Here is a 72,089-nt window from a genome sequence, read left to right as displayed (position 1 = left end):
GACAGGCATTCATCATATGCATACTATATGAATTGTTTGAGATTGCCTATTTGACTACATATTACTTGCTAATTGTCTAAATGCCTTACTTGTTCCTAATTGTATATTTCTTGCTTGATATAACTGTGTTTGCTATATTATACTTCTGCTGGTAGTTTGGAGGTCTGAAGGAATTGGAAAGGGAAGTATTAGTTAGACTGAAGAATCTTTAGTCAGATGCCCTTTATGGTTTAGCCTGTTTATAAGCTTTGTTATTATCTGGAGGAAGTTCTAGGATTGCCTTTCGCTTTCCTCCATTATTATGTATTATATATGTGGAAGTTGTTACTATGCTGGGGACCTCTGGTTCTCACCCATGCGAATTTTGTGGTTTTCAGATGCAGGACGTAAGGTTTCCCGCTGAGGCATGCTGGAGACTTCTATAATTGTGAAGATCCTTTGTTCTCGGGGCTATGTTTTGGTTTATATGTTTTGCTTAGATACTTTTATCTCCATTAAATAATACAACTGTGATGACTCCTCTTATGGGAGATTTTGGAGATTAGGTTTTATGTATTTGTGTCCCTTTGGGTTTCCTTTGGGGTTTTCCTTATTTTTATCATATGTATATATCACTATGCTCGGACCGGTTATCTTCGCAGCTGGATCTTGAGTCTTGATATTCCTGTTTTTGACACTCCTTTGTATATATATAATCACACGTTGGTTATCCTTGTTCGTTACGTTATCGATCGGAGTGTTGCGCTTTTGAGTTGCGATTTTTGTTTACCCCTTTTTCTACAAAGGCTCCTAGTTATAATCAATCATTCATACTACTATACGTACTAAATTTTTATTTTAGAGGTCGTAATACCTTGCCATCTCTGAATTATGACTTAAGCATAAGACTCTGTATAGTAGGGTGTTACATTATGGTATCAGAGCAGTTCGTTCCTGTAGAGCCTGAGGGATGGACTGACTATGCTTCTATGCATTCTCTGTATGTGTGTTATGTGCTATTAGTATATCTGCTTGATATAATTGGCATAAACGTTCTTGAGCATGCATTTGGGACTTTGAAGCACTAGACTTCCGATATTGAGACTGATCAACTTAATATCGATTGTTTGGTGTGTATAGGAATCAGATGGCGCCTCGTGGACGCGGTAGAGGTAGTGTGAGAGGTCGTACTAACACTCGTGCACCGGAGAATAACTCTAATGACCCGATGAACTTTATGACTGCGTTGGAGAACATGGCTGCTGCTATGCAAGCCACTGTTGAGGCCCTTGGTCAACAGATGAACAACCATGGTAATGATGGAGGTGGAGTTCAAGGCCCGATGACGCTGGCAAACTTTTTGAAGGTTAATCCGCCTAAGTTCAAGGGAACTACTAGTCCGACTGAGGCTGATACATGGTTTCAGGCTATAGAGCGAGCACTGCAAGCACAAGTGGTACCTGAAGGGCAGCGTGTCGAGTTTGCTACCTATATGCTCACAGGTGAAGCGTCGCATTGGTGGCAAGGTATCCGACATCTTCTGTAGCAGGGTGATGACTATATCACCTGGAATGTTTTCCAAGAAGAGTTCTATAAGAAGTACTTCCCGACTTCTGCTAGGACGGCCATGGAGCTTGAATTGTTACAGTTGAAGCAGGGTACTATGTCCATATCAGAGTATACTGACAAGTTTGAGGAGCTGTTCAGGTTCTCTCGTATGTGCCAAGGGACTCCGGTGGAATATGAGGAATGGAAGTGTGTTAAATATGAAGGAGGACTCCGGAGCAATATTTTCAGTTCAGTGGGACCAATAGAGATTAGGACCTTCTCCGAGTTGGTAAACAAGTGTCGGGTTGCTGAAGAGTGTGTGAAAAGGGCAACCGCTGAGAAAGGGAGTCACAAAGGATCATTCCCACAGAACCGAGGGAAGAGCTTTGCGCCTAGAGGTCCGCCTTTCAAGAGAGGAAGCTCTTTCAGGAGGCCCAACAACAACAGCTCCCAAGGGAAGAAGTTTGGGAAGCAGCCTCAGAATGATCAAGCTTGTACTAGATGTGGGAGTCACCATCCGGGAGCGCCATGCAAGGCCGGATGGGGTTTGTGCTACAATTGTGGAAAGGCAGCGCATAAAGCCGCAAATTGTCCTGAGAAGCAGAAACAAGGTGCTGGGAAAGCACAACAGACTGGTCGGGTGTTCACCACTTCAGCTGTAGGAGCTGAAGGATCTGAGACACTTATTCGAGGTAACTGTGAAATGGCTGGTCAAACTTTAAATGCTTTATTTGATTCGGGAGCATCACATTCATTCATTGCATTTGAGAAAGCCCATGAGTTAGGACTGAAGATTGTAACTTTAGGTTATGATCTAAGAGTGTACAATGCTACCCATGAAGCCACGGTAACTAGGCTAGGATGCCCGGAAGTTTCCTTTAGGTTCAAGCAGCGTGATTTTATTCATAATTTAGTCTGCTTGCCGATGATCGGTCTTGATCTTATCTTGGGATTGGACTGGTTATCTAAGAACCATGTTCTGCTAGATTGTTCTACAAAGTCGGTGTACTTTATGCCGAAAGATACTGAAGGGCCGGTCGTGGTGAATAATTATTACTTGAATTCGATGATGGTGAACTGTTCCGGAACCGAATGTCAGGGTATCATGTTGTTAACCGCGGGCGTTTCGGGTGATGATCAAAGGTTGGAACAGATTCTGGTTGTGTGTGAGTTTCCGGAAGTGTTTCCCGATGATATTGATGAGTTTCCACCTAACCGAGAGGTTGAGTTTGCTATTGAGTTGGTACCCAGGGCGGGACCAATCTCAAGTGCTCCTTATAGGATGTCACCGTTAGAGATGAACGAGCTAAAGTCCCAGTTAGAGGATTTGTTGGGAAAGAATTTTATACGACCAAGTGTCTCTCCGTGGGGTGCTCCAATGTTACTGGTGAAGAAGAAGGATGGGAGTATGCGGCTCTGTGTGGATTACAGGCAGCTGAACAAGGTTACAATAAAGAATAAGTACCCATTGCCGAGAATTGATGATCTCATGGATCAGTTACAAGGAGCTGGAGTTTTCTCCAAGATCGATTTGCGATCCGGTTATCACCAGATAAGGGTGAACGGTGAGGATATCCCTAAGACCGCTTTTAGGACTCGTTATGGTCATTACGAGTACACTGTAATGTCCTTTGGGTTGACGAACGCTCCTGCGGTATTCATGGATTACATGAATAGAGTTTTCCGTCCGTTTCTGGATAAATTCGTTGTTGTCTTCATTGATGACATACTGATTTACTCCAAGACTAAAGAAGAGCATGCGGAACACTTGAAGACCGTGTTGTAGATTCTAAAGGAGAAGAAACTCTATGCAAAACTGTCTAAGTGTGAGTTTTGGAAGAGTGAGGTGAAGTTTTTGGGCCATGTGGTGAGTAAGAAGGGAATAGCCGTAGATCCAACTAAGGTGGAGGCTGTGATGGATTGGAAGAAACCAACCACCGTAACAAAGATAAGGAGTTTTCTGGGTTTAGCTGGCTATTACCGAAGGTTTATCAAGGGTTTTTCACAGATAGCTTTGTCAATGACAAAGTTAACCCGCAAAGACACTCCGTTTGTTTGGACTCCTGAGTGCAAGGAGAGCTTTCAGACATTGAAGAAAAAGTTGACCACTGCACCTGTGTTAGTGTTACCTAAGCCGAACGAGCCATTTGAGGTGTATTGTGATGCCTCATTGAAGGGTCTAAGGTGCGTGCTGATGCAGCATCATAATGTGGTGGCGTATGCCTCACGATAGTTGAGACCTCATGAAGTTAGTTACCCTACGCACGATTTGGAACTTACTGCAGTTGTGTTTACCTTGAAGGTGTGGAGGCATTATCTCTATGGGGTTAAATTCCAAGTCTTCTCCGATCACAAGAGTTTGAAATATCTATTTGATCAGAAAGAGCTTAATATGAGGCAGAGAAGGTGGATGGAATTGTTGAAGGACTACGACTTTGAGTTGCATTACCATCCGAGAAAGGCGAACATAGTGGCAGATGCGTTGAGTCGGAAGTCATTATATGCGGCATGGATGATGCTTCAAGAGGAGAAATTGCTCAAGGGATTTGAGAGTCTGAAAATTGGTGCTCGAGAAGTATCCGGAACTTTGTGTTTGAGCCGATTAGAGATCTCAAGTGATTTTAAGTCCGAACTCCTAAAGGCTCATCAAAATGATGAAGCGTTATGGAAGGTGTTACCGGCTATTGAGCAACGAAAACAATGGAGAGTGTCGGAAGAAAAAGATGGGTTATGAAGATTCAAGGGTAGGATCATTGTGCCGGATGTTGGCACTTTGAGGCAAGATATTTTAAAGGAGGCACACAAGAGCGGATTCTCCATTCACCCGGGAAGTATTAAGATGTACCATGATTTAAAGGCAATGTTCTGGTGGCCGGGTATGAAGAATGATGTGGCGGAATATGTTTCAAAGTGCTTAACTTGTCAAAAGGTAAAGATTGAACATCAAAGACCTTCCGGGATGTTGCAACCTTTAGAGATTCCACAATGGAAGTGGGAAAGTATTGCAATGGACTTTGTGTCGGGATTGCCAAGGACTAGGGCTGGTTTTGATGCTATTTGGGTGATTATGGACCGACTAACGAAGTCAGCTCACTTTTTGCCCATTCGGATGACTTACACCCTTGAGGAGCTAGCACGGTTATACATAAAGGAGATTGTGAGACTTCATGGTGTACCTACTACTATAATCTCTGATAGAGATCCTCGTTTCACTTCAAGGTTTTGGGGTGCATTTCAGAAAGCTTTCGGAACCCGATTAAGCTTGAGTACGGCTTACCATCCTCAAATAGATGGTCAATCCGAGAGGACAATCCAAACACTGGAGGATATGTTGAGAGCTTGTGTTTTGGACCAACCGGCGAGTTGGGATCGGTATATGCCATTGGTGGAGTTTGCATACAATAATAGTTATCATGCGAGCATCGGAATGGCACCGTATGAGGCCTTGTATGGGAGGAAATGTCAATCTCCGCTATGTTGGTATGAAGCTGGAGAGAAAAGCTTGTTGGGGCCGGAAATGATAGCTGAGACTACTGAACAAGTCAAGAAAATCCATGATAGGATGCTTACGGCGCAGAGTCGTCAAAAGAGTTACACCGATCAGAGGCGAAAGCCCTTAGAATTTGAGGAAGGAGATCACGTTTTCCTTAAGGTTACTCCGACCACGGGAGTAGGTAGGGCGATTAAGGCAAAGAAGTTGAATCCTCGATACATTGGTCCATTTCAGATCCTGGAGAGGATTGGGCCGGTGGCGTATCGGATGGCTCTACCACCTCATCTTTCGAATCTGCACAACGTGTTTCACGTGTCGCAGCTTCGGAAGTACACTCCTGATGCTAGCCATGTGTAAGAACCTGACTCGGTTCAGTTAAGGGAAGATTTGACGCTTCCAGTGGCTCCGGTCAGAATCGATGATACTAGTATCAAACGGTTGCGTGGAAAAAAGGTTTCATTAGTCAAAGTGGCATGGAGTCGAGGCGGTGTTGAGGAACACACTTGGGAACTCGAGTCGGAGATGCGAACGGATTATCCGCATTTATTCTCAGGTAATTGCATTTGAATTTTGTGGGCAAAATTCCCAATTAGGTGGGTAGAATGTAAAACCCGGTTAATTAATGACTAATTAACCTATAAATGAGAATTTATTCTAGAAAGCCCAAAATGTGATTTTTATGGCTAAATGTGATAGAGGAGACTGAGACAAGAATTTCGGTACCAATTTTATAGAAATCGGACCAAGATTGGACCGAAAGGGCCAAACCGGGCCAACCGGACCCAAAGTGGGCCCTTGGCCCAACGTAACTAGACCAAAACCCTAGTTTTCAGCATTCTCTCTCCTCACTAAACACACTCACATGCTGAAAATGGATGCCACGGAGGGAAGAACACTCTCTCAAGTTCTTTCTCTCACTTGATCTTCAAACCACCATAACTTTTGATCTAGAGCTCCGATTGCCGCTCCATTTGTGGCCACGCGTTCACCGCGGAGAGCTCTACAAAACCCATACAATTAATCTTGAGGTAAGCTACGTTTTACTCTTTGAAATTCCAGCCTTGTTTTCGAGTTTTATGAGCAAAAATGTTGAGATTTTGGGCTCTTTGATGTTATAGGACCCAACTCTCTTTGAAGGAGAAGGTTAATCTTGTCTCCTTGGACCTTGGGTGTGGTAAGATTCTCAACCCTAGTGTAAATTGTTGATTCTATGATGTTTGGGTATTGAGATGTTGTGTATGGGTATGATGATTGTGGCTTAGGTTGTGTATGTGTAAATATTGGAGCTTGATTGGTGATATTGAAAAGCTTAAAAAGGGATTTGGTGGTGAAAAATCTGTTCTTGGAGGTGTTGAGGCCTTGAGAGCTTGTGGATAAGTGATTTGGAAGTGCTCCGGTTGAGCTTGGGAAATCGGCTAAGGTATGGTTTCGGTTTCCCGTATCTAATATGTAATGTGGTAGAAAATACTTAGGCTAGAGGCCCTAAGATAGGCATTAAATGGTTGATGTTGTTGAATGATTGAGATATATGATGTGGTCATATATGTGATAATGATTAATGATGCCTTGATGGTATGATGTATGAGAAATATGCATGTTGTGATATATGCTTGATGATTGGTTATGGTTGAATTGTGGGTTGAACCATGTTGATGGTGAGTATGATATTAATTGTGTACCATGATGATTTATTGGGATTGGTGTTGTTGAGAATTGGCATGAGGAAGAGTATATGATATGTCAACGTGTTTGGGTTTGAGCCACTTGGGTGAAGTGGGTTAAAATGATGGGATAGTGATTTTGTATATTGTGGTAAAGTCTCAATGTGTGAGTTAAGGAGGCTTGATGTTGAATTTGATATATTTTGATTGATATCAAAGAAAAGGGACGAAATTGGCATGTTTGAGTGATTTTGAAAAGAGTTGAAAATGACTTGTTTTGAAAATGGCACTTTGTGGTTTTGTATGAAAAACATGGTTTTTGGGCATACTTTGACGGGACATAACTTGGACTGCGGATCTCTATTTTGCGCCAAATCTGTTTAAAAATGAAATTGGATCCGGGATGTCCATGCCGTTCGAAGAATGGATGAAAAATGATTTAAAATGAGGAAGTTATGTCCATTGGAAGATAGGGGTTTGAATCTGTGAATTCTGCAGCTTTTAACTTAGAAAATTTTTAGCAGAAATACCCCTCGCGCGTAGGCGCACATGGCGCGTACGCGCCGATCTTCCAGAAAGCGCCACCCACGCGTGCGCGTGATGTACGCAGGCGCGCCGATTGTGCTACACCCATTGCCCAGCCATTTTCCAGAGAGTTGTGCGAAAACTGTGCCAGCTTTGTGCCTGGGGCACGAGAGTACCCACGTGTACGCGTGGTTGACGCGTGCGCGTCGTTTGGCTATTTTTCAATCCACGCGTTAGCGTGCATGACGCTTACGCGTCGATGAGTTTTTGAGGCCATCCACGCGTGCGTGTACGCGTGGCCCTGTTTTCACCCCAAAGTTGATTTTTGAGTTTTAAAATCCAAATTTCATACTTCTAAGCCTCCGATCTCACCACTTATGTCTTAAATCATTATGATATGTCTAGCTATGAGAAGAAGGGCTAGTTAATGTGGTAACTTGCGAGTGAAGCAAGGGGAAAATGAATGATCAATAAGGATCAAGCATGATTATGTGAGATGCGGAGGATGGTGGTGGAAGTGCTTGTTATGCCATGGGCCGAAAGGCTGTAATTGTTAATGAAACGGCTGGTTATGGATTTAACCGTGAGCCGGATGGCTGGATTATTACCGTGTTACGGCGGAGCCATGATTATGGCTATGTATAAACACATATATATGCTGTTGAATGAATTGTGAAAGTTGCACTTCCATTATCAGAGATGAGAGTTTCCCTGGAAGAAAGCAGTGGCTAGCCACCACGTGCTCCAGGTCGAGACTTGAAGCTCTTTTGACCCTATGTCGTCAGGGTGGCCGGGCACTGTGAAATTCCCGGACGAGCTCACCCCCAAAAATATTCACCAGTGATGGTGATGGATAAATTTTCACCAGTGATGGTGATGGATAAATATGGATAAATATTCACCAGTGAGGGTGATGGATATGGATCATGATTATGATCAAGTTATAATGAGCATGACTCAAGTTGGGGAGACACGACAGAGGGACAGTCCAATGGTTAACTGCCAGGACTTGTCGGGTTGGCTCTATAACCGACAGATGATATCATCAGCCACTAGGGACAGGCATTCATCATATGCATACTATATGAATTGTTTGAGATTGCCTATTTGACTGCATATTACTTGCTAATTGTCTAAATGCCTTACTTGTTCCTAATTGTATATTTCTTGCTTGATATAACTGTGTTTGCTATATTATACTTCTGCTGGTGGTTTGAAGGTCTGAAAGAATTGGAAAGGGAAGTTTTAGTTAGACTGAAGAATCTTTAGTTAGATGCCCTTTATGGTTTAGCCTGTTTATAAGCTTTGATATTATCTGGAGGAAGTTCTAGGATTGCCTTTGGCTTTCCTCCATTATTATGTATTATATATGTGGAAGTTGTTACCATGCTGGGGACCTCTGGTTCTCACCCATGCGGATTTTGTGGTTTTCAGATGCAGGACGTAAGGTTTCCCGCTGAGGCATGCTGGAGACTTCTATAATTGCGAAGATCCTTTGTTCTCGGGGCTATGTTTTGGTTTATATGTTTTGCTTAGATACTTTTATCTCCATTAAATAATACAACTGTGATGACTCCTCTTATGGGAGATTTTGGAGATTAGGTTTTATGTATTTGTGTCCCTTTGGGTTTCCTTTGGGGTTTTCCTTATTTTTATCATATGTATATATTGCTATGCTCGGACCGGTTATCTTTGCAGCTGGATCTTGAGTCTTGATATTCCTGTTTTTGACACTCCTTTGTATATATATAATCACGTGTTGGTTATCCTTGTTCGTTACGTTATCGATTGGAGTGTTGCGCTTTTGAGTTGCGATTTTTGTTTACCCTTTTTCTACAAAGGCTCCTAGTTATAATCAATCATTCATACTACTATACGTACTAAATTTTTATTTTAGAGGTCGTAATACCTTGCCATCTCTGAATTATGACTTAAGCATAAGACTCTGTATGGTAGGGTGTTACATAACCATCAATCAAAGTTTAAATTAAGGAATTGTCACAATCAACACAAAATAACCAAGAGTATTTAAACTCCCGAATTGTTCTCCCTAAGAATCACTATGAAGTGTTCAATTATTGGTTATGAGGGATTGGGGATTGTGATAGCAATTGGCAAGAAATGTAAATGACAATAAAATAAAGATGCATGCAAGGAATTAAAAAGAAAGCAATTAAAACAATGAAAATAGAATTCAAGTGGCAAAAAGGACTCTTGGTAGGAATTGGGGAATTAAGGATTCCTATCCTAGTTATGGACCACAAACATGGTAATTGCGTAGAATTAATCCCAATTAGTCTATCCTAACATCGAGGATAAGTCAAAAGGGCATAATTGATCTCAATCCATAAGTCCTAGTCAACTCACTAATTAACTTAGTGAAAGACTAGTGTCAATAGAAACCAAACCAACTAACAATCCTAACATAATCTAGAATAGACATCCATAACTCAAATTCATCTAATTATCCAATTCCTAACCAAGAGTGTGAAAAACTATACAAAAACTATAAGAGACATTTTATCAAACACCGAATATGCATAAAATGAAAAATATCATAAATTGTAACAAAAATAAAATTTATTCTACCAATTGCATGACAATAATAATAGAAACTCAAACAAGCATTAAAGAAAGATAAAATATCAAAATTGCATTAATGGAATCAAAATTAACAAGTGTTTATAAACTAAAAGTGGCAAAATTGAGAAAATAACAAAAGAAACTAAGTGGATCAAGATAAGAAAGCATGAAAACATAAATAAAACTATACTAAAACAAGAATTAAAGATTGAAATTAAAGAGAAATTAAGCTAGAAACCCTAAATTCTAGAGAGAATGGGGAGCTTCTCTCTCTAGAAAAACTACCTAAAACATGTTAAAACCTAAACCTAAGTGCTCTTTTCTCACTTCTTCAACCCATACTGACCTTGGAAACCTGAAATCACTTAGCAAATACATCAAGGCATCAAATTAAATTAAAGTGAATAAAATTTAGTAATTAAAAGGCCTAAAAAGCATGTTTTTACTTTCAAGTCCAATTTAGAAAGAAATCATGAAACTATGCTATTTCAATAGATAAATGCAAGAAAAGATGATGAAATCCATCCAAATAGAGCAAATAAATATCATGAAATGTGGATTCATCACACCACTCCCATGTTGAGAACCTCTGGTTCTCATTCCATACATGTTGTTATCTTTCCGATGTAGGTTGAGAAGTACCACACTGTGTATTCTAGAGACTCTGAGGAAGTGAAAAACTCTTGGGACTTAAGGTTGTATTTTGTGTTTGTCCCTCTCAGAGGTTGATTCGGAGAAACAGGTTGTCAGTTTTCTATTTTGGGTTCATTTGGGGTGTATATATATGTATATGTATACTCTGGTCGGTATTTACTTCGTAGACCAAGCCTAGAGCTTGTTAATTTTATTTTTGGAACTCTGATCTTATATATATTATCTTTTCTGTTCAATCTTACCCACCTTTCTAATTTTACCCGATCGTGATTGTTGCGTTATTTTGCTTGTATTTCGTTCAATAACTTTTCTTCGAGGATCCTAGATAAACCTCTTTTTCAACTATATTATATATATGATTTTTACTTTTAGAGTCGTAATACCTTACCACCTCAGTTTTATGACACAAACATAATATTAAGTGTGGTAGGATGTTACATTGTGGTATCAGAGCAGTTCGTTCCTATAGAGCCTGAGGGATGGACTGACTATACTTTTAAGCATACTCTGGGTGTGTGTACATGCTATTTAGGATGTCTGCTTGACATATATAGCATAAATATTCATGAGCATTACTTTTGGAGATTCAAAGCACTAAACTTTAGATATTAAGATTGATCACCTTAATATCAATTGTTCAGTGTGGACAAGACCCAAATGGTATCTCATAAACATGAGTGAGGTAATACGGTTGATTCTATGGCTAATACTGTGCAAGCTTCTTCTAAAGGGATGGAGCGAACAAACTAGAAATAGTGATGGAGGTAATAATAGACCTGGTGGTAAAGACAACTAACGGAATTAGAACTCATGCAGCTGAAGTAAAGGTTGATGACGTCTAGTTAGTATGAGAAAGAGATTCAAACTGGTTTCCAGTTGAATGGATTAATGATTAATATCGTAATGATAAATGATCAGGGTAACGCAGCGAAAGCGGGTTAGACACCAATGTAGTGAGAAGTGTGCAGCCTTCAAATTCTAAAATTCGAATGTAGGTAATTGGATAAAGCTAGAAAAACTCTTGTAGTTGAACCTAAAGGCTGAGCCTGAGACCTCTAGTATAAACACTGGACCCTATTGAATGAGAACTCGAGGAGTTGCACATTGGAAAAGAGAAAGCATATATGGAGTTTAAAGAAACAAATTTTTTAGGGCAAAAATTTTTATTAGGGGGTAGGATGTAAACCCTGGATAATTAGTAAATAATTAATTAATAAATTAATTATTATTTAAATGAATTAGAAACTTAAATTTTATAGTTTAAAGAAGTAGAAACAATTAAAATGTGAATTTTAACACTAATTTTAAAGATTTTGGCCCGAAATTAGATCGACGGACCGAACTGATTAGACCGAGCCCGTAATGGGCCCAAAACCCAACATAAATATGTATGAGTTCATTCTTTCCTCTTGCTTCATTATGAAACACGTTGAGGATGAAGAGAGAGTGAGAAAAATGGTGGTGAAGAGCAAACCCTTGCTCCAATTTCATTCCTCCATAACTTTCAATCCAGAGCTCCGATTGACGAGCTGTCAACGGCCATACGTTTGTCTCAAAATTCTCTACGAAACTCACCTAACAATTTGGTAAGAAAATTGATATTTCATACCAGTTGTCTCTCCTCTTCAATTCGTAATTTTAGATTTTGATAATTGAGAGATTTTGTGATTTTGATTGTTTAGGGGTACTCTAGCGGTGGATAATCACTGGATTTTGTCTATTTGACTTATGGATAATCGTAAGAAAACCCTAACCCTTGTGAATTAGTGATTTAGTGAGCTCAATATTGATTATTGTGATATTGTATGAATTAGATTGTGTATCTTGTTAAATTGGTGTATATTAGAAGCTTGGAATTGAATCTTGGGAGCTGAAAATTTAATTGGTGAGGAGTTAGAGCTTTGGAGCTTGAGGAACGGTGGATAATTGGGGTGTTCCAAGCATCAAAGAGAAATCGGCCAAGGTATGGTTTTTGTTTCTCGTATATAATATATAATTTCTTGTGAAAACTTAGGCTAGATTACCATAGAATAAGTTGTATGATATGGAAGGTTGAGGTTTAGTGACTCATTGGAAATTGTTGAGTGGGTGGTTGAAATGCATGATGATTGATTATTAATGATTGTGAATAATGATAATGAGAATGATTGATGAATGATATTGAATTATAATGATGAGCATTGAAATGAATAATGAATGTGATAAATAATTTTGACAGTAAGTAATGATGAGGATAGGTTGTGGAGATTTGTTCATTATATATATGTAGGTATTTGTGGATGACTACGTGATTTGGATGGGACCCGAGAAGGGCGGCAAAGTCCGAGTTTTAAGGGAGATGTTGCCAAAATTTTATGAGAATTTTTGGGAAGTTTTGTATTTGGTTAATTTGGATGAAAGAATAGTTTATTTGATTTGATTTATTTAAGAAAAAATGAATTAAGTTTGAGTTTAAATTATTGAGAAAAGAATTATGTTTTGAATTTGATTAAGAAATCACATTTGGAGGAATTTTAGTGAGCTTTAAAAGTAATTGGCTTTAAGTAAAATTGTTTTGAAGGGTTTGAAGAATGTTACAAAGAGGTGGTTTTGGTTTTAAAGAAAAAAGATATTTGAGATTTGAATTACCTGGGCAATAGCAAGGATTGTGGTTCGTCCCACTTGCTCTGGGTCAATGTCTGAGATGTGCTAATGATGATAATTGATTAAGAATGAATGGATTTATGTTTGTGATACCTGGACAGTAGCAAGGATTGTGGTTCGTCCTGCTTGCTCCAGGTCAGTGTCTGTGACGCCTGGATAGTAGCAGTAGTAGTGGATTTTTTAAACACCCGCCTGGATAGTAGCCGTAGTAGTGGTTATTCCACTGGCTCTGGGTTAAGCGGATAGTAGCAAAGGGGTTATAGCTCGAACTCACTTGCTCCGGAATGGGTGTTTCAGTCCATGGTTAGCTACCAGGACGTGTCGGGTTTGCTATATAATCGATAGATGATATTATCAACCATAGGGCAGGCATACATCATATGCATATGTTTATTTTATTTGGTTGTGCATTAATTGGACTTTCTTATGTGATTATTATGCTTACCTGCTATATTTACTACCTGTCGTATTTGTATTCTACTTGTATTTACTTTATTTGCTTTATTTGTCTGTGTGGTTCTACTGGTGTTTTAGAGGATTATGGAGGAAGGTGAATAGTTGTGGGTTCAACTTAGAGTTTAGTTATGATTAAGAACATTAAAGAGCTACACCACTTATGGCCACTGTTTTAAATCTTTAAGTTTAAAAAACTGAGTGTCGGAGTTCTAGGGTTGATTTTTTCGGGACCTTATATATTATGTATGTGGACATCACTACTATGCTGAAAACATCTGGTTCTCATTCCATACATGTTGTTATTTTTCAGATGCAAGTTGAGAAGTACCACACTGTGTATTTTGGAGACTCTGAGGAAGCGAAGAACTCTTGGGACTCAGCGTTGTATTTTAAATATATATATATATATATATATATATATATATATATATATATATATTCTCCACCTTGTAGTTTATGTTTGTCCCTCTTAGAGGTTGACTCGGAGAAACAGGTTGTCGATTTTCTATTTTGAGTTACTTTGGGGTGTATATATATGTATATGCATACTCTGGTCGGTCTTTACTTTGCAGACCGAGCCTAGAGCTTGTTAATTGCATTTTTGGAACTCTGATATTATTTATACATTATTTTTTCCGTTCAATCTTACCCACCTTTCTAATTTTACCCGATCATGAGTGTTGCGTTGTTCTGCTTGTATTTCGTTCAATAACTTTTCTTTAAGGCTCCTAGATAAACCTCCTTTTCAACTATATTATATATATGGTTTTTACTTTTAGAGTTCGTAATACCTTACGACCTTAGTTTTATTACTTAAGCATAAGATTAACTATGGTAGGGTATTACAGAACATCCCTTCTCCCCCTCCCACACTTTGACTATTACATGTCTTTATGTAATACTCCTATTTTATGCCTAAGCACACATAACATTCTAAGTTACCTAGGGAGTTAGGCTCATGCAATACTATTACATGTTGATTTGATGTATAATTATAAAAAAATTATTGACAATTAACATAATTATGTATTAAATGCTAATTTGATGTATAATAATGGACAATTAACAAAATTATGTAGAAAATAAAACATAGCAACTAAAATTAAATTTGTTACTTAATTGAAGTGATAGATAATGTTTGGCAATTATTTTAGCATTTAATTATTGATATCTATTATTATTATTATTATTATTATTATTATTATTATTATTATTATTATTATTATTATAAATAGATCACCATTAACGTAACAACTTGTCACTAATAAAATTATTGCATAATGAATAAGAATAAGAATTGTATCAATATAATTAAAATAATTAAAAATATTCTCGATTGATATTAGTTTAATAATGCATTAAATATTAATTTTACATAATTATAATAAAGATATTTTTCTAAATTAGTATAATCATGAATTATTCATTAAATACTAATTGTAATATTGTAATATAATTATAATAAAGATGTTTTTCTAAAATAAATTTAGAAGAGAGAATAGTGCTTTCATTTTAGAGGGAAAATGAATTCATGAGGAGTTGACAACTCACTTTCATTAGTTGATAATGCATTGAATATTAATTTTATATAATTATAATAAAGATATTTTTCTAAATTAGTATAATCATGTATTATTCATTAAATGCTAATTGTAATATAATTATGATAAAGATATTTTTCTAAAATAAATTTAGAAGAAAGAATAGTGCTTTCATTTGGGAGAGAAAAAGAGTTCATGAAGAATTGACACCCCACTTTTATTAGTTGGGGAGAAAACCCAATTTTAGTATATTAAGTAGAAGTAGATATACTCATAAATATATCCTAAAAAACTAGAACAAGATTAAACAAGCTCCAAAAATAATCAAACTAACATGAAATAAAACAAGATTAAAAAGAGTTAAAGAGTGAGTTTACCATAGTAGGTTGTCTCCTACCTAGCACTTTTCTTTAACGTCCTTAAGTTAACTGGTTGTTGAGGCTCTTGGCATGGTGGCTTGTGCTTGAATTGCTCCTTGAATCCCTACCAATGTTTCAACTTTATATTCTCTCCAGGATTTCAAGTCATGTATGCCAAGCCTCAAAGAATTCTAACACAAGTAAAGGGTCCCCAAAATTGTTTACTAATTAAGTTCTTTCCAGGGTCCCAAACTTTATAAGAAAATCCACCTTCTTGTGGCTCATTATGCTTCCCTTTGAATGGACATGACCTTAAATGCTTCTTTAAATTCCATATTTTAGCCTTGACTTTTTTTAAATGAGCTTTGCACCTTCTTGGACTTCAAATCTTGACCTTCCATCCTTGTTAAATCTTGATTCGTATTCGCACTCAACATTCAATTTCTTCTTGTTTAGCACCCTAAGAAGAATTCTAAGTTTACCATCTATTTTCAATAGGGCATATCAATGTTGGCCAAGAAAGTTAAAGGATGAGATTTTTACCTACTAAATTGTGTGTTAGATGGTGACTTAGCAAGGGAGACTTCCAAAGTATTTGATAATATAATTTCCTCTCCCTTTAACTCTTCTATGATAACCTCCACCTTTTAATTGACGACTTCTTTCACATCATCTTCATTGTTCAAACTGTGTTTTGGAGTTTGTGCATATTTTTCCTCAACATCGCCTTCACATCCAACAGAGGAAGATTCAATAAACTCAATGAGATCATTGGCTAGTACAAAATCATCCTCAATGGTTGATACGTGGTCAGGAGGGCATTTTCGTCATCTTAGAACTAAGGGACGGAATGGTAATCTTGTCAAATTCAAGGATCTGAATACTAGAAGAATTATACCATGCCAGTTTTGGACATCAAGAAGACCAAGAGTCCATCTCAAAAATAGTAGTGCTGAAAGGGCGACAACTCATAAAGCCCATTGGGCTACGTCAGGACAGCAAGAAGTCCAATAATGCTTTTCAAATTCAGTGGGAGGCATAAATTATTAATATTTTTGAATTTTTTATAATTTATTTTAATTTTTTTTGCTGTTAGAGTTTGTTGGAAGATTTGATTTACTTCCGATTTGCTTAGTAGTATTTTTAGGAATCTTAAATTTAAATTAAATCTGATCTAATCAATTAAAGATCAAATCTGATTTAAATTAGTTATCATATCTTTAGAATTTTAAAATTTAAATCAAATATGATCTAACCCAATAAGATCAAATCTGATTTAAATTAGTTATCTTATCTTTTAGTTAGTTTGTTAGGAGCCTATTTAAACACCTCTGGTGAGACCATTTGAAATAACTTTTGATGAATAAAATTTCCTTAGTGCTTTATGCACGTTTTTATTGTGTGATTAAGTGAGGTGAGTGATTTTCTTCGCTTGTTGCATGGAGAAAATTGAGTGATTCAATTTTCATCCCTCTGATCTAGGTTGTCAAGGACAGGTTCTTTGAAGGTCTAGTAGGGAGCCCCTTCCGGTGACCTAGGTTGCTAAGAACAGGTTTCTTAGAGGTCTAGTAGGAAAACCCTTGTTTATCCTTTTTTTTTCTTATCATCTGGTATCAGTTACAGGTCATAGGTAAATTCTTATTTATCTACACGTTCCATGGGTCTTGTTTAGTCTCTTTTTTTTAATTTCTGTAAATTCACGTTAGAGTAAAAAAACGAAAAAAAATTCCTTTTTTAATTTTGTTTTTGCATTTATCTTTTCTTTTCGTCAGTGTCTGAAAAAAATATAAAAAAATAATTAAAAAATGATTGAGTATTACAATAGTGATGATGAAGGAAGCTCATATGCGAAAAAGAGTTCTCAGTTTCAAATTCCTGCATTCAAAGGGAGGAATGATCCTGAAGCGCATTTCAGATGGAAAAGGAAGGTAGAATCGATTTTTGCAAATTGCATCCTTTCAAAGGAAAAGAAGGTTCAACTGGTACAAGCCAATTTTTCCAATGCTGCCCGTATATGGTGGACTGGATTAGGAAGATCTAGAAGACGGTACGGAAAGCGCCCAATTAGCAGCTGGGAGAAGATGAAGAAAATCATGAGGAGGCAGTTTGTACCATCATCATACCACAATACATTTTTTGGAAAATTTTTTACGTTACAATAAGGCTCACAATCAGTAATGGAGTACCACAAGGAGTTTCTATATTTGATGGACATGGCTAATATTAAAAGGAGTCCTGAGGTTCTTAAAGACCGATTTTTGTTTGGATTACGTGAAGAACTTGCAGATGAAGTCCAACGTTACCGTTACACAACCATGGACAATTTGGTCAAATTGGCCATTAACTAGAGCAGGTGCAACAAATGATAGCTCGCCATAACAAGAGGAATTCTTCTACACCTATCTTTCATTCTTCTTCAAAGCTAGAGATGGAAGAATTTGTTGAGTATGCTGTAGAGGGTGATGTGTCCTTGGAAGATTCAATAGTGCAGAATTTCTCAACTGGGTCCTTGGGATGTGAGCAAAAAAAACGGGATAAATAAGGAGGTTTTCCTACTAGACCTCTAAGAAACCTGTTCTTAGCAACCTAGGTCACCGGAAGGGGCTCCCTACTAGACCTTCAAAGAACCTGTCCTTGACAACCTAGATCAAAAGGATGAAAATTGAATAACTCAATTTTCTCCATGTAACAAGCGAAGAAATCACTCACCTCACTTAATCACACAATAAAAACGTGCATAAAGCACTAAGGAAATTTTATTCATCAAAAGTTACTACAAATGGTCTCACCAAAGGTGTTTAAATAGGCTCCTAACAAACTAACTAAAAGATAAGATAACTAATTTAAATCAGATTTGATCTTATTGGATTAGATCATATTTGATTTAAATTTTAAAATTCTAAAGATATGATAACTAATTTAAATTAGATTTTATCTTTAATTGATTATATCAGATTTGATTTAAATTTAAGATTCCTAAAAATACTACTAAGTAAATCGGAAGTAAATCAAATCTTCCAACAAACTCTAACAGCAAGACAAATTAAAATAAATTATAAAAAAATTCGAAAATATTAATAATTTATGCCTCCCACAGAATTTGAAAAGCATTATTAGGTTTCTTGCTGTCCTGACTTAGCTCAATGGGCTTTATGAGTTGTCACCCTTTCAGCACCACTATTTTTGAGACGGACTCTTGGTCTTCTTGATATCCAAAACTGGCATGGTACAATTCTTCTGGTATTCAGATCCTTGAATATGACAAGATTACCATTCCGTCCCTTAGCTCTAAGATGACAAAAATGTCCTCCTGACCACGTATCAATGGTAAAGTTCATCCCTTGCTTAACTCCTCCTAAACTTTCAACCACTCTTTCAAATTCAATGTATTTAACATCCTTCGCTTATTGCAACTCACCCCTCAATTCCTCTTCTTTCATTTGAAATTTCAAGCTTTCATCCAATGGTAGTACAAAATAAGAAACAATAGGTATGCTTGCAGCAATCTGGTCCATCAATTTTTTGAGGTGGTTCTGTTGCTCATCTTGTTCTTTCATGATAGATTGAAGCTTTTTTTATTCTTAGATTAATGGTTAAAGAGCTTCTTCTGTCAAGGGTTGCGGTGAGGGTTGATTATCTCAGTCATAGTATATGGGAGGTAGTTTTTTAAGAAGATTATAGGAGTAAAGGTGTTGGAATAGTTGTGGTTCTAAAGGTAGTTGTTCATGAGGCTCATATGAATAGTGGTAAGTTGGATATGAATTTGGATCACATGGAAGTATTTAGTGGTGTTGGTGTGTGGATTAAAGTTATTGTTTTTGAGGGTATTATTGAGGATAGCAAGTTCATAGAGATATAGTGGTTGAGGTTCATAATCATAGCAAGTTCCATTATATCCATTAGATTGGTATACACCAAAGTATAAGTCACCGTCTTGGTAAAGTGGAAAGTGCCATAAAGAATGTTCTTGAATGTAAGCCTCCTCCATCATTTGATAATTCATCTCTTGGTGCAAAATCTTTATTGGAATAGCCATTTTCTACAATATTTTCACAGTCATACAACTTAGAACCATAAGGATAAATATTCAAAAAAATTAAAAAAAGAGAGAGAGATAAGATAAAATTAAATACAAAAGCTAATTAAAAATCACTATAAATGAATAAAATAACTAATAAAATAATGCACAAGAGTTGGTGGATGATGTGATGAAGAAACAAAAGGTAAAAGAGTTATAAAAATGTGAGAAAAATATATTAAAAAAGGAAAGTAAATTAAAAAAGTAGTTAAAACAATGGAATTTCGCAAAAATAGGATGGGTTCATGCCGTGAGTCTTGTTAAGAATGCTCAAAATTTTTAAAATACCAAATTTTAGAAAAATTTAGGTTGGTCAAAAAATAAGGCATCACCTATTTATGCATCAAAAACATCAAAATAGTAAAATTTATATGCATGCATGAATGGAGAGTAAAATGCAAGTATATTCATACCTATAGAATGTAACGTTAAAAGAAGCTACCAAACTAGAATATAATATTTTTGGATTTTGAAATTTTTTATTTTATTTCTTTTTTGTAATAAAATCAAACAAGAGCTATCTAAAAGTGAAAAAAATATTTATAATATATAGACTATGTAGAATATCAAGAAGCAAAAATAAAACTCATAATTATTAGCAAAGACAAGAAAACAAGTAAAAAAAGCTATTCATATAATTCACACATTCACAATAGCTAAAATAAGCATACATTGCTATTCTCCAACAACGATGCCAAAAACTTGATGAGTGCTAAAGAATCGATTCAGAAATTCACAAGTTAAAAAGCTCAAAATTCGTTGTAGATTATTCTAAACCATCAATTAATATTATAAAAGTTTAGTTTAAAATGTAACAATTTAAAACAATAACCAAAAGTTTAATCTCGGGTCGTTCTCCCTCGAAATCACAATCGAGTGCATTATCATTGGCTACGGGAAAATCGAAAGTTTGATTGCAATTAACAAAAATGTAAATAGCAATAAGGTAAAATCACAATTAAAACTTAAATGGGATGGAGATTAAATTAAAAAGTAATCAAGGTAATTAACTAGAGGAGAAGAAAGTAAATTCAAATTCTAAAAGATCTTGGCAAGTATTGAGGGTTAAGGATCATTCAGATGATAATTATAAAGAGCAAATCTAATTTGTTAACCTCTACATATTGAGAGAAATCAACTAGGCTTAATCAACTCCAATCCACAAGTCCTAACTAACTTACTAATTGAAATAGTAAAAAATTAGCGTTAGTAAAAACAAGATTAATTAACATCTGTAAATTATCAATCAACTTGGACATTAGTAATACAAGTTCATCCAAGTTTTCAACCCAAGCCAAGAATGAAAATATACTCTACAATTAAGTGAAATATTTTATCAAACACTTGAAAGGCACAAATATAAAACATCATAAATTGCAAGAATTAATAAAAACTACAACTATCCACTATCGAAATTCAATAATATCAACTCAATTAAGCAACAATAAAGCTTAAAACATCAAATTCATGAAAGCAAAAATTCAACAAGAATTCATAAACTAAATGACACCACAAGAAACTAACAAGAAAGTGATAATTAACTAAGATAGTAGATCAAAAAAATATAAATAAAATTAAACTAAAACAAGATTAGAAACTAAAACTAGAGAGAAAATTGACTAGAAATTAACTAAATCTATCCAAATTCTAGATAGAGAGAGGAGAATTACTTTCTCTAGAAACCTTAAAACATCACATTAAAACTAACTCTAGATTCTCTTCTTTCATAGTTTTTCTTTAAATATTCAAATAAATTGAAGTTTGGAGACCTTTTATAGGCCCAAAATGTAAGTCACGTGCTTTATTAATGGTGTCATGTGAGGCTTGATTCATGGGGCAAAAAGTGGTGGCATGTGTAACATCCTAATTACCCAAAACCTTACCTCTAGCCGTAAAGCAAAGGTTAATCAAAGGTTACGACAATTCTAAGGTTTATACATATTTATATAGATGGAAATAATATATTCTAGAAGCCCGATAAAGGATTAAGTTCAAAAATAGAATTAGAAAAGCGCGAAACGTTCACACGAAGCTAACGCACAAGACACAAGGTATAGATGCAAGAGAATAGAACATATATAGATATAAGGGTATAATAATCATAGGGAACTAGCTGCACCTAGAGGAGTTTAAGCCGACTAATTACAAGCAGAAAAATACAGAGTTTTGGAGTTAAAATAGCTTATACAACTTATCTCTCAAGTAAGCCTCTAAGGCCATAAAGGTAAATATACAAAGAGATGTGAGAGTAACTATAACAAAGTAAAATAGAAATAAACCAAGGAGGAACCATACTTCGCTCTGTCACCATATCTGCAATCTTACGAGGTGGATTAGGACCTGCATCTGAAAAACAATAACAAAGTATGGAATGAGAACCGGAGGTTCTTAGTATGGTAACAGTGCCCAATATGTAAGATGTAAGGCTCCGGGACGCCAAAGGCAATCCTAGAACTTCACATCAAATACGGATATTCAAGCTTAGAATAAAATAAATAAATAAAGAACTTAAACCATAAACATGGTTATTTAAACCTGGGGGAATTTTAACTAATACTAATCACACCGCTGTATCCTATAGCGTTCGCCAACCTAACCTCCGTGCGATCACATCGCCACCAGCTACCTAACATCTTCAGCACCAGACAATCACAAATAAAGCAAGCAAGTAATACACAAGTAGTGTTCATATATAACAAGTAATTCAAGAAGCAAGTAGGCATATTATACAATTAGGCAAACCCAAGTAATCAATGCAAACAAGCACATAAGAGATGCATATGATGAATGCCTGTCCTATTGGCTTATGATATCACTTGTCGGTCCATGAATGCCAACCCGACACATCCTCCCGGATGTAGCCTTTTCTGCCACGCCAGAGATATAGTGCCCTGCACACTCATGTAGCAGCGAATCTGCTACGTCAGGGATATAAGCCCCGCACACTTCATGCAGCCGAGAAGAAAACAACAACAACTATTCATGCAGCAGAGAATTCTGCCACGCCAAGGATATAGGCCCCGCATACTCTCGACAACAACTAGTCATGTAACAGAAAAATCTGTTACGCCGGGGATATAGGCCCCGCACACTCTCAACATTCATCAAGTTTATCATTCCTTTTTGAGTCCTTGACTCGTCACAACCATAATGAATTCATAATTTCCATTCTGAACTCATTAGTTCATCAGTTTCTCTATTCATTGTCAGTAATCACCAAGTTCACTACTCTTCTTTCTCTCTCAACCAAACTCATCCTCAATACACCAGAAACTTAATCCTCCGATCGTTAACTTTTCAAAGTAAAATGCAAATTAAAACTCCTAGGACCTTTCCCATGTTTTGATACCCAAAAAAATAAGCCAAAGAGTTTTAAATAGGTATCATAGAAGTTTACAAGCTTGTTGGGAAGGTGAAACAGTTAAAAATAAGATTTTAGTTGAAAAACAGGGTATGTGCGTACACACAAGGGTGTGCGTGCGCACGCCCAGGAGGATTTTTAAAATGTGAGCATACGCATAGAAGTGTGCGTATGCACAGGTAGTAAAATTTCAACTATGTTCGTTCGCACAAGGCGTGCGAACGCCCTCAACAGAATGCACCTTCCAACGTGTGCGTGCGCACAGCTTGCAAAGTTTTGGTGGTTGTGTGTGCGCACAGGGCGTGCTAGCGCTCTCAACAGCAAGCCTTTCCCTATGTGTGTGTGCGCACAGGTTCAAAAGCTCACAGGAGTGTGCGTGCGCACAAGGCTGTACGTTCGCACACAAACCAAAAATCACAAATTCTGCAGCATTACAAAATTTTAGATTTCTGACACCAACTTCCAACGATCATAAATTTTTCTACAAAATTTTGATTTCCACGAAATCTATCTTGTTTTAAAAGCTCTTTTAATTATCTTTAATTTGATACAAAAATCATTCAATTTCAAAAATCGTAGCTCAAGATATGATCTGTCAAAGTTCACCAAAAATCCATTTTTACCAAAATTTCACAAGGTTCTCTATTTTTCCAAAACTCAAAACTAAACCAAACATTTGCAACCATAATTTATTAACAAAACACTACCACACATTTACCATTATTTCCCAACCATATCCCAAACATTTCCACACCTAATCACTCATTCTCTTTCAACTTTTCCTATCACAAATCCAATACATATAACTTCCCAAGTACCCAAGTTACTTCCATTCCTCAATTCATTCACTAATCCCAATTACAATGACATTATTCCATATGCAAGCTATATACCCAATTATCCCCATTCATCATCAAAACATATCATCATTATTATTCAGATTCATTCCACACAATACTACCACTTCATCTATCAATTCTCATCAACAACACCAATCATCAATTTCCTCAACAACATCATAATTATACACCAATACATACAATTCATAAAATCTTCATCCCAATTCACATACCTCATACATAATTCAACCCACTAACAATACTCATTGACACCAATAATTCCCAACAATCATCATCAACCACAATAATCAAAAGCAACCAACAATTACCATCAATTCAATCCTATCCTAAGGCCTACTAGTCTAAGTTTCCAGAAATATTACATATTACATAAAGAAAACCAAAACCATACCTTGGCCGATTTCCAATATGCAAAAATCACCACTTTGAGTCCAAACAAGCTTCCAAAAAGCCAAGCCAACTCCAACAAACACCAAAGCTCAAACTAACATTACATATATCACCAAAATCAAAACCTAGAAACCACAACATACAATACTACAAGGGTTTATGAGGAACTTTACCTTGTCCAAAGAGGATTGGGGCAATTTCCAACAATTACCTGCTACTAAAGTTCACCTAAACAACCAAAACCACAAAATCTACTCAAAAACCAAACCTCCAAAAACACAGAAGTTAGGACAGGAAACTGGTGTGTGAATTTCAAGATCTTACCAGCAAAACCTAGATAGAAAAGAAAATCTCGTCAAGAGTTTCGCGTGGCCACAAACGGCTCGTCAATCGGAGCTCCGAATCAAAATTTATTGAGCTTTAAAGGAGGAGATGAATAGTGACATGGAGCTCTCTTCCCTCTTCCTCATTTCAGCGTGCCTTCACCTTCTTTGGTGAGTGAATGAGCTGAAATCCTCATTTAATGAGCATATATATGTTGGGTCTTGGGCCCGGTTTGGGTCTGGTCCAACCCGTTAGCGTTTTTGGTCCATTTAACCCACTTTGCGCCAAAACCTTTAAGATTAGGGTCCGATTTTCAATTCTAAATTATTTTTGTATTTTCAAAACAATAAATCAATTTTCAAAATCTCATTTTCCAAAATATGTGATACTAGACAGACTAGAGCCGACACCGCTAGCTTAAGCGCTAGTACGTTTTTTTACAAAAAATTTTCGTAAAAGATAATTTTTCCAACTCAGAAAAATTTATTGAAATCAAACTTCACCTTTAAATTTTCAAATTAAAACTTCTAAATTTTGACTCTACTCTGAGCACTTAAAAATTATTATTTTATTAAAACGGTATTACGTAAAAACTTCGGTTCTTACAGCATGCACAGCTCATATTCAATATACAATATAGACATATACATATCATGTTGAAACCCCGGATGCTAGCTTTCTAATGCCACTGGAACCACCTCATTTGAACCTCTATATCTCAAGTTATGATCAAATTAATACGAAGAAATCAGGATTGACAACATCTAGAGTATTCTTGCCACTAATCTTTGGTTGTGAATTACACCTAGAATCATTAATATATAGAGAAAGTATTCAATATAAAAGTTGTAAAACTTGAGTTCTTCTTTCTAACAACTCTAAATTTGCTTCAATCTGATCACTGTAGCTCTTTGTGATGCCTTTTTCTTAAACAATGCCATGTATTTCAACACAAAAACTCAAACAAAATTTGTCACGGACACCAGTTGGATATCAACCAATTATGTTCAAATCGAAGGCAAAATTCATTCAAATTATTAATTTTCAAAGTTGGAAGAGAGAATTCAAAATAATTGAAATTGTATGAAAAGTAAAATAATTGATTAAAACTCAAGTAAATATATATTTTGGTAAATTCTACTCAACTTTCTCTAAAATAAAGGATAAATTATCCCTTACAATTTTTTTAATGATTATTGAATAAAATTAGTTGGCTTATCATGATTAACTTTAACTTTTAATTTAATCTAAGTTTTGATTACTTAATCAATTAACTATGATATAATATTTTTTGTAAATTATAAAAATTATTAGAGAAAGGATTACATGTACATATATAATAATATAAAAAAATTAAAAGGGTTAAAAAAAGAAAAGGAGACAATGATGATCAACTTTCTTCTTGTATATATGGTAGGTGCTTTGTAAGAACAGGAATTAATTAATTATTTAATTAAAATAAAATAAAAAATAATTTAATTGTCCAAAATAGGTCAAAAATGATAAAAAAACATAAAAATAAAAAATTTAATGAAGAAAATAGAATTTAGCATAAAAATCTGATTTATCACATAAAAGTGCGTATCAGCGCTAATTGAGCCAGCACTGTGAGTGAGAAACAAATTAAATTATGAGTGATAAATTTAGAAAATTGAATTTTATAATTTGGAAAGATAAAAATAATTTAGAATAAAAAACTGAATACTAATTTTAAAGGTTTTGGCTCAAAGTTGGGCCAAACGAACCTAAAATGCTAATGGATTGAACCGGGCTCAAGTTGGACCCAAGGCCAACATATAAAAACCCCTTTAATGAGCCATTTTAGCTTCACCACCAAAAAAAGAAAGGGGGCGCTGAGAGTGAAGGGAGAAAAGAAGAAGGATGACAATATTCACTCCTTTCTTCATTTGCTCATAACTTGAGCTAGAGTGCTCTGATTTGTGTGCTATTTGCAGCCATGCAAAATTCTTGTTGAGCCCGTCATTTTTATGTACACAAAGTTGGTAAGAACTCGAAATCCATACTCCAGTTTTCTGCCCTATATATTTTTGCATTTTGGATTTAGTTTTTGAGTGAGTTTTGTGATTTTTATTATTTAGGTGGTGATTAACCTTGGGTTATTGTTGAGTTTTATCCCAATCCATAGTGGATAAGGTAAGAATGCTCCTAACCCTTGTGGTTTGTCATATTTGAGAACCCTAGACTTGATTTATGGTAATTAGTATGATAGCTAGCTTGAATTGATGTTGTGTGGAGTGGAATCAATGATTAGAAAGCTTGGAGATTGAGCTCAAGCATTGGTTGTGTTTAATTTCTTGTTGGAGGCTTGAGAGCTTGTGTAGAAAAGGCATTTTTTGTGTTTTGAGTTTTGCGCCAAGATATGGTTTCGGTTTCTTTTAGTCAATATGTAATGTTTTGTGAAACTTAGACTAGTCGACCTTAAAATAGGATTAAATTGTGTAAAATTGTATGAAATAGTTAATTTATAATGATGATAAATGATGAGGATTGTGAGCTTTGATAATGATAAATTGATTAACAATGATTGTGATGGTTTGGAATAGTGAAAATGTGGTGTTATTGATGTTTTGATTGAAAATTATTGAGAATGATGATTTATGAGGAGGATTGTGGAATATGATGATGAATGATTGATAATAATTCACAATTAGTGTGAGATTATATTGTTAAATTGAGAATTTCTGGATTTGTGGAATTATTTAGGAGTTGGAAGGATTGGAAGGTATTTGAGGATTAATTTTATGGTGTAGTAATGTTTTGATACTTATTTTGGTTGGGGTTGAATTGGTTTTGGTTTGAGAGTTTTAAAATCTAGAGAATTTTGAAAGTTTTCATAAAATCTTGTTTTTAACCAACTTTGACGGACCATAACTTGGCTTCCGGACCCTCAATTTTGATGAAACTTATTTTGAATGATACTTGGGTCCGAGAGGTTTATGCCGTTTGACCGTGCATGCGATGCGAAGATTGGCCGCTGCCAAGCACTCTCGCGTACGCGACTTATAACGCGCGACGCGATAACATTTTCCTGTTTTGGATGCTCACGTACACATGAGATGCATGCGTACACGACTTGGGAAATTTGACACCCATGCATACGCGAGATGGGGCATGTGTACGCTGATCTTGTTTTGTTGAAAACTTGTTTTTGTGATATTTTAATGGTTTCTCTAGCTTTCTAAACTCTTTTAATGTCTATTTAGGACTCTTAGCTAATAATTGGGCTTTGAGACTAGTGAGGACAGATTAGATGACTTAAATTAGATATTTTTCTATTATAAGTTTAGAAGACGATGCCTTAGACTTGGGATGTAATGTGGATGGATTACTCATGTGAATTGATTGAGTGTTATAATGGTTACGATGAGTTTGGAACTCGGAAAGGAATGATGGACTTGTTGGATGGAAAGCGATCTCTAAATGATAAATTATGATGATACATTGTTGTCGAGGTTGCGGTGAATCCCGGTGCCTCAGGCAAGGACGGTGGTGAATCCCGCTTATAGAGGTTGCGGCGCCGGCGTAAAGACGATGGTTAATCCTGCTTACTTTAGAAGTGAGGACTAAGATTGTATCCCACTCGCATAATCTTCTCTGCTGCAAGAGTGTGCAGGGCACTATATCCCTGGGATGCGCATGATAGTGTGCCAGACACTATATCCCTGGAACGATAGTGTGCCAGGCACTATATCCCTCGAACGAGAGTGTACCGGGCTTTATATCCCTGGAACGATAGTGTGTAAGACACTATATCCCTAGCGTGGCAGAAAGGCTATATCTGAAAGGATGTGTCGGGTTGGCACTGTGAACCGACAATGTGATATCACAACCAATAGGACAAGCATTCATCATATCCATCTTCTATATGCTTGTTTGTTTTGTATAACTTCTGTTATGCTTAAATGAATCAAATGTCTACTTTCTATTTGTTTTACTTGATGTATATGTATACTATTTGTGCTTTACTTGCTCGCATTACTTATGTTTTCTGCTGGAATTGAGGAGGCTTAGTAGGCGATGACAATGGGATCGCATGGAGGATAGGTTGGTGAAGGCTGTGAGACAGCGGTGACTAGTATTAGTTAGCTTCGCGGAACACTATATATATATTATCTATTGGACATTGTTACCATATTGAGAACCTCTAGTTCTCTTACTATATATTGTTGTTGTTTTTAAGATACATGTCGCAACCCACATTGGTGAGTTTCCAAACTTGGTGACAGAGTGGATGATGATTCAGCTTTGTTTTGTACTTTAATTTATTATTAGTTCTCTCATTTTGTATCATATTTTGTTACCTTAGAGGCTTTTGCATTAAATTTTGAGAAATAGGAAGTAAGCCTTTTATAAACATTATGTTGTATTTTTAACTAATCAGCCTAAACTCCGTGGGCTGAGGCTAGTTTCCCTTTTTGATAGTGTATACATATAACTTGTTTATCTATTAGCCACTACCTTGTATCTTGGAGCTTTATGCAAGGTTGTATATATTATATTCCGTTCTTGTCGTGCCTTTGCGTTTTAGTTATCGTGTGTGAACGCTTCACGATTTGTTTCTTCTGTTTAACTATCTTTGAACTCCTATTCCTTAGATCGTGCTTCTAGTATTATTACTTCTTTCTATATATATTATTGTATGAGTTTTAGAATTGTCGTGGCATTTTGTTATCTTTTACTTTACGGTTAGAGGTAAGGCTCAGGGTGATAAGATGTTAAATGCTTGGTAAAGAAGTGAGTATGAAGAGTGATAAATATGAACATATGAAAAAGTTAGTTAATAATATTGAACAATAAATCATTTGATACAGAGAGTGCAATAATATATTTTCTTAATTTTAAGATAGGATGATATAAACAGAATCTTTACTGGCTTTCAATCTTAAAGAGGCACCAAAATTTTTTTTATTTTTTAAAATTTTTTTATTGTGTGGTTAAAATTACAAAATGTAATTTCTAGTAATTTTTATAAATTACAAAAAAAGTTTATACCTTAGTTAATTAGCTAGTTATATTATCATAATTTAAATTAAATTAAGAGTTAATATTAACTGTGATAAATCATCCTATTTTATCAAGTAATTATTAGACATATCACAAAGAATAACTTATTTTTTATTTTAAAGAAAACTAAATAAAATTCGCCATATATTTTTTAGTCAAGAAATTGAATTCTATCACTATACAAAACAGTAAATATTAATTTACTTCTTAATATTAAAGTGTAAAGGGAAATTTCTCCTTGCCGAAATATGCACCTAATATCTAGCATGATTCAGTGGCATTATACCTCAAGTTGCATCGTGCTTTTCTAAGATGAAATCATAAAACGACACGTGTCTATACTCAAAGTCACAGTCGTTGATTGTCTCTATAGTGAGGAACCGCCAAGGCCAAATGAATATGGACGCAAAACCAACCAAATTCGTTATTTCTCTTTGTTCTTGTCATTCCCTCTTCTCTCCCTCTCTTTTCTACTGCTAAACCTTGCTTTTTCTTGTTTGTTGAAACTTGAAAGCGTGTTTGGCTCTTGTAACGCTCAACCCGGAAAAAAAAAAAAGTAGAACGAAGGCATCCAACCGTTTTAGTTGCTTTGATCTCTGTGCCGCCGCGTCTCATAAAAATATAAAAGAGAAATGGAAGAAAGAGGTGGTTGCAACAATAACAAGAGTTCTTCTTCTTCTTCTCCAAAGGGAAAGAGAGATGATATTTACCATGTGCTTCACAAGGTTCCTTTTGGGGATGGACCTTATGTTAGAGCCAAGCATGCTCAGGTAATAATAATACTACACAATGATTTTCACTTTTTTATTTTCTTGTTACTACTTAGTTTTGTTTTGTTGAGTTATTCAGCTGTACGTTGCACTATTTTTATGATGATGAGAGGTATTTTATTTATGATGCCACTTCATTACTGTTTGATTCAATAAGAATAAATTCTATAGAATTAGTGAAGCCTGTTCATGAACACTAAATTAACAGCTTCCATTGGCCATGAGTCACCAAAAATTGGATTAAAGACTGGCTTCACAATCTTACTGGTATAGTTTAAAAATATAGATTATTCTACCTATTAATTAATGAGAAAGTCTAGGTGGTAAATGAAACATTTTTACAAGCGATGTCATTGCGATTGAAATTTATGTACAACTGACCTTTTATTTTATCTTTTTCCTTTCTTAAAATTATTTTGAATAAGAAAGAAAAAGAAAATAAGATAATGATTCATAGCTTAATTAGACTGCTGCATATCTTAAGCTGGTGATGCATCTCAAGTATAATCCGAATGTGGTTTTTCTTCTCCTCTCTTTTTCGTTTTCTTATCTAATGCGTCGTCCATGGTTTTAATTCAGAATTTTTGCTTGAGTTTGCTATTGATTTGACCCAACAAGAGAAGCTACACTAGCGGTGACTGAAGTTTCGGATTAATAAAAGTTCCAATTTTCTTGTAATGAATAAGTAAATTACTAAAATATACTAATCTGAATTATATATTGTATATGCAGCTGGTAGATAAGGACCCTGAAGCTGCAATTGTATTCTTTTGGAAAGCAATAAATTCAGGGGATAAAGTGGACAGTGCCTTGAAAGATATGGCGGTGGTGATGAAACAGTTAGACAGATCCGAAGAAGCAATTGAAGCCATTTGCTCATTTAGAAGCCTCTGCCCCAAACAATCTCAAGAATCTCTTGATAATGTACTAATAGATCTGTACAAGGTACATCGGAGTTTCTCCGAACATCTATCCGAATTAACAAATGAATAATCAACAAGAGTTTAATTATCATGCACGTTTACATGATCAATTACATTTATTGTTTTCGATATCTATTTATGTGATCAATAGTTATTATAAAATAGTGTATCAAAATTAAATTCTAATGAATAAAATGAATGGCCGGATGAGAGATTAAAAAATTATTTAGTCAATAAATCGTTTAATATTTTGAATGCATAAAAACTTTAAAAACTTCAGAGTAATATTATGTTACTAACAAAATTTTTTTTATCAACACTTGACAATAAAGATGTTTTTATACTAAATTTTAAATGCTAAATCCCAGATCCTAAATTTTAATAGTATAAAAAATAAAGCATTAGTTCAAAATATTTATTAATATTTATAAAAAGTATTGACCTCTAATATTTCTGTTTCTGTAAATCTTTTGAACAGTTTGTTGAATGTCCTGTTAATTAGCATTCAGTTAATGGTCATTACTTATTACTGAGTCTTTAAATTGTCTCTATTAATTTAATTTTTGTTTTCCTGATGGTAGAAATGCGGAAAACTGGATGAGCAAATAGAATTGCTGAAGCGTAAGCTGAAGTTGATCTACCAAGGCGAGGCCTTCAATGGAAAACTCACAAAGACAGCACGTTCTCATGGCAAGAAGTTCCAAGTTTCAATTAAGCAGGAAACTTCAAGACTACTGGTAACTTAATCTTATTTAACTCAAGCATCCTTTTGAAAGAAAAGAATTATTTGCAAATTGCAACATTCATGGTTCATAGTTTGGTGCAACACAAAATTTTGCACTTAATCACAAATGACGTTGTAAACCTTAAGAAAACTTCATTATAAATATAGAAATTATATTTGTACTACTCTTTGGTATATCACTAAGTATACATCTTCGGATTTTTTTATTTAAATTATTTAAATATAATATTTACAGAAATATACAATCATTAGCGTATTTATGCATTTGCATAAATCTTACACATTCCGAATATAGAATCATCAAAATCATAAAAAAACACAACTTGGATACATACAATTTAAAAAAAATTCGTGCATAAACCGGATGTATTGTACTTGAGTTGAGAGAGCCATAACAAAATTTCTAGCACTGTATTTGGGATACATGCAGTTTATAATAGATATTTTTTCTTTCAACTAATATTTGTCTATCTTTTATTCTTATATTAATAAAATAAAATATAACATATATGATCTAAAAATAAAATTATTTAATTTTTATTATTTTTAATTATTAAAATTAAATTTTAAATATGAAAAATATTCAATTATTATAAAAATTATAATATATCAAATAAAGTGATCCAATTAAATTTTAAAAGGTTAAGAATAAATATAAGAATAAAAGATAAATAAATATTATTTTAAAAAAATATTTTTTATAAATTTAGTATAATGTTAGAAATTTTGTTATGGTTCTATCCCAGATACAGTATAGCTGTAATATATCTGGTTTATGCACGAGCTTTTAAATTGTTTATATTTTGGATAGGTTTATGCAAATGCATAAATACACTATAAATTACATATTTCTGTAAATATTATATTTAAATAATTTAAAATAAAAAACCCCATACTTCTTATTATGTAAGAAATATATTTTTAATTTTCTATAAATTAGTTGAATACAAAAAACAAAAAACATACAGCTTAAGATGGTGCTGAAAATATTTTTCTACAGTATATTTGCACTGCTACTACAGAGGTTTATGATTTACGCACGACTGCATGTGTGATTTGATTTAAATAAATTAAACTTTAAATTCAGTCCATTTCAAAGTACTATTGGGTTTGGTATGGGTGCAAAAGAATCTAAATTTAGGGTGTGTTTGGTGTAGGATGGGAGAGGAGAGAAGCGGATTTGAGTTTTTTAAAGGTTTTTTTTTTTAATATTTGGCAACTTTTTTTTTTTATATCTGAACATAGAAGTAATTTTACATCTAAATTTAGGCTGTGTTTGGTTTAGTATTGAAGAGGAGAAAGAAGTAATTTTACATCTGAATTTAGGGGGTATTTGGAGAGGAAAGAAGTGGGTTTGAGTTTTTTATAGGCTTTTTTTAATGTTTCGCAATTTTTTTTATATATCTGAATGTAGAAGTAATTTTACATCTAAACACACGGCATTTATATTTACGCTCGTTACCGTTAAAAAATTAGATGAAAAAAATTATTTATTTTTTATTAATTTTATCTTTTATTTTTTTCTATAAAAAGAATACAAGAAATTATCTATATTAGTTTGTAATTCTTATATATTATGTTTAATTTTTATTATTTAATTTTTGTATAATATAAATTATGATTTCATTAAAAAAGATAAAGTAAATAAAAAATTAATCATAACTAACAATAAAATTATAAATAATAAAAATTTTATAATTTAAAATAATACTAAATTAAAAAATATTGAAAATATTAAAAAAATTATAAAACTTTTTTTTGTTTGATATTATAAAATATATAATATTTTTTTATATTTTTATTTTATATTGTATTATTTTATTTATATAATAAATATTTTTTATAATATTTTTTTTAGTGTTATGATTTCTCAAAGAATGTTATTGTTTTTTAGAGTTCTTATTATTTTTTAGTTATGATTTTTTTATCATTTATTATAGTATTTTTTAGGTCTATTTTTTAAGAAGTTTTTTTTATTTGGCTTTATTTATTTGATTTTTTTACTTATTTTTATTTGACTATGTATAAGATATTTTTTTATGTATTTTATTGATATTTTATCTTTTAATATAATATTTACTTATATTAATATATTAAATTATTAATTTATTTATATATTTTTTTACTTTAATGTATTATATTTTATTAATTTTTATGTTATTTTTAATTTAATAAATAAATATTAATTTTATTATAAAATTAAATAATAAAATTTATTTAAATATTTAAATTAAAATAATATAAAAATTATTTAAATTAATATTTTTTAAATATTTTTTATTTAAAAAATATAATTTAAATAATATTTATTTTATTATAATCTATTTTAATATAAAAATGGAGAAACGTAACCTCCATTTAGAATGTGTAGTCTAAACACAAATTTTAGTCTTCGACTTCCCACTTTTCACTTCTCACTTCCCAATACAACTTTTTCTCAGGAAGAGTTTAATTTATATGCATCGTTTAATCATATTTTTTTAAATAATTATTTTTGTTTATATAATATTAAGTAATCAAAAATATGTATAAAATTATTTTATATAAAAAATAATTATTTTATTAATATAATATTAGATAATTAGATATATATATACAAAATTATTTTTTATTTATAAAAAGTGATTTTTTAGGCAAAATAATCACTTCTAAATGCACCGTCTTATTCTTGTATAGGGAAACCTAGGATGGGCCTACATGCAAAAGATGAATTACATAATGGCAGAGGTAGTTTATCGGAAGGCCCAACTAATTGATCCAGATTGTAACAAGGCTTGTAACTTGGGCCTGTGCCTCATCAAACAAGCTCGTTATGAAGAAGCCCAATTAATACTTAATGATGTTTTAGAAGGCAAATTGCCAGGCTCAGATGATGGCAAGTCAAAAAAACGGGCCCAAGATCTCTTAACAGAGTTAAGATCCCTTCTTCCTGCACCGCATTTATCGGATATTTTGACCCTTGATGATGAGTTCATCAAAGGCCTTGAACAGATGATGAATCAATTGGGGCCGGTTAGATCAAAGAGACTTCCAATTTTTGAGGAGATTTCTTCATTTAGAGATCAGTTAGCATGTTAAGTTTCCAGTATGTACAGATTTGGTCATACTTATTCCTTTTGTTTATCGCCTGTTTCTTTTCTTTAATTTTCAAAGTGTTGATTTTTTGGGTGGGGGAAGAGGAAATAGAAATAGAGTATACAGGGTGAAGACTAAATTAAAGTTGAGTGAAGATTTTGATGTAAATTATGAAAGTAACAAGCCTGATGTAAACTTTTTAATAAGAAAAACTTGCTTTCTTAAAATTGTACTTATTTTATAGTTAGAAATAGAACAAAATAAATAAAAGGATTATTGTTACAGACTTGACTCCTGGGTTACACACCAGAATGGCCTCTGACCCGATTAACCGGGGATGACCTTATCTAAAGGCCCGAACTGGCTTTATAATTTCTAACATACATTTGAATTTACATACCTCTCTTATTTTAGCTAGATAAGATAAGATGGAATAACAGAGTCTCTTTCAAGTATGTTACTCATTCCACATATTTTATACATCTCAGATTTATTCTGACTTGAGCGTTGGAGTGTCTTTGCAGCTATCACCTCCCATTGCTCCAAAAAGACGATCTGACATCCGATCCATCTCACAACCATAACAGAGACTTCTAGTACATTGGCACCGTCTGTCGGGATTGTCGACTCGTGACGGTATGACAAAGAATCCCAAGGAGCAATCCTCAACTCATCACCACACGCCAAACCCTGAAGTCCAACACCTGACCTTCGTGATACCCTTCCCCTCGTCCCTGGGAGGATAACCAAGCACTGTGCATCTCCTGCCAACTCCGGACCGGCAGAAACCGAAAGAGGATGCTCATCAACCCGACAAGGCTTGGGCACCTGATGGCTTAGGAGAAAAAGCCATCCAGAAAATCCAAGAATTCTGTCTAAGAGTGCAAAACTTTGAAGGCCGAGTCACAACCAAGGAGCGACATCACCCAGCACACACAAGTCATGCAACTTTCAGAATCCAATCGCGTCGTAAAACTAGGAAAAACAAGTCACCCGAACGACTATACAACAAGTGGTATGAGAGTAGCGTGTTTAGAGACTCGGAACGCTGTCGTGATTAGGACGACCGAAGACACCAACGGGAGGCCAAGTGACCACATGATCTTGGGAGCCACCCCATTCACGGAGAAAATCCTGAGAGCCAAACTCTCAAAGGGTTTCGCCAAGCCCACTGATATGAAATACAACGGGACCAAAGATCCCCAGGAACACCTAACAGCCTTCAAGGCCAGGATAAACCTGGAAGGGGCCACCGATGAGGTCTGATGTAGGGTTTCCCGATTATCCTAGTCGGCTCCGCGATCAAATGGTTTAACGCCCCCCTAACAGGTCCATAGCCAGTTTTGACGACGTCTCCAGGAAGTACATGGGTCAGTTTACCACAAGAATCACCAAAGCATAACATCCCATCAGCCTACTCGGAATCACCTAAAGACAAGACAAATCCACGAGAAAATATCTTGACAGGTTCAACGATGAGTGCCTAATGCTCAACAGACTTACGGACTCGGTCGCCAGCCTTTTTCTGACCAATGGCCTCATGAATGAAGACTTCCTGAAACATCTCCCTACTAACCAGCCTAGACCATGCATGAAATTCAAAACGTCACAACGGAATACATAAACGACGAAGAGGTTAGCCAAGTCGTAGCCACCATTAAACGACAGCATGACAACACGGCACCTCGTAGTAACCCACCACCGAAAGACATCCCGAAAAACACACCAGACCCGTGCCCCCCCCAACCGACCACCTAGGGTAGAAAAGTTCTCGAACTACACTCCCTACTCGCTTCTTTCACAGAAATCTACCATCAAATCTGATTCAGAGGCTAAAAAAGAACTGCAAATGCTGTTGGATTTTGACCTCCCTGCACTCAAAATGGATTTTCTGGAACTACAGAAGCCCAATTGGCATGCTCTCAATTGCGTTAGAAAGTAGACATCTTGGGCTTTCCAGCAATGTATAATAGTCCACACTTTACCCGAGATTTGATGGCCCAAACTGGCGTCAAAACGCCGGTCAGAGACCTTTTTCTGGCGTTAAACGCCAGAACTGGCATAAAAGCTGGAGTTAAACGCCCAAACTGGCACCAGAGCTGGTGTTTAACTCCAAGAAAAGCCTATGCACGTGAAAGCTTCACTGCTCAGCCTAAGCACACACCAAGTGGGCTCCGGAAGTGGATTTCTGCACTATCTACCTTAGTTACTCAATTTCTGTAAACCCTAGCTACTAGTTTTAGTATAAATATTACTTTTTCTCATTGTATTAGACATCTTGCTTATTCTGGTTCCCCCTATGGGGCCGAAACCAATGAACACCATTATCACTTATGTATTTTTAACGGTGTAGTTTCCACACCTCATAGATTAAGGTGTGGAGCTCTGCTATTCCTCATGAATTAATGCAATTACTACTGTTTTCTATTCAATTCAAGCTTATTCTTGTTCTAAGATATTCATTCGCACTTCAACATGATGAATGTGATGATCAAGTGACACTCATCACCATTCTCACTTATGAACGCGTGCCTGACAACCACTTCCGCACTACCTGAAAACAAGCTTGAATGTATATCTCTTGGCCTCCTGGTCCACGACGCATGGTTGCCTCTCCTGACAACAGAGCCTTCCATTTTGTGAGATCAGAGTCTTCGTGGTATAAGCTAGAATCAATTGGCAGCATCTTTAAGATCCGGAAAGTCTAAACCTTGTCTGTGGTATTCTGAGTAGGATCTGGGATGGGGTGACTGTGACGAGTTTCAAACTCGCGAGTGTTGGGCGCAGTGATAGTGCGCAAAAGGATCATTGGATCTTATTCTGACACGATCGAGAACCAACAGATGATTAGCCCTACGTAATCTGTAGCCGGACCATTTTCATTGAGAGGACGAACGGTAGCGATTGACAACAGTGATCCCCCAACATACAGCTTGCCATGGAAAGGAGTACGCATGACTGGATGAAAGCAGTAGGAAAGTAGGGATTCAAGAGGAACAAAGCATCTCCATATGCTTATCTGAAATTCCTACTAATGAATTACATAAGTATCTATATCCTATTTTATATTTTATCTGTCTTTTAATTATCAAAATCCCATAACCATTTGAATCTATCTGACTGAGATTTACAAGATGACCATAGCTTGCTTCAAGCCGACAATCTCCGTGGGATCGACCCTTACTCACGTAAGGTATTACTTGGACGACCTAGTGCACTTGCTGGTCAGCTACGCGGAGTTGTGAAGAAAGTGTGTGAGATCACGATTTCGCGTACCAAGTTTTTGGCGCCATTGTTGGGGATTGTTCGAGTTTGGACAACTGACGGTTCATCTTGTTGCTTAGATTAGGTATTTTTCTTCTTTATCTTTTTCTTCAGAATTTTTAAGAATGAATTCTAGAGTTTCAGATGATGCTTTTATCATCACAGGAGCAAGTTGATTCCCATCAATTTGGCTGTTGTATGTAATGTCCTACTGAAACTTGGTTAACCATGTCTAATCTTTTTAGACTGAAGCTTTAGACTAACATTGCATGATTCCTGGAATTCTTATTAAAAATTTTGAGTTTCTTGTTTTCTTTTTCAAAATAATTTTCAAAAAAAAATACAAAAAAAATTTAATAAAATCATAAAAACAAAAATTTTTGTATTTTTTGTTTGGGTCTATTGTCAAATTTCAAGTTTGGTGTCAATTGCATGTTTCTATTTTTCTTGCATTTTTCGAAAATATATGCATTGTGTTCTTCATTGATCTTCAAGTTGTTCTTGATGATTTTTCTTGTCTGATCTTTAAATTCTCTTGTTTTGTGTCTTTTGTTGTTTCTCATGTGCATTATCCAATTGTTAGTGTCTCTAGTATGAAAACTTCTAAGTTTGGTGTCTTGCATGTCTTTCTTTTCTTAAAAATTTTCAAAAATATGTTCTTGATGTTCATCATGACCTTCATAGTGTTCTTGATGTTCATCTTGACATTCAAAGTGTTCTTGCATGTATCCCTTGTTTGATCTTAGTTTTTCATGATTAGTTTCATTTTGTTGTTTTTCTCTCTCGTCATTAAAAATAAAAAAAAATAAAAAATATATCTTTTCAAGTCAATAATATAGAGAATTGAAGATTCAGAACATACAGCAGAGGAATCATAGAGAAAAAGCTGGGCATTCAAAATGCCCCAGTAAGACGGATTTCTGGCGTTTAAACGCCAGCCAGGCTACCTGGCTGGGCGTTTAACGCCCAAGGAGGTAGCCAAGTGGGCGTTAAACACCAAAATGGATACCATTCTGGGCGTTTAACGCCAGGATAACACCAGGGAGGTAATTTTGTTTTCAATTCAAATATTTTTCAATTTTTCAAGTTTTAAAACTAATTTTTCAAAATCTTATCTTTTTCATACCCTCTCTTATCAATCATATCTTTTTCAAAATAAAATCTTTTTCATTTTTCTTTCAGTATTTTCAAAAATCCTCGCTAACAATTAATGTTGTGATTCAAAAATTTCAAGTTTGTTACTTTCTTGTTAAGAAAGGTTCAATATTTGAATTTTAGAATCGTATCTTTTAATTTCTTGTTAGTCAAGTCATCAATTTTAAAAATCAAATCTTTTTTTTTAAATTGTTTTTCAATCATATCTTTTTAATCATATCTTTTTAAATCATATCTTCTTCAAATCACATCTTTTTAAATTTTAACTTCAAAATCTTCTTCTAACTTCTTATCTTTTCAAAACTTACTATTTCTTATCTTTTTCAAAACCACTTAACTACTTTTCTCTCTCCAATTTTCAAAAACCACTAACAACTTTTTCAAAATTCTTTTTAATTAACTAATTTTTTTAAACTTTGATTTTATTTTATTTCAAAAAAATTTCGAAAATTCTCTCTCTCTCTCCCATCTCTTTCTATTTAATCACTAACACTTATCCTCCTTTAATAATTCAGACCCCCTCCATCTCTATAAGTTTGAATTCTTCTCTACCTCATCCTTCTATTCTTCTTTTCCTCTAACACATCAAGGAATCTCTATACTGTGACATAGAGGATTTCATACTTTCTTTGTTTTCTTCTCTTTCATATGAGTAAGAACAAAGATAAAGGCATTCTTGTTGAAGTTGATCCTGAACCTTAAAGGACTCTGAAGAGAAAGTTAAGAGAAGCTAAAGCACAACTCTTCAGAAAGGACCTGACAAAAATTTTCGAAAAAGAAGAAGACATGGCCAAACCCAACAACAACAATACAAGGAAGGTGCTTGGTGACTTTACTGCACCTACTCCCGACTTCTATGGGAGAAGCATCTCTATCCCTGCCATTGGAGCAAACAACTTTGAGCTTAAGCCTCAATTAATTTCTCTGATGCAACAAAATTGCAAGTTTCATGGACTTCCATTGGAAGATCCTCATCAGTTCTTGGCTAAATTTTTGAAATCTGTGACACTGTTAAGACCAATGGAGTTGATCCCGAGGTCTACAGACTTATGCTTTTCCCTTTTGATGTCAGAGACAGAGCTAGTATATGGTTGAACTCACAGCCTAGAGACAGCCTGAACTCTTGGGAAAAGCTGGTCAATGCCTTCTTAGCTAAATTCTTTCCACCTCAAAAGATGAGTAAGCTTAGAATGGAAGTTCAAACCTTCAAATAGAATGAAGGATAATCCATCTATGAAGCTTGGGAAAGATGCAAGAAATTGATCAGAAGGTGTCCTTTTGACATGCTTTCAGAATGGAGCATCATAGGTATCTTTTATGATGGTCTGTCTGACTTATCCAAGATGTCATTGGACCATTCTGCAGGCAGATCTATTCATCTGAAGAAAATGCCTGCAGAAGCCTAGGAACTCACTGAAATGGTTGCAAATAACCAGTTCATGTACATTTCTGAAAGAAATCCTGTGAACAATGGGACAACTCAGAAGAAAGGAGTTCTTGAGATTGATACTCTGAATGCCATATTGGCTCAGAACAAATTATTGACTCAGCAAGTCAATATGATTTCTCAGAATCTGACTGGATTGCAAGTTGCATTCAGCATTAATAAAGAAGCATCTTCTGAAGAAGAAGCTTATGATCCTGAGAACCCTGCAATGGAAGAGGTGAATTACATGGGAGAACCCTATGAAAACACCTATAATCCTTCATGGAGAAATCATCCAAATCTCTCATGGAAGGACCAACAGAAGCCTCAACATGGCTTCAACAATAATAATGGTGGAAGAAATAGGTTTAGCAATATCAAGCCTTTTCCATCATCTTCTCAATAACACACAAAGAATTCTGAGCAGAGTCTTTCTAGCTTAGCAACCATAGTCTTTGAGCTATCCAAGACCACTCTCAGTTTCATGAATGAGGCACGGTCCTCTATCAGAAACCTGGAGGCACAAATGGGTCAGCTGAGTAAAAGAGTTACTGAAACTCCTTCTAGTACTCTCCCAAGCAATACAGAAGAGAACCCAAAAAGAGAGTGCAAGGCTGATGAGCGGATAATTAATACACTTTTTGGCATTATTTTTATATAGTTTTTAGTAGGATCCAGCTACTTTTTAGTATATTTTTATTAGTTTTTAAGCAAAATTTACATTTATGGACTTTACTATGAGTTTGTGTGTTTTTCTGTGATTTCAGGTATTTTCTGGCTAAAATTGAGGGACATGAGCAAAAATCTGATTCAGAGGCTGAAGAAGGACTGCTGATGCTGTTGGATTCTGACCTCCCTGCACTCGAAATGGCATTTTTGGAGCTACAAAAACCCAAATAGCGCGCTCTCAATTTCGTTGGAAAGTAGACATCCAGGGCTTTCCAGCAATATATAATAGTCCATACTTTTCCCGAGTTTAGACGATGCAAACTAGTGTTTAACGCTAGCTTTCTGCCCTATTCTGGCGTTAAACGCCAGAAACAAGTTGCAAGCTAGAGTCAAACGCCAGAAACAAGTTACAAATTGGCATTTAACTTCAAGAGAAGTCTCTACACATGAAAGCTTCAAAGCTCAGTCCAAGCACACACCAAGTGGGTCCGGAAGTGGATTTCTGCATCATTTACTTGTTTCTGTAACCTTAGTAACTAGTTTAGTATAAATAGAACTTTTTCTCATCATATTAGATGTCTTGGTTATGTTGGTTCCCCCTCTGGGGACGAAGCCAATGAACACCATTATCACTTATGTATTTTTAACGGAGGAGTTTCTACACACCATAGATTAAGGTGTGGAGCTTTGTTGTTCCTCGATTATTAATGCAAAGTACTATTGTTCTTCTATTCAATTCATGCTTATTCTTATTCTAATATATTCATTCGCACACAAGAACATGATGAATGTGATGATTATGTGACACTCATCACCATTCTCACTTATGAACTCGTGATTGACAACCACTTCCGTTTTACATGGAAACAAGCTTGAATGTATATCTCTTGGGTTCAACGATTCACATCGACTCCCCTTTGACAATGGGGCATCTGAATCTGAGATTAGAGTCTTCGTGATATAAGCTAGAATTAATTGGCAGCATTCCTGAGATCTGGAAAATCTAAATCTTGTCTGTGATATTCCGAGCAGGATCTGGGATGGGATGACTGTGACGAGCTTCAAACTCACGACTGTAGGGCATAGTGACAGTCGCAAAAGGATAGTAAATCCTATTCCTACACGATCGAGAACCAACAGCTGATTAGCCATACGATATCTGTGCATGGTATTTTACATCCGAGACGAGAAATCCGATAGTTGATTAGCCGTACAGAAACCATAGTGGACCATTTTCACTGACAAGACGGGAAGTATCCATTGACAACGGTGACACCCAACATACAGCTTGCCATAGAAAGGAGTATGAAGGATTTTATGAAGGCAATAGGAAAGCAGAGATTCAGAAGGAACAACGCATCTCCATACGCTTATCTGAAACTCCCTCTAATGAATTACATAAGTATCTCTTTTTTTATTTTAAGTTTATTTATCTTTTAAATTATTAAAACTTCATAACCATTTGAATCCGCCTGACTGAGATTTACAAGATGACCATAGCTTGCTTCAAACCAACAATCTCCGTGGGATCGACCTTTACTCACGTAAGGTTTATTACTTGGACGACCCAGTGCACTTGCTGGTTAGTTGTGCGAAGTTGTGAAAAAGAGTTGAGATTACAATTGTGTGTACCAAGTTGTTGGCGCCACTGACATCACAATTTCATGTACCAAGTTTTTGGCGCCGTTGCTGGGGATTGTTCGAGTTTGGACAATTGACGGTTCATCTTGTTGCTTAGATTAGGTAATTTTCTTTTTGTTTCAACCTTTATTTTACTTTCAAAAAGTTTTCAAAAATATTTCAAAATTTTTTTTCTCTTCTTTTTCGTTCTTTTCAAAATAATTTTCGAAAAAATTCAAAAAATTTTTTTGGTAAAATCATAAAATCAAAAATATTTTTGTGTTTCTTATTTGAGCCTAGTGTCAATTTTTAAGTTTGGTGTCAATTGCATACTTTTATTTTTCTCAAAAAATTTTCGAAAAACTCATGCATGATGTTCTTCATGATCTTCAAGTTGTTCTTGGTAAATCTTCTTGTTTGATCTTCATATTTTCTTGTTTTGTGTCTTTTGTTGTTTTTCATATGCATTTTTGAATTATTAGTGTCTAAATATCAAAAATTTCTAAGTTTGGTGTTTTGCATATTTTTTTTCTTGAAAATTTTTCAAAAATAAGTTCTTGATGTTCATCTTGATCTTCAAAGTGTTCTTGGTGTTCATCTTGACACTCATAGTGTTCTTGCATGCATCATTTGTTTTAATCCAAAATTTTTATGTGTTCAATCATTTTGTGGTTTTTCTCTTTCCTCATTAAATTAAAAAAATTAAAAAATAAATATTTTCCTTATTTTACTCATAATTTTCAAAATCTTTGGGTTGACTTAGTCAAAAAATTTTAAATAAGTTATTTCTTGTTAGTCAAGTCAAGATTTCAATTCAAAAATTTATCTTTTCAAATTTTTTTTCAAAATCAAATATTTTTCATTTTTATTTCATGTTTTTTGAAAAATTTTTAAAATTGATTTTCAAAATCTTTTTCTTATCTTTATTTCATAATTTTCGAAATTAATACTAACAATTAATGTTTTGATTCAAAAATTTCAAGTTTGTTACTTTCTTGTTAAGAAAGATTCAAACTTTAAATTTTAAAATCATATCTTTTGATTTCTTGTGAGTCAAGTCATTAATTCTGATTTTAAAAATTAAATCTTTTTTAAAATAAATTTCAATAATATCTTTTCAATCATATCTTTTCAAACATATCTTTTTCAAATCATATCTTTTTCAAAATCAATTTCAAAATCTTTACTAACTTCTTATCTTTTCAAAATTGATTTTCAAATCTTTTTTAACTAACTCATCAACTTTTTGTTTGTTTTACTATTTCTTATCCTTTTCAAAACCACCTAACCACTTTTCTCTCTCTAATTTTCGAAAATTATTAACTTATTTTTCAAAATTCTTTTTAATTAACTAATTATTTTAAATTTTAATTTTATTCTATTTCTTCTCTTAATTTTCGAATTCTAACTATATTTAAAAAAAACAAAAATATTTTCCTTTTCTTCTTAATTATTTTCAAAAACTCCTCTCTCTCATCTCCTTCTATTTATTTATTTATCTTCTAACACTTCTTTTCTACTCATAATTCGAACCCTCTTCTCTTCTCTCTCTGTGTTAGAATTTTTCCTCATCTATTCTTCTTCTCTTCTACTCGAATAAAGGAATCTCTATACTATGACTTAGAGGATTCCTCTTCTTTTCTGTTCTCTTCTTTTTCATATGAGTAGGAGCAAGGACAAGGACATTCTTGTTGAAGCAGATCCTGAACCTGAAAGGACTCTGAAGAAGAAGTTAAGAGAAGCTAAAGCACAACAATCCAGAGAATCTCGAAAAAGAATGAGACATGGCCGAACCCAACACCAATGCAAGGAAGATGCTTGGTGACTTTATTGCACCAAATTCCAACTTCCATGGAAGAAGCATCTCAATCCCTGCCATTGGAGAAAACAATTTTGAGCTAAAGCCTCAATTAGTTTCTCTGATGCAACAAAATAGCAAGTTTCATGGACTTTCATCAGAAGATCCTTTTCAGTTCTTAACTGAATTCTTGCAGATCTGTGATACTATTAAGACCAATGGAGTTGATCCCGAGGTCTACAAGCTTATACTTTTCCCTTTTGTTGTAAGAGACAGAGCTAGAATATGGTTGAACTCTCAACCTAGAGATAGCCTGAACTCTTGGGATAAGCTGGTCACGGCTTTCTTAGCCAAGTTTGTTCCTTCTCAAAAGCTGAGCAAGCTTAGAGTGGGTGTTCAAACCTTCAGACAGAAAGAAGGTGAATCCCTCTATGAAGCTTGGGAAAGATACAAGCAATTGACCAAAAAGTGTCCTTCTGACATGCTCTCAAAATGGACCATCCTGGATATATTCTATGATGGTTTGTCTGAATTGTCTAAGATGTCATTGGATCATTCTGCAGGTGGATCTATTCACCTGAAGAAAACGCATGCAGAAATTCAGGAACTCATTGACATGGTTGCAAATAACCAGTTCATGTACACTTCTGAAAGGAATCCTGTGAGTAATGGAATGCCTCAGAGGAAGGAAGTTCTTGAAATTGATGCTTTGAATGTCATATTGGCTCAGAACAAAATGTTAACTCAGCAAGTTAACATGATTTCTCAGAGTCTGAATGGTTTACAAAATGCATCCAACAGTATTAAAGAAGCATCTTCTGAAGAAGAAGCCTATGATCCTGAAAACCCTACAATGGCAGAGGTGAATTACATGGGTGAAGCCTATGGAAACACCTATAATCCCTCATGGAGAAATCATCCAAATTTCTCATGGAAGGATCAACAAAAGCCTCAACAAGGATTTAATAATGGTGGAAGAAACAGGTTTAGCAATAGCAAGCCTTTTCCATCATCCTCTCAGCAATAGACAGAGAATTCTGAGTAGAGCCCCTCTAGCTTAGCAAACATATTCTCTGATCTATCTAAGGCCACTCTAATTTTCATAAATGAAACAAGGTCCTCCATTAGAAATTTGGAGGTACAAGTGGGCCAGTTGAGTAAAAGAGTCACTGAAACTCCTCCTAGTACTCTCCCAAGCAATACAGAAGAGAATTTAAAAAGAGAGTGCAAGGCCATAACCTTACTTGATTTGGCCGAACCTAAAGAGGAGGAGGAGGACATGAATCCCAGTGAGGAAGACCTCATGGGACGTCCTCTGGACAAAAAGGAGTTCCCATTTGAGGAACCTAAGGAATCAGAGGCTCATCTAGAGACCATAGAGATTCTATTGAACCTACTTCTGCCATTCATGAGCTCTGATGAATATTCTTCCTATGAGGAGGATGAAGATATACCTAAAGAGCAAGTGGCTAAATACCTTGGAGCAATCATGAAGCTGAATGCTAAGTTATTTGGTAATGAGACTTGGGTGGATGAACTCTCCTTGCTCACCAATGAACTGAATGAATTGGCTAGGCAGAAATTACCTCAAAAGAAATAGGATCCTGGTAAATTCTTAATTTCCTGTACCATAGGCACCATGACCTTTGAGAAGGCTCTGTGTGAATCTTTGAGGTATAGGCTGCCAAATTCTCATTAGAAATGGCAGACAAATCCATGAAAAAGGCTTATGGACAGGTAGAGGACGTGCTAGTAAAGGTCAAAGGCCTTTACATCCTTGCTGATTTCATAATCCTAGACACTGGGAAGGATGAGGATGAATCCATCATCCTTGGAAGACCCTTCCTAGCCACAGCAAAAGCTGTGATTGATGTGGACAGAGAAGAGTTGATCCTTTAATTGAATGAGGACTACCTTGTGTTTAAAACTCAAGGATCTCCCTCTACAACCATGGAGAGGAAGCATGAAAAGCTTCTCTAAATATAGAGTCAAACAAAGCCCCCACAGTCAAACTCTAAGTTTGGTGTTGAACCCCCACATTCAAACTCTAAGTTTAGTGTTGGGAGGTCCCAACAATGCTCTGAATATCTGTGAAGTCCATGAGAGCTCACTGTCAAGCTATTGACATTAAAGAAGTGCTTATTGGGAGGCAACCCAATTTTATTTATCTATGTTATTTTCTTTTTTTTTAGGTTGATGATCATGTGGAGTTACAAAAATAACTGCAAAAATTAAAAAAAATAAAAATAGCATTAAAAATAACACACCCTCGAGGAGACACTTACTGGCGTTTAAACGCCAGTAAGGGTAGCAGAATGGGCGTTTAACACCTAGTCTGGCACCATTCTGGGCATTAAACACCAGAAAGAAGCACCAGACTGGTGTTAAATGCCAGAAAGAAGCAACAATCTGGCGTTAAACGCCAGAAACAGGTTGCAACATGGCATTTAACACCAGAAATGGAATCAAAGCTGGCGTTTAACGCTAGAAACAAGCAGCAATCTGGCGTTAAACGCCAGGATTGCACTGTAAGGGTGTTTACACGCCTAATAGGAGCATGGATGATACATTCTTGACCCCTCAGGATCTGGGGACCCCACAGGATCCCCACCTACCCCACCTCTTTCTCTCCCCCTCACACATCTCTATAACACTCTACCCAAAACACCACTCACCTATCAAATCCTATTCTCTTCACCAACCACCTCCATCCTTCTTCCCCAAAAACCCCACCTACCTCACCTTTCAAATTCAAATCACTTTTCCCTCCCAACCCAACCCTAATGACCGAAACCTAACCCTCCTCTCACCCCTATATAAACCCCCCACTACTCCTTCATATTCACACAACACAAACACCTTTCCCCCCTCTTGGCCAAACCACCTATAACCCTCTATTTCCTCTATTTTCTTCTTCTTCCCCTTCTTTCTTTCTTCTTTTGCTGGAGGAAGAGCAAACTTTTTAAGTTTGGTGTGGTAAAAGCATTGCTTTTTATTTTTCCATAACCATTTATGGCACCTAAGGTCGGAGAAACCTCTAGAAAGAGGAAAGGGAAGACAAAACCTTCCACCTCCGAGTCATGGGAGATGGAGAGATTCATCTCAAAGGTCCATCAAGACCACTTCTATGAAGTTGTGGCCAAGAAGAAGGTGATCCCTGAGGTCCCTTTCATGCTCAAGAAAAATGAGTATCCGGAGATCCGACATGAAATTCGAAGAAGAAGTTTGGAAGTTCTTACCAACCCCATTCAACAAGTCGGAATCTTAATGGTTCAAGAGTTCTATGCCAATGCATGTATCACTAGGAACCATGATCAAAGTATGAACCCAAATCCAAAGAATTGGCTTACAATGGTTCGAGAGAAATACTTAGATTTCAGTTCGGAAAATGTAAAGTTGGCATTCCACTTGCCAATGATGCCTAGTGTTTCTTGTTTGAGTCTAGTGTCAATTTTTAAGTTTGGTGTCAATTGCATACTTTTATTTTTCTCAAAAATTTTTCGAAAAACTCATGCATGGTGTTCTTCATGATCTTCAAGTTGTTCTTGGTAACTCTTCTTGTTTGATCTTCATATTTTCTTGTTTTGTGTCTTTTGTTGTTTTTCATATGCATTTTTGAATTATTAGTGTCTAAATATAAAAAATTTCTAAGTTTGGTGTCCTGCATGTTTTTCTTTTCTTGAAAATTTTTCAAAAGTAAGTTCTTGATGTTCATCTTGATCTTCAAAGTGTTCTTGGTATTCATCTTGACACTCATAGTGTTCTTGCATGCATCATTTATTTTAATCCAAAATTTTTATGTGTTGAGTCATTTTGTGGTTTTTATCTTTCCTCATTAAATTCAAAAAAATCAAAAAAATATCTTTTTCTTATTTTACTCATAATTTTCGAAATCTTTGGGTTGGCTTAGTCAAAAATTTTTAAAATAAGTTGTTTCTTGTTAGTCAAGTCAAGATTTCAATTTCAAAAATTTATCTTTTCAAAATCAAATCTTTTTCATTTTTATTTCATGTTTTTCGAAAAATTTTTAAAATTGATTTTCAAAATCTTTTTCTTATCTTTGTTTCATAATTTTCGAAATTTATACTAACAATTAATGTTTTGATTCAAAAATTTCAAGTTTGTTACTTTCTTGTTAAGAAAGATTAAAACTTTAAATTTTTAAATTATATCTTTTGAATTTCATATGTTTTGGCCGAACCTTTCTTCACCCTCCATCTCCTCCATTTCTTCTTCTTCTTCTCCGTCCCTTCTTTCTTCTTTTACTCGAGGACGAGAAAACCTTTTAAGTTTGGTGTGGTAAAAGCGTTGCTTTTTGTTTTTCCATAACCATTTATAGCACCTAAAGCCGGAGAAACCTCTAGAAAGAGGAAAGGGAATGCTAAAGCTTTCACCTCTGAGTCATGGGAGATGGAGAGATTCATCTCAAAGGTCCACCAAGACCACTTCTATGAAGTTGTGGCCAAGAAGAAGGTGATTCCTGAGGCCCTTTTCATGCTCAAAAGGAATGAGTATCCGGAGATCCGACATGAGATTCGAAAAAGAAGTTGGGAAGTTCTCACCAACCCCATTCAACAAGTCGGAATCTTAATGGTTCAAGAGTTCTATGCTAATACATGGATCACCAAGAACCATGATCAAAGTGTGAACCCGAACCCAAAGAATTGGCTTACAATAGTTCGGGGGAAAAACTTATATTTTAGTCCGAAAAATGTAAGGTTGGCATTCAACTTGCCAATGATGCAAGGAGATGCACTCCCCTACACTAGAAGGGTCAACTTTGATCAAAGGTTGGACCAAGTCCTCATGGACATATATGTGGAAAGAGCTCAGTGAAAAAGAGACTCCAAAGGCAAGCCAGTTCAATTGAGAAGGCATGACCTTAAACCCGTGGCTAGAGGATGGTTGGAATTCATCCAACGCTCCATCATTCCTACTAGCAACTGATCCGAAGTGATTGTAGATCAGGCTATCATGATCCATAGCATCGTGAGTGGAGAGGAAGTAGAAGTTCATGAGGTCATATCTCTAGAACTCTACAAAGTGGATGACAAAACCTCCACCTTAGCAAGGTTAGCCTTCCCTCATCTCATCTGTCACATATGCAGTTTAGCTGGAATTGTCATAGAGGAAGACATCCTCATTGAAGAGGACAAGCCCATCACTAAAAAGAAGATGGAGAAAACAAGAGAGCCCACTCATGGACCTCAAAAAACGCATGAGGAAGTCCCTCATCAAGAAATCCCTGAGATACCTCAAGGGATGCATTTCCTCCACACAACTATTGGGAACAATTCAACACTTCTTTAGGAGATTTGAGTTCCAATATGGAGCAACTAAGGATGGAGCACCAAGAGCACTCCATTATTTTCCATGAAATTAGAGAGGATCAAATAGCCATGAGGGAAGAGCAACAAAGGCAAGGAAGAGACATAGAGGAGCTCAAGCGTTCCATTGGATCTTCAAGAGGAAGAACTAGCTGTCATCACTAAGGTGAACCCGTTCTTTGATTTCCTTGTTCTTATCTTTCTGTCTTTCAATTTTTATGCTTTTTGTGTTATCTATGTTTGTGTCTTAATTACATGATCATTAGTGTCTAGTGTCTATGTCTTAAAGCTATGAATAATTCCATGAATCCTTCACCTTTCTTAAATGAAAAATGTTCCTAATTACAAAAGAACAAGAAGTACATGAATTTCAAATTTTATCTCGAAATTAGTTTAATTATTTTGATGTGGTGGCAATACTTTTTGTTTTTCTGAATGAATGCTTGAACAGTGCATATTTTTTATAGTGAAGTTTATGAATGTTAAAATTGTTGGTGCTTGAAAGAATGATGAATAAAGAGAAATGTTATTGATAATATGAAAAATCATGAAATTGATTCTTGAAGTAAGAAAAAGTAGTGAAAAAAGAAAAAGTGGCAAAAAAAGAGAGAAGAAAGAAAAAGCAAGCAGAAAAAGCCAATAACCCTTTAAACCAAAAGGCAAGGGTAAAAAAGATCCAAGGCTTTGAGCATTAATGGATAGGAGGGCCCAAGGAAATAAAATCCTGGCCTAAGCGGCTAAATCAAGCTGTCCCTAACCATGTGCTTGTGTCATGAAAGTCCAAGTGAAAAGCTTGAGACTGAGTGGTTATAGTCATGATCTAAAGCAGAAAGAGTATGCTTAAGAACTCTGGACACCTCTAACTGGGGACTTTAGCAAAGCTGAGTCACAATCTGAAAAGGTTCACCCAGTTATGTATCTGTGGCATTTATGTATCCGGTGGTAATACTGGAAAACAAAGTGCTTAGGGTCACGACCAAGTCTCATAAAGTATCTGTGTTCAAGAATCAACATACTAAACTAGGAGACTCAGTGACACTATCTAAATTCTGAGTTCCTATAGATGCCAATCATTTTGAATTTCAAAGGATAAAGTTAGATGCCAAAACTGTTCAGAAGCAAAAAGCTACTAGCCCCGCTCATCTAATTGGGACTAAGTTTTATTGATATTGTGAGATTCATTGTATATTCTCTTCTTTTTATTCTATTTTGTTTTCAGTTGCTTGGGGACAAGCAACTTTTTAAGTTTGCTGTTGTGATGAGCGGATAATTTATACACTTTTTGGCATTGTTTTTAGGTAGTTTTAGTATGATTTAGTTAGATTTTAGTATATAATTATTAGTTTTTATGCAAAAATCACATTTCTGGACTTTACTACGAGTTTGTGTGTTTTTCTGTGATTTCAGGTATATTCTGGCTGAAAATGAGGGACTTGACCAAAAATCTTATTCAGAGGCTGAAAAAGGACTGTAGATGTTGTTGGATTCTGACTTCCCTGAACTCGAAATAAATTTTCTGGAGCTACAAAAACCAAAATGGTGCGCTTTTAATTGCGTTGGAAAGTAGACATCTTGGGATTGCCAGCAATATATAATAGTCTATACTTTTCCCGAGATTTGATGGCCCAAATTGGCGTCAAATCGCCGGTCAGAGACCCTTTTCTAGCGTTAAACGCCAAAACTGACATAAAAGCTGGAGTTAAACGCCTAAACTGGCACCAGAGCTAGAGTTTAACTCCAAGAAAAGCCTATGCACGTGAAAGCTTCAATGCTCAGCGCAAGCACACACCAAGTGGGCTCCGGAAGTGGATTTCTGCACTATCTACCTTAGTTACTCAATTTCTGTAAACCCTAACTACTAGTTTTAGTATAAATATTACTTTTTCTCATTGTATTAAACATCTTGGTTATTCTGGTTCCCCCTCTGGGGCCAAAACCAATAAACACCATTTTCACTTATGTATTTTCAACGGTGGAGTTTTCACACCTCATATATTAAGGTGTGGAGCTCTGCTGTTCCTCATAAATTAATGCAATTACTTCTGTTTTCTATTCAATTCAAGCTTATTCTTGTTCTAAGATATCCATTCGCACTTCAACATGATGAATGTGATGATCAAGTGACACTCATCACCATTCTCACTTATGAACGCGTGCTTGACAACCACTTCCGTTCTACTTGAAAACAAGCTTGAATGTATATCTCTTGGCCTCCTGGTCCATGACGCATGGTTGCCTCTCCTGACAACAGAGCTTTCCATTCTGTGAGATCAGAGTCTTTGTGGTATAAGCTAAAATTAATTGGCAGCATCCTTGAGATCTGAAAAGTCTAAACCTTGTCTGTGGTATTCCAAGTAGGATCTGGGATGGGATGACTGTGACGAGCTTCAAACTCGCGAGTGCTGGGCGCAGTGACAGTGCACAAAAGGATCATTGGATCTTATTCCAACACGATCGAGAACCGACAGATGATTAGCCCTACGTAACCCGTAGCGGGACCATTTTCACTGAGAGGACGGACGGTAGCCATTGACAACAATGATCCCCCAACATACAACTTGCCATGAAAAGGAGTACGCATGACTGGATGAAAGCAGTAGAAAAGCAGGGATTCAAGAGGAACAAAGCATCTCCATATGCTTATCTGAAATTCCTACCAATGTATTACATAAGTATCTCTATCCTATTTTATGTTTTATCTTTCTTTTAATTATCAAAATCCCATAACCATTTGAATCTGCCTGACTGAGATTTACAAGATGACCATAGCTTGCTTCAAGCTGACAATCTCCGTGGGATCGACCCCTTACTCGCGTAAGGTATTACTTAGACGACCCAGTGCACTTGCTGGTCAGCTAAGCGAAGTTGTGAAGAAAGTGTGTGAGATCACGATTTCGCGTACCAGCAATCATTCCAGAATAAAGATGAAGCTGTTTTGAGCGTGAAGGACTATAGCATCCGTCGAGGTATTGAGTACAGAGTCTTAGAGTCGGATCATTTGAAGTATCATGGGAAATGCAAGGGCAAGGGTTGTAGTTGGTTGATTCGCATATCGCTTCGTGCACGAAAGGACACTTGGAAGGTTAGGAGGTACAACGGTCCGCACACTTGCTTGGCCACCTCCATTTCCAGTGATCACCGGCAGCTTGATTACCACGTTATCTGTGCAAGGATTTATCCGTTGGTTAGGGCAGATGCTGCGGTAACGGTAAAGGTCTTGCAATAAGCAACGGAAACCGATTACGGGTTCAGGCCTAGTTACAGGATGGTTTGGATGGCAAAACAGAAGGCAGTAGCACAAATATACGGAGATTGGGAAGAGTCATATGCCGAGTTGCCACGTTGGATGCTAGGGGTCCAGTCGACCATGGCCGGGACAGTTACAGTGTTGAAGACCTCTCCTGTTAGAGTTGGGGATCAGGTCGATGAGTCTATAGTGTACTTTCATCGTCTTTTTTGGACATTTTCACCCTGCATTGAGGCCTTCCGGCATTGCAAGCCCCTGGTGAGTATTGACAGTACCCACTTGTATGGCAAGTATAGAGGCACGTTGCTGTTTGCGATAGCGCAGTATGGGAACTCAAACATCCTCCCGATAGCCTTCGCCCTTGTGGAGGGAGAAAATGCAGAGTCATGGTCCTTTTTCTTGTCCAACCTACAATCGCATGTGACGCCGCAGAAGGGTATTCTTGTTATCTCCGACAGGCATAATGGCTTTAAGGCTGCCCTTGAGGCCCCCAAAAATGGTTGGCTGCCTCCACGGGATTTTTGAGCGTATGTTGGTGAATGCTGCCTATGCAAAGACTGAAGTAGAGTTTTATTACTGGTTTGACATCATGCGGTCTGAGAATCCAGCCATGTGTGATTGGGCCAATCGGATGGAGTATGACAAGTGGACCCAGCATTAGAATAGCAGGAGATGGTTTGGGCACATGACAACCAACATTAGTGAATGTGTGAATTCTGTGTTAAAGGGAACTCGCAACCTCTCGGTCACTGCATTGGTTAAGTAAACTTACGGGAGGCTTGCTGAGCTATTTGTTGTCCGCGGACAGATGGCGGAGGCACAGCTAGGGACTGGGCATGAATTTTGTCAGGCATTGGTGAAGGCAATAAAGCAAAATATTAGAGACTCTAGGTGCTTCACCAATCGGAGTATACGGTGGCTGAGACGACACCGAGGGGAAACTTCTCATTAGGTAGCTATCGAGTTTCTCTTAAGGACCATACATGCGACTGTGACTACTTTCAGGCACTGCATTACCCATGTTGTCACGCCATTGCATGTTGCGCTCACTCGCATCTGAATTGGGCGTCATATGTTCATGAGGTGTGTCGTATGAGTGAGGTGTTCAACGTGTACAAGCAAGGGTTTGTTCTGCCTATCCCAGAAGGCCTCTAGCCCCCAAATGCTAGTCTGACTGTCATTCCCAATCCTAACATGAGGCGTGCAAGAGATGGATGTCCGAAGGCAACCAGGTTCCACGGTAGCATGGATTAGTCTGTTGAAAACCACCCGAAGCGTTGTGGACTCTGCCGTCAGCCTGGTCATACACGGAGGAACTGTGACCAGTGACGACATACTGCTGCTAGGGATGGTTAGATGTTATTAGGTTTTTGTTGTTGTTGATGTTGTGTGGCTTGTATTAGGAATGCTTAAGTTGTGTAATGTTAGGCGTTGAGTCAATCAATGTCGTTGGTGAGTTCATTGTATTAAGTATGTATGTCTAACTTGTTTTATTTTAGATGTTTAATTGTAACACATTGGTCGACTTATGCAAGAGCTAAATAGTAGTTACAAATGGGTTCATAACCATATATCATAAAACATATGTAACACACGTACATGTCTAATACTATATAACAATAGTCTCATACATAAGAACCTAAACATGCTGCGCAGAACATAATGAAACATAATTCCTACCATATGTAAAATCAACACAATCCTAATCAGAATCCTCGTTGGTGTCACTGTCATCACCATCGAAACCACCAAGCAGGTGAGATCTGGTGCCACATCTAGGAGGACGCCTCAACCTTGTCGGTCGCTGAACATGATCTACTGCGAATGTATATGGCGGAACAGCACTGAATGCTGATAGGGGAGTCCCTCCCAAAGCGAACCATGGGTCATATGGAGATGCTGCAGGCTCATTCAGATCCACCGGCATCTGAGGCTGAACATCCTGACTCGGTGGCTGGTACTCAGCAAACTGGGACTGAACATCCGACATCTGTGCCCTATAATGGGTCGCATCGTCGTCCCTCAGCATGTCTGCTATATCCCTAAAGAACTCTGACTGGCTAACATGATCCACGATGTCCATGCTGACGGGCATGCTAGCAAAATCAGGGAAGCTCTGTGGCCCGACACTCCCGAACATCTGAGAGCTAACCCCAACTTCGTAGGTGGGGTGATCCATCCCTATGTCCAAACCTCCAAGACCCTCACCAACAACGTGCTGAAAACCATCATCCCCATCGGGAGGTCCTCTACCTCGAGCCCGTCCACGACCATCCCTCCCACTATGCCGTCTGGCTCTCTGTCAAGGAACACGATGATCCACAAAGCCTCTATCATCAGCACCACCTTCGTCGTCATCCATAAGGTCGTCAAGCCACCGCCACTATCAATCGGTGGCACGTGTGCGTATACGCCGACGCCGATCCACTCGCCTGTTGTCAGGTCTGTTTGGGACCTACACCTTGGGAGATGCTTGGGACGATCCTCTGTAACGAGCCTCCTCCGACAAGACAATCGGTCTAGGATCATGAAATGCAACATCTGTTAACAGGAATCTATGGGCCACATGGCACAACCAGTCCAAGTACTCCGTTGATGGACCGGAATCAGCTACTCTATCGACCGGGATGACTGAATCTAGCCTGTTGTTCCAATGCTAATGCCATTCCTGATAATATCTGGGGAAGCATCAATCTCCACCCCTTCCATCCTTCGCATGGAGCTAATCTATGTTTAGAGCAAACTGGGAGAGATGCTGAATGGTGCACAAAATTGTGATCTCAATGGCGCCAACAACTTGGTACGCACAATTGTAATCTCAATTCTTTTTCACAACTTCACACAACTAACCAGCAATTGCATTGGGTCGTCCAAGTAATAAACCTTACGTGAGTAAGGGTCGATCCCACGGAGATTGACGGCTTGAAGCAAGCTATAGTCATCTTGTAAATCTCAGTCAGGCGGATTCAAATGGTTATGGAGTTTTGATAATTAAAAGATAAATAAACATAAAATAAAGATAAAGATACTTATGTAATTCATTGGTGGGAATTTCAGATAAGCATATGGAGATGCATTGTTCCTTCTGAATCTCTGCTTTCCTACTGCCTACATCCAATCCTTCATACTCCTTTCTATGGCAAGCTGTATGTTGGGGGATCACCGTTGTCAATGGCTACCGTCCGTCCTCTCAGTGAAAATGGTCCAAATGCACTGTCACCGCATGGCTAATCATCTATCGATTCTCACTCATGTTGGAATAGGATCCAGTGATCCTTTTGCGTCTGTCACTACACCCAACATTCGCGAGTTTGAAGCTCGTCACAATCATCCCATCCCAGATCCTACTCGGAATACCACAGACAAGGTTTATACTTTTCAGATCTCAAGAATGCTGCCAATTGATTCTAGCTTATACCACGAAGACTCTGATCGTGAACTAGAAGGCTACGAGATATGCATTCAAGCTTGTTTGCAGGTAGAACAGAAGTGTTTGTCAGGCACGCGTTCATAGGTTGAGAATAATTATGAGCGTCATAAAATCATCACATTCATCATGTTCTTGTGTGCAAATGGATATCGTAGAACAAGAATAAGCATGAATTGAATAGAAAACAGTAGTAATTGCATTAATACTCGAGGAACAGCATAGCTCCACACCTTAATCTATGGTGTGTAGAAACTCCACCGTTGAAAATACATAAGTGATGATGGTCCAGGCATGGCCGTGAGGCCAGCCCGCAATGTCTAGGGACTAAAAATGATCCCAGCATCCAAGATGTCTAATACAATAGTAAAAAGTTCTATTTATACTAAACTAGTTACTAGGGTTACAGAAACAAGTAAATGATGCAGAAATCCACTTCCTGGCCCACTTGGTGTGTGTAGAGACTTTTCTTGGAGTTAAACACCAGTTTGCAGCTTGTTTTGGGCATTTAACTCTAGCTTGTAACCTGTTTCTGGCATTTAACGCCAGAATAGGGCAGGGAGTTGGCATTTGAACGCCAGTTTGCATCATCAAAACTCGAGTAAAGTATGGACTATTATATATTGCTGGAAAGCCCTGGATGTCTACTTTCTAACGGAATTGAGAGTGCGCCATTTGGGTTTCTTTAGGTCCAAAAATTTCATTTCGAGTGCAGGGAGGTCAGAATCCAATAGCATCAGCAGTCATTTTTCAGCCTCTGAATCAAATTTTTGCTCATGTCTCTCAATTTCAGCCAGAAAATACTTGAAATCACAGAAAAACACACAAACTCATAGTAAAGTCCAAAAATGTGAATTTTGCTTAAAAACTAATAAAAATATACTAAAAAGTAGCAAGATCCCACTAAAAACTATCTAAAAATAATACAAAAAGCGTATAAATTATCCGCACATCACATCATCAAACTTAAATTGTTGCTTGTCTCCAAGCAACTGAAAACAAAATAGAATAAAAAGAAGAGAATATACAATGAACCTCACAATATCAATGAAACTTAGTCCCAATTAGATGAGCGGGGCTAGTAGCTTTTTGCTTTTGAACGGTTTTGGCATCTCACTTTATCCTTTGAAATTCATAATGATTGGCATCTATAGGAACTCAGAATTTTAGATAGTGTTATTGATTCTCCTAGTTTATTATGTTGATTCTTGAACACAGCTACTTTATCAGTCTTGGTCGTGGCCCTAAGCAATTTGTTTTCCAGTATTACCACCGGATACATAAATGCCACAGACACATAACTGGGTGAACCTTTTCAGATTGTGACTCAGCTTTGCTAAAGTCCCCAGTTAGAGGTGTCCAGAGTTCTTAAGCACACTCTTTTTACTTTGGATCACGACTTTAACCACTCAGTCTCAAGCTTTTCACTTGGACCTTCATGACACAAGCACATGATTAGGGACAGCTTGATTTAGCCACTTAGGCCTGGATTTTATTTCCTTGGGCCCTCCTATCCATTAATGCTCAAAGCCTTGGGTCCTTTTTACCCTTGCCTTTTGGTTTAAAGGGCTATTGGATTTTTCTGCTTGCTTTTTCTTTTTCTTTCTTTCTTTTTTTTGGCCATTTTTTTCTCTCTCTTTTTTTTTGCTACTTTTTTTCACTACTTTTTCTTGCTTCAAGAATCAATTTCATGATTTTTCAGATTATCAATAAAATTTCTCTTTGTTCATCATTCTTTTAAGAGCCAACAATTTTAACATTCATAAACTTCACTATAAAAAAATGCATTGTTTAAGCATTCATTCAAAAAATAAAAAGTATTGCCACCACATCAAAATAATTAAACTAATTTCAAGATAAAAACATGGATAACACATAAAGCAAAAAATTCAAAAAACAGAAAAATAAGAACAAGGAAATTAAAGAACGGGTCCACCTTAGTGATGGCGGCTAGTTCTTCCTCTTGAAGATCCAATGGAATGCCTGAGCTCCTCTATGTCTCTTCCTTGCCTTTGTTGCTCCTCCCTCATAGCTTTTTGGTCCTTTCTAATTTCATGGAGGATAATGGAGTGCTTTTGGTGCTCCATCCTTAGTGCTTTTGGTGCTCCTATCCTTAGTTGCTCCCAATAGTTGTGTGGAGAAAAATGGTATCTCAGGATTTTCTTGATGAGGGAATTCCTCATGCTCTTGTTGAGGTCCATGAGTGGGCTCTCTTGTTTGCTCCATCATTTTTCTAGTGATGGGCTTTTGAGATGAATCTCTCCATCTCCCATGAGTCGAAGTTGGAAGCAATTGCCTTTTCTTTCCTCTTTCTAGAGGTTTCTCTGGCCTTAGGTGCCATAAATGGTTATGGAAAAAGAAAGCAACGCTTTTTTCCACACCAAACTTAAAAGGTTTGCTCATCCTTGATCAAAAGAAGAAAGAAAGAAGGGGAAGAAGAAGAGAATGGAGGAGATGGAGGGTGGTATGTGGTTCAGCTAAGGGGCTAGGAGAGTGTTTGTGATGTGTGAAAATGAAGAAGTGAAGAGGGGTATTTATAGGGAAAGAGAGGGAGAGTGGCCGAATGGAATTGGGTGGGTTTGAGAGGGAAAAGTGTTTGAATTTGAAAGTGAGGTAGGTGGGGTTTTTGGGGAAGAGATATGGAGGTGATTGGTGAAGATAATATAGGGAAGAGGATAGGATTTGATTGGTGAGTGGTGTTTTGGGTGGAGTGTTATAGAGATATGTGAGGGGGAGAGAGAGGTGGGGATCCTGTAGGGTCCACAGATCTTGAGGGGTCAAGGATTTCTCATCCCTGCTCTATTTAGGCGTGCAAAACGCCCTTATTGTGCAATCCTGGTGTTTAACGCCAGACTGCTGCTTGTTTCTGGCGTTAAACGCCAGCTTTTATACCTTTCCTGGCGTTTAACGCTAAGCTGTTGCTTGTTTCTGGCGTTAAACGCCAGCTTTGTGCCCTTTTTGGCGTTAAACGCCCAGAATGGTGCCAGACTGGGCGTTTAACGCCCATTCTGCTACTCTTACTGGCGTTTAAACGCCAGTAAGTTCCTCCTCCAGGGTGTGCTGCGTTTAATGCTATTTTTGAATTTGCTTTGATTTTTTTTGCAGTTGTTTTTGTGACTCCACATGATCATCAACCTAAAGAAAACATGAAATAACATAGATAAATAAAAATTAGGTTGCCTCCCAACAAGTGCTTCTTTAATGTCAATAACTTGACAATGGGCTTTCATGGAGCCTCATAGATAATCAGAGCATGGTTGGGGCCTCTCAACACCAATCTTAGAGTTTGGTTGTGGCCTCTCAATACCAAACTAAGAGTTTAGTTGTGGCCTCCCAACACCAAACTTAGAGTTTGAATGTGGGGGCTTTGTTTGACTCTGTATTGAGAGAAGCTTTTCATGCTTCCTCTCCATGTGTACAGAAGGAGAACCTTGAGTTTTGAATACATGGTAGTCCTCATTCAATTGAAGGACCAACTCTCCTCTACCAACATCAATCACAGCTTTTGCTATGGCTAGGAAAGGTCTGCCAAGGATGATGGATTCATCCTCATCCTTCCCAGTGTCTAGGATTATGAAATCAGTAGGGATGTAAAGGCCTTCAACCTTTACTAGCACGTCCTTTACTAGTCCATAAGCCTTTTTCATGGATTTGTCTGCCATCTCTAGTGAGATTCTTACAGCTTGAACCTCAAAGATTCTCAGTTTCTTCATTACAGAGAGTGACATGAGGTTTATGCCTGACCCCATGTCATACAAAGCCTTCTCAAAGGTCATGGTGCCTATGGTACAAGGTATTAAGAACCTTCTGGGATCCTCTTTCTTTTGAGGTAATGTCTGCCTAATCAAGTTATTCAGTTCATTGGTGAGCAAGGGGGGTTCATCCTCCCAAGTCTCATTACCAAATAACTTGGCATTTAGCTTCATGATTGTTCCAAGGTACTTAGCAACTTGCTCTTTAGTAATATCTTAATCCTCTTCAGAGGAGGAATACTCATCCGAGCTCATGAATGGCAGAAGTAGGTTCAATGGAATCTCTATGGTCTCTAGATGAGCCTTAGATTCCTTAGGTTCCTCAATTGAGAACTCCTTTTTGTCTAGAGGACGTCCCATGAGGTCTTCCGCACTGGGATTCACGTCCTCCTCCTCCTCTCTAGGTTCGGCCACACCAAGTAAGGTTATGGCCTTGCACTCTCTTTTTGGATTCTCTTCTATATTGCTTGGGAGAGTACTAGGAGGAGTTTCAGTGATTCTTTTACTCAGCTGGCCCACTTGTGCCTCCAAATTTCTAATGGAGGACCTTGTTTCATTCATGAAACTTAGTGTGGCCTTAGATAGATCAGAGACTATATTTGCTAAGATAGAGGGGCTCTGCTCAGTATTCTCTGTCTGTTGCTGAGAGGATGATGGAAAAGACTTGCTATTGCTAAACCTGTTTTTTCCACCATTATTAAAGCCTTGCTAAGGCTTTTGTTGATCCTTTCATGAGAAATTTGGATGATTTCTTCGTAAGGGATTATAGGTGTTTCCATAGGCTTCACCCATGTAATTCACCTCTGCCATTGCAGGGTTCTCAAGATCATAAGCTTCTTCTTCAGAAGATGCTTCTTTAGTACTGTTGGATGCATTTTGCAAACTATTCAGACTCTGAGAAATCATATTGATTTGTTGAGTCAACATTTCGTTCTGGGCCAATATGGTATTCAGAGCATCAATTTCAAGAACTCCTTTCCTTTGAGGCGTCCCATTACTCACATGATTCCTTTCACATGAACTGGTTATTTACAACCATTTCAATGAGTTCCTGAGCTTTTGCAGGCGTTTTCTTTAAGTGAATAGATTCACCTGCAGAATGGTCTAATGACATCTTAGACAATTCAGACAGACCATCATAGAACATATCTAGGATGGTCCATTTTGAAAGCATGTCAGAATGACGCTTTTTGGTGAGTTGCTTGTATCTCTCCCAAGCTTCATAGAGGGATTCACCTTCTTTCTGCCTAAAGGTTTGAACATCCACTCTAAACTTACTCAACTTTTAAGGAGAAATGAACTTGGCTAAGAAAGCCGTGACCGGCTTTTGAAATGTTTCTTTCTACATGTCTTAATAAAATTGTTGAAAATGGTTAGTAGCTCAGAAATAATAAACCGAAGTCCCAAAAAAAAAAAAGAAATAATAAACCGTTTTCTTCTATGCTAGAGAGAAAGATTTGGACTTAACGATGGAGCAGGAGGAAGAAAAAGTTTCGAATGCCTTCATTCCCTCGTCGTTGTCGTCCTTCGATTTGGAACAAGTGCTCCACGCTCTACCTTCCAACGCCCTCAACCACTTGTTCTCCCTCGGCGTGAGTTATTCTTCTTCTCCTTCTTAGTTATGCTCTATTTACTCATTTCAAACGCTTCTCATACACACACATATACAGGTATGTGTCCGCTGCGTCCTTCGTCTCTTTGGTATCAAAGGCCCAATCTGTGCCTCAGTTGATAACGGTTCCGAAAACCCTCTAGACTCAACCACTTCCAACGAAGCTAAACTCTGCAACATTTGCTTAGGGATTCTGCAGTTCAGGTTTTACGATGACAGAGAGAAAAGAGTGTTGCAGAAGGATACTGCTTATGACGTGGCACTCCTCATTGCTGACATGGTTAAGCAAGAGAGATACCAGTTCGATACCTTCTCACTTGAAGTTTCCATTCCTCCTCTTATCCTTCAAAACGAAACCTCTGTTTGGTGAGAATTTTTTTTTCTTTTTGTGTTGATATGGCGTTCTTTGTTTTTGGCAGTTATTTACATTAGTTCGCATTCAGGGTTGCTATATTGAAATTGCACTATCTCATGTTTATTTTGAAGTTTTGAACAATTGTTTGGCAAATGAAACCTCTATTTGGTAAGATTTATTTATTTATTTTTTGTAATTTATAAGGACATTCTTCAAATTCGGTATTTATTTGCAGGATTTTGTATTCATGATTGTAACATTGAACAATCTCATGTTTATTTTGAACATTTATTTGGGCATTTCTCTATTGTAAAATCAGCTGCGTGCCTTTGTAGTTAGGTCACAACTCACAAGATTCTTTTAACTGTTTACCCTACTCTGCTTCCAATAGTTACATTGAGGAACAACAGTCTATTCACTCTGATATTACTACCTTACATTTGTGTTTTCCGATGTTCATGATCACTGTATTAGTAATCCTTTTTGGTGCCACTCTTTTTTTGGTTAGAGTAAACTTCTTGATTCCACTTTTTCTAGCACTGATTAGAATGTCTCTCTTGTTAAATTCTTGTAGGTCATATATGCAAAAGAAATATGGATCTGAACCTTGGTTTCAAGAAAAGCTACACACTGGATGTATCTCTATAAAGGATGCTTTGAAGTTTTCTCTAATAAATCCTCTTGAAAATCTATTGGTGAGAACATTTTCTGGCCATATCTGTTTCATAGACATTAGTTGCAGGCTTTGATTATGCATCTTTTACACCAATATCTTTATAGTTTCCCCTTCTAATCATCTGTAACACAATAGATGATGCTTTATCTCACAGTTGATGTGTATTTCACATATTCTTTATGGAAATCATGTCTTGCCTTGTAGGGTTGTAAATCAAGTTTGTGCCCTTTCCGGATTCGTTTAACATACACTCACACCAAAGCATTGGAAGGTGTTGCCAAATGTTCTGAAAATGATGGGAGTTGCAAGAGAAGAAAAACAGGCATGTCTTTGTTGTTTCCTTCTAATTCATTTTCTACACCAAGTCTATATATATAAGATATATCAAGAATGTCTGTAGGTTTGATAGGCATAGGCACTTCCGATGATTTCACTTTCACAGCTTCTTCCATTGACCATTTGATTTGAATTTTGGTTTGATAGGTGAATCCGATTTGATTGGACAGAGGCCTCTTAGCAGTACAGTAGAAATTGAATCCTTTGACAGCTCCAAGTTATTTCTGAAAAGTGTAATTCTTCTTTCTTTTTTTCTTTATGAATAGATGACTAAAGAATTTAAATTCCTTTTTTTGATAATGTTTTCATTTTTTTGGAATGTTTTATATCTAATTCATCTGTATCATAAATCCTTGATGATTTGTATGATAGGCCCACAAAGGTCTAACGCAGTCAGTTTCTGCATATTTTTTCTGCTTAGTTTGTATATGATTCTGTTGGCTAATTTGGTTTCCTTTCTTGCTATTTAGGCAAGTGAACCTTGCCATTTTAGTTACAATTGCTCCAGGACACCATTCTATTTTGGTGGGAGATACCTGAAGGTAATGAATTTGGAAAACTATGCTTCACTATTTTTTTTTTTAATTTTCTTGGGATGTCTTATTTTCTTTCGCTGCCTTGTATCATTCTTTCCGCTGTCATAATGATACTCTTATCCAAAAAGTGGGGGAAAATGCATGAAAGAATATCCCTTTTGGTGTTAGCAAGGATGTGTCTATCTGATTTTGTTCTAACTTCTGAAATATGATAAGCCTCACATTTCTTTAAGATTTCAACTAAAAGTTGCTAATTGCTATATAGTTTAACATTATCAGATGTGCATGTTTCCCTTTGGTACTTGATGTGAATTGCAGGTTTGCTTACAGTACTTTGAAATCTATAAGCTAAAATAAATTGAAAATTGTGAATGTCTGATAGGACAATATATCCTCCATTTTCCTTTATTTTGTCTAGATATGAGTGTATATATCTATAATTTGCAAAGTGATGATTGACTTATTTAAGCTTAGCTGATGCCACCTTTAATAATTCTGTTAATTTTGTGGTAGTATTCACGGAATGTGAGTCAAACACGCTGGATCATTGATGATGAAAGAATGGGGGAAGCATCAGTTGAGGTATTGTCTACATCGGCAAGTTATCACAGTATCCATTTGTTTATTTTGATTTTGGAAGCTGGCTATAACGTGTGTTTTATCGTTATAGGAAATAATTGGTACAAAGGTCCTTCAAGCATGCCGTGGTGATAACTATAAGTTTCATGCTGCTGGAAGAGAGGATATTGATGTAGTGAAGATTTCCATTATCTTTTTCTAATGTTTATTTGTCACTGAACCGATCTGATATAGAATTATTCTTCTAGGTCCGAATGTTGGGTCCTGGTAGGCCATTTATTCTTGAGGTGCAAAACACACGGCTTGTCCCAACTGAACAGTGTGCAAACAACATAGAGAAAATGATTAATGAAGTGGAAAATAAATTGGTAATGTAGTTGATTTTGGCAACTTATATGTGGTATTCATTTATTTTGTCATGAGTAAATTTAAAGTATTGTATGATCATGTAGGTGAGGGTGAAAAATCTGAAACTTGTTGGCAGTGATGGCTGGAACCTTATGCGAGAAGGTGAAGCAGAGAAGCAGGTCTTACATTTTCCTTCTTAGTTGGATAGTTTCATTTCATAGTTCATAATTTACAACTGTGCTCCATCCTCATTTTTTATCTCGGCCTTCCATAGTTTACTCAATCGTATGTTCTTAAAATTTTGTAGAAGCAATATGCTGCTTTAGTGTGGACTTCTCGTCCTCTGAAGGATGAAGATTTTCAACAAGTATCTTCACTAAAAGATTTGGTATGTAAGAAAAGATCTACATAAATGGTGTTCAAAGATGTGCTATTATGCAACATGTATTGGTTGCAATGACAATACCTGTGAAATGCTCATATTGATATGCCATTGCTTATTCAAGGAAGGATTTAATGCTATATAAGCTAAAATAAAATGCAGTTTTAATAAAAAGAACCCCAGTTGCCATCACTAGTCAATTTGATACTGTTTTCCTTAATCACATAAGTCAATCTTACCTGGAATTCTGTATTTTTTTAATTTTCCTAAGAAAGATTAATCCATAACTTTGAAACTGCAAAATATTGTTTGTTCAGAAAGTTGTGCAGAGGACCCCAATAAGGGTGCTTCATCGTCGCAGTCCTCTAGAGCGTGAAAAGATTATTCATTGGTATCGCCTGCTTATAGTTCTTAAATTTACAATTGTTTGACATGTTCACCTTCTAGGATCCTTGCTAGAATCTGACATTTTGTTCTTGAAATCTTTAGGATGAAAATCGAGACAGTAGCTGGAAGTTCCCAATATTTTCTTTTGCATCTATGTACTCAGGTATTGTTTTATTTATGTTCTCTCTTACAGTACAAATTTCTCAATCACTTAGTTAATTTTATATTAGAATAAGTTATGGGTTTAACATAATCAACCTCACAAGAATAAGAGATGGAACATGATTGTGCAGGCTGGGACCTACATCAAGGAATTTGTTCATGGCGATCTTGGACGCACCCATCCCAGGTATGACAAAAACCTTCTTCACCTTGTGTAGTGTATGGTGGCAAAAGTGTGGGACAGAGACATACAAATTTAGTAGTGGTAAATTATTTTACGTGGACATGATTACCATGGCTGAACCACTGCCAGTGGTGCCAGCCATCTGGAAGGCACCACAGGGTAAAGGTTTTATGTCCCTAAGGCTGTGTTCGAGAACAAGACAGGATACAGAGACACAAAAATCGGTGTTTTTGTATTTTATTTGGTGATAAACTAAAAATATAAGAAAGAATAAATTATGAAAATTCAATTTACTGTCTTTTTTTCTGCAAAAAGAATTTAGGAAGAAAAATATAACAATAAAAAATGTAATTATGAAAAAAAAAAAATAAAAAATAAGTTGTGTTCTTTACTAATGTTTTTATGTCTTTCTTGTAAAGGATACAAAGTACAAAATAAGTTGTTCCTTACTGATGTTTTTGTGTCTTTCCATCTCTCTTTTGCCAAATTTGATTTTGTATCTCCATATTCCTATCTTAGTGTTTTGTACTTGTAAACAAATGCAGCCTAAGTTGCAAGGTGTGTCTACAGTGTCCACTTATTGGAGCTACTGAAAATACACAAATTGTGTACTAGGAAACAAAATCTTAGTGTCTGTCCTTGTCTCTGCATCCTAACACAACCTTGTCTCCCCTGTCTCGATACAGTGATGGGAAATGGTAAAATAAGTCCCCTGCATTCATGTTTGTATTTGAAAGACAACTGAAAATCCTAAACCCTAATACTCGCTAATACCCAAATGACTAATCACTCTAATTATCATATTATATGTTGATATCAATCTTTGCATTTGCTTTATTGGGAATTTGTTGTTTTGCAGCATCGGATCTATCTTGGGTTGTAGAGCTGAAATTTTGCAACTTGATGTCACAGACATCAAAATGGAATGCTTCCTAACATAGTATGTTATGTGATATTCTAACTGATCTTGGGAATGAATATTGCTTTGATGGAAGACACTATTCAATCCCAACATGTTTTTGAAAAAAGAATCTGGTAAATAGTACTAAAAGATGGTTCCTAATCAAGGCTGCATGTCTTTTCATATACCTTTCGGTCCCTTAGGAGTTGTTTTTAAGTTAGATTTTGGAGGGGAAGAGAAGACTTCTAATGTAAACTTTACGCTAGAAATGATCCAAAACCCTGTTGTTTTCTCCTAACCCTTAATTCACAAACCATTCCTCGTAGGTTTTTAACAGTTAACCCTAGTTGAGAATCAAGTTTACAATCTAAACAGAAAAGACAAGACCATCACCCATTTGGGATTTGTCTTGCTGGTGAGCAATTCATCTCTCCATCGACTTTGCTTTTTGTAAATTCAGTCAGTCATAAACAGTTTAATGCTTTCATTTCATCCTTGTATTTCATGATTTTTACATTGATTCCAATATTTATTGTGTTTCAAATGGGGTTCCTGTTAAATCAAAATTGAGTGTGGTGGTTAAACAAATATTCATTCTCTCTCTCTCTCTCTCTCTCTCTCTCTCTCTCTCTCTCTCTCTCTCTCTCTCTATTTACAATTTTCACAAAATGAACCCGAAAAACTATTTTTTGACAAAATAACAGTCCAAAGAATATTCCTTTTAACAAACTGAACCAAATTTAGTCAACGGATAATTTATACAATCAATAATTAACTTATTTATAAAATACTAATTTAACTTTTATCATCTCTATTTTCATCATTTTCTCTCATTTACAGCATCCATTTCGTCTTCTCTATCTCTCTCTCCCTTTCTCAAATTGGAATCACAATTTTATTAGGTTTCTCCACATTATCTCCTTTTTCTTCTACTATAGTTGATTACTTGTTAGGGTTGCTAGTGGTAATGATGATGATGTTATGGCTAGTTTTAGTAGTGGTGGTTGTTGATGATGAGATTGTTGGCCGTGTTGGTGTTGGAGATGGAGACAAAAATGATGGGGATAGGGGGTTAAACTAGTAACTTTATAAAGAAGTTAACAGCTTACTGTATAAATTGACTATTGAATAAACATTCAATTCATTTTGTCAAATAAAATATATCTATCGACGTCATTTTGTCAGAAACATTTTTTGCGGCTTATCTTGTTATAATTGTAATTTTTCGGTGTTCAAAATGAATACATGATAAAGATAAAAGGTAATACTTTTGGAAGCTGTTCACGTGTTCCGTTGTACGAACACGGAACATTTTGTTCCTCAATTTTAAGCCTTTAAGATATAATTTAAAAAATACGGAACACGGAACATTTTGTTCCTCAATTTTAAAGCCTTTAAGATATAATTTTGAAAAATGTAAACAGTCTAGATTCAAAAAAAATAACTTCTGTAGACAGTATATAAAAGAAGCCCACCTTAGTCATGCAACCAGTCTATCATTTTGGCCGTTTGTGAAAATTGGAGTTCCTTGTTTACCCAAATTAGTTGGAAGTTAGCTAGATTTGTGTTGGAGTTTACTAAAAGTAGCCTATAAGTTAGCTTAACTGGTATAAATTAGGTCATCTAGTTAGATTTATTTTTTATTTCAGTCTCTCTCTAACATTTGTTTTTATTTAGTTTATTACTTTATTGTATATTTTTATGTTATTATTTTTAATAGGTGTAAATTAAATTATAAAAACTATTTTATTTTACTCATTTTATTATTTATCTTTTTAATATAAAATTATATTTTTACTTGTTTACTTTCTTCTTTTATAATTTCTTGCTTCTCACTTTTTTTTCATAACTCTTTTTTCTTCTCATATTATAATGTTAGTTTCTTTTTTTTCTTTTTAATTTGATACATACTTGCGGTGCAGGTATAAACAAATATAAATATTATTATTTGTCGGTTATATTTCATCTTTTCTTTTTATTTGTTTCTTTCAACCATTTAATTTACATGTTTACACAAATATGTATCTATATATAAATATAAAATTGTAATATAATTGTTGATAGTCTCATAACTACTCTTTTGAACTGAAAATGCATAGTTTCTTAATTCTTGATGAATTGAACAAAAAAATTGTCGATAATTTTTGTTGTCATTGGTTAAGGTTTTTATACTTGCATTGCAGGTGATGATTTCTTTTTTTGACTATAGTATTTAAATATGTCATAAACATGTTACTTTATACATAACTTCATAATCCATAATCAAAACCCTCAATTCACAACTAAACCAATAAGTTATAACTCAAATGACAATCTTTTTATACTCACATAAAAAATTGCGGGTTCAAGTCTCCCTATCTTCAATAATAAAAAAATAAAAAACAAAAAACAAAACTTCATAATCCATAATCGAAATTTTACATAAGAATAAATATAAAACTCATCCCTATATTTCTCTTTATATTTTTGTTGTTTCTTTTTACTCCATGCATATTTAATTTGAAAAATGATTATTTTTTTATTTAATTTATTATTTTCAATATTCATAATTGCTCAGTTATAAGATTTGGTAACAATTAAATACTTAAATTTATATATTAAATGATTTTATTGATTTTTCATCCTGCAACAGATTGAAGACTATGAGATAAAAAAAATAAAAATTAAAGCAAAAATAATGTATAGTTACAAATATTGGATTTTTTAAAGTAGAAATGTTGATTTATAATTTGTTTCACTTGACTTTATTTATATCGAAAAAATATGTTTTGTTAGTTTTAAAATTAAAACTTCTCTTTATATAAACAATATTCCTATGGTCAATGATGATTGTATTAAGTTGTAAAAAATGTAAGGCTCTTTCTTTACCTCTACCACACACACGTATAAAAATCCATAATTTATCACGTATAATTTTGTTTGAATGGCATAATCTTTTTATAATCATCTAGAAGTCGTGTGTTCCTCTTTGATAAAAAAATAAAATATTATTTTTGTTCTAAAATTATAATAAAATTCAAACATACTCCTAATTAAAGTTATTAAATTTGAACCAAAATTTGGTCATTAGTTTGAATTGGGTTATTATTTGAACTAGTCAAATAATTAATCCGGTCAAATTTTTCGTTCGAATTTTATGTTTTAGAAAATTAGATGTCAAACAAGTATTTTAAAAGATTTAAATGAGAATGTTATCAAAGTTGTATTTTTAAATTTTTTAAAAGATAAATTAAAAGTAAAAAAGTTGATTTTGAAGAAAAATTAGCAAGAAAAGTTCAATATTTTTAATTGTAATGTTATTATTTGAAAATTAAATTTTATTTTGATATATATTATTTGCTTATTTTATATAATATAATTTTTATTAAGGTTGCTGCTGAATATGTTTATAATTTTTTACTAAAAAACTGAATGATTTGTTAATAAATATAAACCAAATATGCTAAGATATGTTGCTAATGGTGTGTATTTTAAGAATGAAATAAAAATTTAATTCTTAATGGAACAAATAGTGGCTCACGCCCCATTGCTAGCCAAGCCAGTAATTTAGAAACTCAACCATTGACAAATAGGTCATTTCAGTTTTGCTTCGAAGGATAAATTTGTCTTTAAATTCTTCACTACAAGACAAATCCATAATGAAAACCAAATAGTACAAAAGAACATGATATTCCATGCTGGTACAAGGGAATATGGGATAATTTTCCAATACTTTTATCTTAAAATTAGTGTGGACCCGTGCATCGCGTGGACTGTGTATCTAATCTATCTTATTATATTATTGTATGATGTATTTATAAAAAGGGTAAAATATATTGAAATTATATTCGAATATTTTGTAATGTATTTGAATTTTAATATCAACAAAAAATATTTTCAAATAATTAAAAAATACAATAAAAATGTCCAAATAATATTATTTATTTGACGAATTATTTATACATTTGATTTAAAATTTTATAAAAAATATTTAGATAACGTTAAAAGATACATACATAAAATGGGATAAAATTTTTTTCTCTATTTTTATTTTATCTTCTAAATTTATTTTTGGATATTGGTAAAAAATCATCAAAAAAAATATACACATAAAAATTATAAAATTTTAAGAATAAAAATATCTTTTTTTAGTTATGTTTATAAAAAAGCGTATTAAAATTTATTTTCTAAAATATGTTTTGAGAATACATATTTAATGTTGGTAATTTTTGTTGCGGTTCTTAGTTATTTAAAAAAATTTTGTTGATAATAAAATTTAAATGTATTTTTATCAATGATAAAATTATTCAAGTACATTTTTTGTGGTTTACCTTTAAAAAAATTTGTAATATATTTTCTTAAAGGGCTAATTTACGAAGTATACATTTAATATGTTAAAAAGTAAACCCGTTTGTTATATCCATATAATTTGTTAAAAAATAAATTCTATCTTTGATTAATTAAAGTAGGATTATTCAACACCTTTCTGTTCTTAAAAAATAAAATATCAAAAAAGGACAAAATAAAAATGAGCATAATTGTAAATGGAAAATTGATTAATTTTAGTATCATTTTATTTATTAATTTGTATCATTTTATTTGTTGAAGTTAATCTGCATAATTTTTTTTTGTTGTCTAATTAATGACAATTTGTCAAATTAAAATCAATTTAGAGTAATACATATCATAAAATAAATATTAAGTACTGGATTATGATTATAATACAAAAGAATAAACAAATAATTAAATACTTAACTATTTAATAAATCTTGACCATCAATGACTTAAAATCTAACAATATTTAAATAATTATAACAATTTCATTGGGATGTTTTAATGGAATCTAAGATTGCATTAATAAATTTTGTTATTCAAATTTTACTTACAAATTTAACTTCTCCAATACTTTTGTTTTTAGCATTGGAAATTCCTAAATGAGCCACATGTCATAACTACAAGAAAAAGGCGCATTTG

General features: G+C 35.5%; 3 protein-coding genes and 2 non-coding genes across 6 annotated transcripts; 4 read left to right on the top strand and 1 right to left on the bottom strand.

Moving 5' to 3' along the window:
• The first annotated feature begins 29,875 nt into the window (after positions 1 to 29,875).
• LOC112796783 (protein SULFUR DEFICIENCY-INDUCED 1) lies at positions 29,876 to 35,220 on the top strand. The gene is made up of 4 exons (XM_025839401.3): positions 29,876 to 30,250; positions 30,983 to 31,195; positions 31,755 to 31,910; positions 34,595 to 35,220. Exons 1-4 carry the CDS (start codon positions 30,113 to 30,115, stop codon positions 34,994 to 34,996), a joined length of 909 nt encoding a protein of 302 aa, XP_025695186.1. The 5' UTR covers positions 29,876 to 30,112; the 3' UTR covers positions 34,997 to 35,220.
• Positions 35,221 to 45,304: 10,084 nt separating this feature from the next.
• Positions 45,305 to 45,408, bottom strand: LOC112798700 (small nucleolar RNA R71). The gene has a single exon (XR_003200299.1). It is a non-coding gene; the product is annotated as a small nucleolar RNA R71 (small nucleolar RNA).
• Positions 45,409 to 53,517: 8,109 nt separating this feature from the next.
• Positions 53,518 to 54,024, top strand: LOC112794891 (uncharacterized). The gene has a single exon (XM_025836861.1). The coding sequence runs from the start codon at positions 53,518 to 53,520 to the stop codon at positions 54,022 to 54,024; it is 507 nt and encodes a 168-aa protein (XP_025692646.1).
• Positions 54,025 to 61,850: 7,826 nt separating this feature from the next.
• LOC112798838 (small nucleolar RNA R71) lies at positions 61,851 to 61,954 on the top strand. The gene has a single exon (XR_003200435.1). It is a non-coding gene; the product is annotated as a small nucleolar RNA R71 (small nucleolar RNA).
• Positions 61,955 to 61,994: 40 nt separating this feature from the next.
• On the top strand, positions 61,995 to 67,724 carry LOC112796782 (uncharacterized). 2 transcript variants are annotated; one of them, XM_025839399.2, is made up of 15 exons: positions 61,995 to 62,270; positions 62,349 to 62,656; positions 63,220 to 63,340; positions 63,526 to 63,643; positions 63,805 to 63,890; positions 64,128 to 64,199; positions 64,707 to 64,775; positions 64,864 to 64,944; positions 65,021 to 65,140; positions 65,225 to 65,299; positions 65,428 to 65,508; positions 65,820 to 65,893; positions 65,992 to 66,052; positions 66,183 to 66,238; positions 67,095 to 67,724. In XM_025839399.2, exons 1-15 carry the CDS (start codon positions 62,148 to 62,150, stop codon positions 67,174 to 67,176), a joined length of 1,527 nt encoding a protein of 508 aa, XP_025695184.1. In that variant the 5' UTR covers positions 61,995 to 62,147; the 3' UTR covers positions 67,177 to 67,724. The 2 variants fall into 2 exon arrangements, with proteins under 2 accessions (XP_025695184.1, XP_025695185.1); XM_025839400.2 differs by lacking the exon at positions 65,021 to 65,140 and having other exon boundaries at positions 62,062 to 62,270.
• The last annotated feature ends 4,365 nt before the right edge of the window (positions 67,725 to 72,089 follow it).

The sequence above is a fragment of the Arachis hypogaea genome, chromosome 4, assembly GCF_003086295.3.
Source record: "Arachis hypogaea cultivar Tifrunner chromosome 4, arahy.Tifrunner.gnm2.J5K5, whole genome shotgun sequence".
Lineage (NCBI taxonomy): Eukaryota > Viridiplantae > Streptophyta > Magnoliopsida > Fabales > Fabaceae > Arachis > Arachis hypogaea.
This window is presented reverse-complemented; position numbering and strand designations above follow the sequence as displayed.

What these genes read in the sequence shown, in the direction of transcription:
- LOC112796783 (XM_025839401.3), top strand. Translation starts at nt 30,113, where the DNA reads ATGGAAGAAAGAGGTGGTTGCAACAATAACAAGAGTTCTTCTTCTTCT. An exon ending in TTAGAGCCAAGCATGCTCAG is followed by an intron (nt 30,251 to 30,982) that starts GTAATAATAATA and finishes TTGTATATGCAG; the next exon opens with CTGGTAGATAAGGACCCTGA. An exon ending in TACTAATAGATCTGTACAAG is followed by an intron (nt 31,196 to 31,754) that starts GTACATCGGAGT and finishes TCCTGATGGTAG; the next exon opens with AAATGCGGAAAACTGGATGA.
- LOC112794891 (XM_025836861.1), top strand. Translation starts at nt 53,518, where the DNA reads ATGGTTTGGATGGCAAAACAGAAGGCAGTAGCACAAATATACGGAGAT.
- LOC112796782 (XM_025839399.2), top strand. Translation starts at nt 62,148, where the DNA reads ATGGAGCAGGAGGAAGAAAAAGTTTCGAATGCCTTCATTCCCTCGTCG. An exon ending in ATCCTCTTGAAAATCTATTG is followed by an intron (nt 63,341 to 63,525) that starts GTGAGAACATTT and finishes CTTGCCTTGTAG; the next exon opens with GGTTGTAAATCAAGTTTGTG. An exon ending in ATGAAGTGGAAAATAAATTG is followed by an intron (nt 65,141 to 65,224) that starts GTAATGTAGTTG and finishes ATGATCATGTAG; the next exon opens with GTGAGGGTGAAAAATCTGAA.